We start from the raw sequence: 72,089 nt of genomic DNA on the forward strand, positions 1-72,089 counted from the left end.
TCGTAGGCTTGCTGGACGGTGATGGGTTGGATGAGATTTACCATGTCAGGGTTTATCCCTAGTATCCACTATGTTCTGAGATTGATGTTGCTATGACTTTGCTATGCTTAATGCTTGTCACTAGGGCCCGAGTGCCATGATTTCAGATCTGAACCTATTATGTTTTCATGAATATATGTGTGTTCTTGATCCTATCTTGCAAGTCTATAGTCACCTATTATGTGTTATGATCCGACAACCCCGAAGTGACAATAATTGGGATACTTCTCTGTGATGACCGTAGTTTGAGGAGTTCATGTATTCACTATGTGCTAATGCTTTGTTCCGGTTCTCTATTAAAAGGAGGCCTTAATATCCCTTAGTTTCCACTAGGACCCCGCTGCTACGGGAGGGTAGGACAAAAGATGTCATGCAAGTTCTTTTCCATAAGCACGTATGACTATTTACGGAATATATGCCTACATTACATTGATAAACTGGAGCTAGTTCGGTGTCACCCTATGTTATAGCTATTACATGAGGAATCGCATCCGACATAATTATCCATCACTGATCCATTGCCTACGAGCTTTTCACATATTGTGCTTCGCTTATTTACTTTTCTGTTGCTACTGTTACAATCACTACAAAACCCAAAAATATTACTTTTGCTACCGTTACCTTTATTATCATACTACTTTGCTACTAAATACTTTCCTGCAGATACTAAGTTATCCAGGTGTGGTTGAATTGAAAACTCAACTGCTAATACTCAAGAATATTCTTTGGCTCCCCTTGTGTCGAATCAAAAAATTTGGGTTGAATACTTTACCCTCGAAAGCTGTTGCGATCCCCTACACTTGTGGGTTATCGAGACTAATTTCTGGCGCCGTTGCCGGGGAGCATAGCTCTGTTCTCTAAGTCACTTGGGATTTATATCTGTTGATCACTATGAAGAACTTGAAAGACAAAAGAACTAAGATTTTTCCCTCAACTACGAGGGGAGGTAAGGAACTGCCATCTAGCTCTGCACTAGATTCTCCTTCTGTTTTGAGTAAGCTTGCGACACCTAAACCTGCTACTGCTATGAATTCTGATATGTCGCATGTTATCTATGATGCCACTTCAGCTATGCATGATACCTATGATGAAACTACTTCTGTGCGTGATACTTCTTTGCCATTAGGTGAATTTCTTGATGAACAACTTGCTAGAGTTAGGGGAATGAAATTATTGAAGATGCTATTATTGATGATAGTGATGATGAAAATTCTCCCAATGATTATGAATTCCTGTTGTTCCTGAGGGTTATGTTATGAATGAAGAAGCTGCTAGAGCTATCTTTGCTTGCAATGATAGATATGATCTTAAGAAATTATTAGCTAAAGGGAAGCAGCAGTCTCTTAATGCTAGAATGAAACCTGACCCTGCTTTTGCTACTTCACCTATCGGTGTTACTGATAATGATTATGAATTCTCTGTTGATCCTGAAATTATTACTTTAGTTGAATCTGATCCTTTTTATGGCCTTGAATCTGAAACTGTTGTGGCACATCTTACCAAGTTGAATGATATAGCCACCCTGTTTACTCATGATGATAAATCTCGCTATTATTATATCCTTAAGATATTTCCGTTCTCATTAAAGGGTGATGCTAAGACTTGGTATAATTCTCTTGCTCCTGGTTGTGTGCGTAGTCCCCAGGATATGATTTATTACTTCTCTGCTAAATATTTCCCTGCTCATAAGAAACAAGCTGCGTTACAGGAAATATATAATTTTGTGCAAATCAAAGAAGAGAGTCTCCCACAAGCTTGGGGGAGGCTTCTCCAATTAATTAATGCTTTTCCTGATCATCCTCTCAAGAAAAATGAAATAATTGATATCTTTTATAATGGACTAACCGATGCTTCCAAGGACTACTTGGATAGTTGTGCTGGTTGTGTTTTCAGGGAAAGAACAGTCGACGAAGCTGAACTATTGAATAATATGTTGACTAATGATAATAATTGGACTCTTCCTGAGCCAATTCTTGAGGCAATTCCTGAACCAATTGAGCCAACTCCTGAGCCTATTCCTAAACCCACTCCGAAGAAGAGAGGTGTTTTATTTCTCAGTCCCGAAGATATGCAAGAAGCAAAGAAATCAATGAAAGTAAAAGGTATTAAAGCTGAAGATGTTAAGAATTTACCTCTTATTGAAGAAATACATGGTCTTAATATACCGCCTGTTGAAGAACCACATTGTCTTGATAACCCGACACAGGTAGTAAAGGTAAATTCTCTCTATAGATATGATAAAGTTGAAATTCCCTCCACTAAATTTCATAGCCCATGCTTAGATGAATTTAATGACTTTATGGCTAGACAAGAAAGTTTTAATTCTTATGTTGGTAGAGAGTTAAAGAATAATGCTTTCGAGATAGGACGCGTGAGCGATAATATGGCTAGAGTTAAAGGTGAACTTAAACTCGTTAGCAAATATGCTTCTATGGTTGCTACTCAAGTTGAGCAAGTACTTAAAGCTCAAAATGATTTGCTTGAGGAATTAAATAATAAAAATGACTTTGCTGTTAGAGTGGATACTAGAACTGGTAGAATGACTCAGGAACCTTTGTATCCTGAAGGCCACCCTAAGAGAATCGAGCAAGATTCTCAGAGAAATAATTTAGAGGCACCTAGTTCTTCTAAAAAGAAGAAAAAGAAAAATGATAGTACTTTGCATGCTTCTAGTGAACCCATTGTAGACACACCTGAGAATCCCAATGATATTTCTATCTCTGATGCTGAAACACAATTAGGTGATGAACATGAACCTAGTAATAATGTTAATGATAATGTTCATGTTGATGCTCAACCTAGCAAAAACAATGAAGTAGAGATTGAACCTGCTGTTGATCTTGATAACCCACAATCAAAGAATCAACGTTATGATAAGAGAGATTTTGTTGCTAGGAAGCACGATAGAGAAAGAGAACCATGGGTTCAGAAACCCATGCCCTTTCCTCCTAAACCATCCAAGACCAAGGATGATGAGGATTTTGAGAGCTTTGCTAAAATGATTAGACCTATCTTCTGACGTATGCGCTTAACTGATATGCTCAAAGTAAATCCTTATGCTAAGTATATGAAGGATATCATTACAAACAAAAGAAAGATACCGGAAGCCGAAATTTCCACCATGCTTGCTAATTACACTTTTAAGGGTGGAATACCAAAGAAACTTGGAGATCCGGGTGTACCAACTACACCATGCTCCATTAAAAGAAATTATGTTAGAACTGCTTTATGTGATCTTGGATCCGGTGTTAGTGTTATGCATCTCTCTTCATATCGTAGACTTGAATTGAATAAGTTGACACCTACTGAAATATCTTTGCAAATGGCCGATAAATCAACTGCTATACCTATCGGTATTTGTGAGGATGTGCCTGTTGTGGTTGCAAATGTCACTATCTTAATGGACTTTGTTATTCTTGATATTCCCGAGGACGATAGTATGTCGATTATCCTTGGTAGACCTTTTCTGAATACTGCAAGGGCTGTTATTGATTGCAACAAAGGCAATGTCACTTTTCATGTTAATGGTAATGAGCATATGGTACACTTTCCGAGGAAACAATCTCAAGTTCATAGCATCAATTCTATTGGAAAAGTCCCAACTATTATTATTGGAGGTTTTGAATTTCCTCTCCCTACGGTCAAGAAAAAGTATAATATTCTTATTGTTGGGGATGTTCATATCCCCGTTGAGGTAACTTAGTGTTATTCGAAATTTCTCCGGTTCCGTGATATTCGGAATGAGTTTGTTAACAAGACTTGATCAACCTTGTTAGTGGATTCATTTTGATGATCATGAGATGGATGAAACTAGAAGGCACAACCTTCTGTACCCTCTTTTTACTTTCTATTGTTTATAATAAATAAAGCAAAAATAATATTATCTATCTGTTTTCTGAATTACCCGAGCAATAAAAAATATCCCAAAAATAAAAGTGATCCAAATGACCTACAAATTTAGTATGATTTTTTTTGGAATATTTGAGAATTTTAGGCACTGAAATCACTACAGGAGGGGCAAGCACCAGGCCACGAGAGTGGAGGGCGCGCCCACCCCCCTAGGCGTGCCCCCTATCTCGTGGGCCCTTGGTGGCCCCCCTCCACTTATGCCAGCACTCACACACTCCATCTTCTACCCAAAAAAATCCCCATCCAGCTCAAGCACGAGTTCTAGCTCATTTTGCTGCGATTTTCGATCTCCTTGCTCAAAGTTCCATTCACAAAACTGCTTTGGGAGATTCTTGCTTGAAAATGTTAAGGAAACTTTTGAGGGGCTCTTCTAGCCAAGGCTCTCAGGAAACAAGCTAAAGAGAAGGAAAAAGCCAAGTATATTCTTCCTCGCTTAGCGGAAGTACGGCCGTGTGAATGGCCATGCGATGATTTCTTGAAAGAAGCTGGAATTCATGAAGATTTTTATTCTTTGATCGAGAATGCAGGCCTCACCGGTTTCCTCCACGACCGGATCGATCAGTATCTCTTACTCACCAATACTTTTGTGCAAATTTTTTATTATTATCCTAAGAAGTCACCGCCTTCAGTATCATTTCATTTATATGATGAGTTCAGAGAAATGTCTTTACGTAATTTTTGCATGGTATGTAGGATACCCTATGCGGGAGAATTAGAGGAACCCCATCGTAAAGATGTGGATGGCTTTGTTAACACTATAGCTGTAGAGGAGCCAAAGAAGGGTTCCGAGGTGAAAATCTCTAGCATACACTTTCCTGTTTTACGCTACTTTGCCATATTTGCTAGCAGATGCTTGATTGGTTGTGGAAATAGTGGAAACTTTAGTGTTCCTGATATTATCATTCTCCAACATGCCTTGCTTGGAGATAATAGTTTTAGTATGGGTGCCGTCATTGCTAAACGGCTAAGCCTGAATCATACAAAAGGTCCCATATTTGGAGGTATCTATGCTTCACGTCTTGCTAGACATTTTCAGATACCTATTAGGCACCATGAGAAAGAGGAGACAAAATTGCCTCCTTACATTTTAGATTACAAGAGTATGGTAGCACACGCGTTTATTGTTGACAACAAAGAGAAGATGCTCTTGTATAACCTTAGATTTAATAAGAAACACAATGAGACTATTATTTTGCCTGCGCCTTTGTTGTTTGATTTGATTGCAGATAATTTTCTTGTCACACCGGAGGCGGTGTACGCTCATCGAGGCTAAGCATCCACTCCAGAACCGGAACCTGAGCCGGAACCTGCACTGGACCCTTATCGTGCATCATCTTTCCAGTGTGATCCGGAGATGGCCAGCCAGTGGTATCCTGATTACACTTCCCAGTACACCGGGGAGAGTAGCAGCGGTCCTTGGTATTAGACCAACTTAGGCCAAAAGCCTAAGCTTGGGGGAGTATGTATTTCTCACCGACTTTACATTCATGTTCACATACTAGTCGTCGGTGCTCATACTCTTTCATTGTATTATCCATGCTAGTTTCATTTCCTCTTTCTCGCATTGTTCTTGTGTGTTTGATAAACCTTAAAAAAACCAAAAAATTAGTTAGTTTAATTTCCATACTTGTAGTAGAATTAAAACGAAAACCCAAAAAGATTTCTAGTTCTTCTTCTTACTTGTTGGGAGCTTTCCCGTGTAAATAGTTTTATTTTCTTTTCTTTCCTTTGGGGGTCGAGAAGACCATATTGAAAATGTTCAGTGGCTCTCATATGCATGATTGTTTATTTAATTTAGAGCCCATATTACCCTATCTTCTCTCTTGAGTTGAATGCTTGCAGATTCCAGCTTAGTCCAATGCACGTGCACTATTATTATTATACACATCGTTCGATCGTGCAAGTGAAAGGCAATAATGACGATATATGATAGACTTATCGAGATGAGAGAAGCTGGTATGAACTCGACCTCTCTTGTTTTTGTAAATATGATGAGTTCATTGTTTCTGATTCAGCTTATTATGAGGTAAACATATTTGCAATGACATTTAGAGATTATAGTTGCTTGTGCCATGCTTGATTAGCTATGAGTTATAATGATTTACCTTGCGTGCCAACATGCTATTAGAATGATTATGATGTGGTATGATGGGATGTTATCCTCCTTTGAATGAATTGAGTGACTCGACTTGGCACATGTTCATGCATGTACTTGAAACAAATCAACATAGCCTTCATGATATTTATGTTCATGGTAGATTATATCCTACTCATGCTTGTACTCGGTGTAAATTAATTTTAATGCATGTTTATGACTGTTGTCGCTCTCTCAGTTGGTCGCTTCCCAGTCTTTTGCTAGCCTTCACCTGGACTAAGCGGGAATACTGCTTGTGCACCCAAACTCCTTAAACCCCAAAGTTGTTCCATATGAGTCCACCATACCTACCTATATGCGGTATTTACCTGCCGTTCCATGTAAATTTGTATGTGCCAAACTCCAAACCTTCAAATGAAATTCTGTTTTGTATGCTCGAGCAGCTCATGTTTCAACTAGGGCTGCCTATATCTTCCATGCTAGGTGGGTTATTCTCAAGAGGAGTGGACTCCGCTCCTCATTCACGAGAAAGGGCCGGTAACCGGGATGCCCAGTCCCATGATCCAAAAAGATCAAAGCAAATCAAAATAATTAAACAAAACTCCCCCAGGGCTGTTGATAGTTGGAGGCACTCGTTGTTTCGAGCAAGCCATGGATTGATGTTTGTTGGTGGTTGGGGGAGTATAAACCTTTACCATTCTATTTGGGAACTGCCTATAATGCATGTAGTATGGAAGATACAACCATCTCATAGTTGTTGCGTTGACAGCAAAAGTATGCTGCTCAAAATGTTATTCCTCTGTATTTTAAAATCGAGCTCTGGCACCTCTACAAATCCCTGCTTCCCTCTGCGAAGGGCCTATCTATTTACTTTTATGTTAAGTCATCACCCTTCTTATTAAAAAGCACCCGCTGGAGAGTACACTGTCATTTGCATTCATTATTGTTGGTTTATATTGAGTATGACTTGATTGGATCTCTTTTACCATGAATTACAATGTTTAGTCAGTCCTTGATCTTTAAAGGTGCTCTGCATTTATGTTTTGCGGTCTCAGAAAGGGCTAGCGAGATACCATTTTGTTATATCATGTTATGATTGTTTTGAGAAAGTGTTGTCATCCGAGTTTTATTATTATGGCCCGCTAGCTGATTATGCTATTGATATGAATAATTGTGAGACCTAAGTGTTATTGTGAGTATGGTTAGTTCATAATATTTGTTGAAACCTGAATGTTGGCTTTACATGTTTACAACAACAAGAGCAAACAGAGTTTGTAAAAGTTTTTCTTTATCACTTTCAGTTTATCAACTGAATTGCTTGAGGACAAGCAAAGGTTTAAGCTTGGGGGAGTTGATACGTCTCCAACGTATCTACTTTTCCAAACACTTTTGCCCTTGTTTTGGACTTTAACTTGCATGATTTGAATGAAACTAACCCGGACTAACGCTGTTTTCAGCAGGACTGTCATGATGTTGTTTTATGTGTAGAAAGCAAAAGTTCTCGAAATGTCCTGAAAATCCACGGAGGCACTTTTTGAAAAATATAAAAAATACTGGCGAAAGAATCAAGACTAGGGGCCCACACCCTATCCACGAGGGTGGGGGCGCGCCCTCCACCTGGGCACCCCCCTGTCTCGTGGGCCCCCTGAGGCTCTGCCGACCTCAACTCCAACTCCATATATTCCGTCTCACGGAGAAAAATATCAAGAGAAATTTTCATCGCATTTTACGATACGGAGCCGCCGCCAAGCCCTAATCTCTCTCGGGAGGGATGATCTGGAGTCCGTTCGGGGCTCCGGAGAGGGTGATTCGTCGCCGTCGTCATCATCAACCATCCTCCATCACCAATTTCATGATGCTCACTGCCGTGCATGAGTAATTCCATCATAGGCTTGCTGGACGGTGATGGGTTGGATGACATTTACCATGTAATCAAGTTAGTTTTGTTAGGGTTTGATCCCTAGTATCCACTATGTTCTGAGATTGATGTTGCTATGACTTTGCTATGCTTAATGCTTGTCACTAGGGCCTGAGTGCCATGATTTCAGAACTGAACCTATTATGTTTTCATGAATATATGTGTGTTCTTGATCCTATCTTGCAAGTCTATATTCACCTATTATGTGTTATGATCAGACAACCCCGAAGTGACAATAATCGAGATACTTCTCGGTGATGACCGTAGTTTGAGGAGTTCATGTATTCACTATGTGCTAATGCTTTGTTCCGGTTCTCTATTAAAAGGAGGCCTTAATATCCCTTAGTTTCCAGTATGACCCTGCTGCCACGGGAGGGTAGGACAAAAGATGTCATGCAAGTTCTTTTGCATAAGCACGTATGACTATTTATGGAATACATGCCTACATTACATTGATGAACTGGAGCTAGTTCTGTGTCACCCTATGTTATAGCTATTACATGAGGAATCGCATCTGACATAATTATCCATCACTGATCCATTGCCTACGAGCTTTTCACATATTGTGCTTCGCTTATTTATTTTTCCGTTGCTACTGTTACAATCACTATAAAACCCAAAAATATTACTTTTGCTGCCATTACCTTTATTATCATACTACTTTGCTACTAAATACTTTGTTGCAGATACTAAGTTATCCAGGTGTGGTTGAATTGACAACTCAACTGCTAATACTCAAGAATATTCTTTGGCTCCCCTTGTGTCGAATCAACAAATTTGGGTTGAATACTTCACGCTCGAAAGCTGTTGCGATCCCCTACACTTGTGGGTTATCAGTGTCATGCTCCTTGATACGTCTCCAACGTATCTATAATTTTTGATTGTTCCATGCTATTATATTACCCGTTTTGGATGTTTATGGGCTTTACTTTACACTTTTATATCATTTTTGGGACTAACCTACTAACCGGAGGCCCAACCCGAATTGCTTTTTTTTGCCTATTTCAGTGTTTCGAAGGAAAGGAATATCAAACGGAGTCCAAACGGAATGAAACCTTCGGGAGCGATCTTTTTCGAACAAACGCAATCCAGGAGACTTAGAGTGGACGTCAAGCATCGAACGAGGCAACCACGAGGGTGCCCGACGCGCCCCCTGGGGGTGGGCGCGCCCCCACCCTCGTGGGCCCCTCGAGCGTCAACCGACCTACTTCTTCCTCCTATATATATCCATGTACCCGAAAAACATCCAGGAGCACCACGAAAAACTATTTCCACCGCCATAACCTTCTGTATCCGCGAGATCCCATCTTGGAGCCTTTGCCGGCGCTCCGCCGAAGGGGGAATCGACCATGGAGGGCCTCTACATAATCTTCAAGGCCTCTCCGATGAGTTGTGAGTAGTTTACCACAGACCTTCGGGTGCATAGTTATTAGCTAGATGGCTTCTTCCCTCTCTTTGAATCTCAATACAAAGTTCTCCTCGATCTTCTTGGAGATCTATTCGATGTAACTCTTTTTGCGGTGTGTTTGTCAAGATCCGATGAATTGTGGGTTTATGATCAAGTTTATCTATGAGAAATATTTGAATCTCTTCTGAATTCTTTTATGTGTGATTAAGTTATCTTTGCAAGTCTCTTCGAATTATCAGTTTGGTTTGGCCTACTAGATTGATCTTTCTTGCAATGGGAGAAGTGCTTAGCCTCGGGTTCAATCTTGTGGTGTCCTTTCCCAGTGACAGCAGGGGCAGCAAGGCACGTATTGTATTGTTGCCATCGAGGATAAAAATATGGGGTTTATATCATATTGCTTGAGTTTATCCCTCCATCATTCATCTTTCTTAATGCGTTACTCTGTTCTTCATGATATACTCTAGATGCAGGCAAGAGTCGGTCGATGTGTGGAGTAATAGTAGTAGATGCAGGCAGGAGTCGGTCTACTTGTCACAGACGTGATGCCTATATACATGATCATGCCTAGATAATCTCATAACTATGCGCTTTTCTATCAATTGCTCAACATTAATTTGTTCACCCACCGTAATACTTATGCTATCTTGAGAGAAGCCACTAGTGAAACCTATGGCCCTCGGGTCTATCTTTTATCATATAAGTTTTCCATCTACTTTTATTTGCATCTTTTACTTTCCAATCTATACCATAAAAATACCAAAAATATTTATGTTATTATATTATCTCTATTAGATCTCACTTTTGCAAGTTACCGTGAAGGGATTGACAACCCCTTTATCGCGTTGGTTGCAAGGTTCTTGTTTGTTTGTGTAGGTGCGTGGGACTTTTGAGGAGCCTCCTACTGGATTGATACCTTGGTTCTCAAAAACTGAGGGAAATACTTACGCTACTTTGCTGCATCACCCTTTCCTCTTCAAGGGAAAAACCAACGCATGCTCAAGACATAGCACTCCTCCTTTATGTGCGGGAGTTCACGAAGCTTCAAAAGTGGTAGGCGTCCACCACAAAGATGCTCGACACGTTGGCGGTGTTGCTGTAGAAAGCGGGAGATACGATAGGCCGTCAGGCGAGCCGGCTGGAGCACGAATGGGCCGATCGTGACGAGGTCCAGGATCGCCTCAGCCACTTGGTGGAGCATGTTGCCACACACGTGCTGTGGCTGCGCGATGCCTACCGTCGTGCCAGCGCGACCATGCAGGCCGTCGGGTGATACGTCCATTTTGCATCATGCTTTTATATCAATATTTATTGCATTATGGGCTGTTATTACACATTATGTCTAAATACTTATGCCTTTCTCTCTTATTTTACAAGGTTTACATGAAGAGGGAGAATGCCGGCAGCTGGAATTCTGGGCTGGAAAAGGAGCAAATATTAGAGACCTATTCTGCACAACTCTAAAAGTCCTGAAACTCCACGGAAGTCAGTTTTGGAATATTGGGCGAAGAAAGCACCAGAGGGGAGCCACACACTGTCCACGAGGGTGGAGGGCGTGCCCTACCCCCTGGGTGCGCCCCTACCTCGTGGGCCACTTGGCAGCCCCCAATGCCCATCTTCTGCTATATGGTGTCTTTTTCCCTGGAAAAATCATAAGGAAGCTTTTGGGACGGAACGCCACCGTTTCGAGGCGGAACCTTGGCGGAACTAATCTAGGGCTCCGGCGGAGCCGTTCTGTCGGGGAAACATCCCACGGGAGGGGGAAATCATCGCCGTCATCATCACCATCGATCCTCTCATCGAGAGGGGGTCAATCTCCATCAACATATTCACCAGCACCATCTCCTCTCAAACCCTAGTTCATCTCTTGTATCTGATCTTTGTCTCAAAACCTCAGATTGGTACCTGTGGGTTGCTAGTAGTGTTTATTACTCCTTGTAGTTGATGCTAGTTGGTTTATTCGGTGGAAGATCATATGTTCAGATCCTTTATGCATATTAATACACCTCTGATTATGAACATGAATACGAATTGTGAGTAGTTACATTTGTTCCCGAGGACATGGGAGAAGTCTTGTTATAAGTAGTCATGTGAATTTGGTATTCGTTCGATATTTTGATGAGATGTATGTTGTGTCTCCTCTAGTGGTGTTATGTGAACATCGACTACATGACACTTCACCAATGTTTGGGTCTAGGGGAAGGCATTGAGAAGTAATAAGTAGATGATGGGTTGCTAGAGTGAGTGACAGAAGCTTAAACCCTAGTTTATGCGTTGTTTCGTAAGGGGCTGATTTGGATCCATATGTTTCATGCTATGGTTAGTTTACCTTAATTATTCTTTCTTAATTGCAGATGCTTGCGAGAGGGGTTAATAATAAGTGGGATTCTTGTCCAAGGAAGGGCAGTACCCAAGCACCGGTCCACCCACCTATCAAATTATCAAAGTAATGAACGCGAATCATATGAGCATGGTGAAAACTAGCTTCACGACAATTCCCATGTGTTCTCGGGAGCACTTTGCTTTATACAAGAGTTTGTCCAGGCTTATCCTTTGCTACGAAAAGGATTGATACATCTTGCTACACCTTAGTTAGTTTTGTTACTTGTTACCCATTGCGAATTACCTTATCACAAAACTATGTGTTACCGATAATTTCAGTGCTTGCAGAGAATACCTTACTGAAAACCGCTTGTCATTTCCTTCTGCTCCTCTATGGGTTCGACACTCTTACCTATCGAAAGGACTATGATAGATCCCCTATACTTGTGGGTCATCAAGACTATTTTCTGGCACCGTTGCCGAGGAGTGAAGCGCCTTTGGTAGGTGGAATTTGGTAAGGAAAAATTTATATAGTGTGCTGAAATTTACTGTCACTTGTTACTTTGGAAAATAGTCCTTTGAGGGGCTTGTTCGGGGTATATTCACATCGACTAGAAGAGAAAAGAGTTGCTCCTCAACCCACTGAAATTTTTTACTTTGAAATTCCTTCGGGTATGATAGAGAAACTGCTAGCTAATCCTTTTACAGGAGATGGAACATTACATCCCGATATGCAACTTATCTATGTGGATGAAGTTTGTGGATTATTTAAGCTTGCAGGTATGCCCGAGGATGTTATCTTTGAAGGGAAAGGCATTGACATGGTTTAGGCTATGTGATGATATTGGATCATGGAACTACAACCGATTGAAATTGGAATTTCATCAGAAGTTTTATCCTATGCATCTGGTTCATCGTGATCGTAATTATATATAATTTTTGGCCTCGTGAAGGAGAAAGTATCGCTCAAGCTTGGGGGAGGCTTAAGTCAATATTATATTCATGCCCCAATCATGAGCTCTCAATAGGAATTATTATTCAAAAAATTTATGCTCGGCTTTCTCTTAATAATCGCTCCATGCTCGATACCTCTTGTACTGGTTCTTTTATTATGAAGACTATTGAACTTAGATGGGATTTATTGGAAAGAATTAAATGCAACTCTGAAGATTGGGAACTCGAAGAAGGTAAGGTGTCAGGTATAACACCTAAGTTTGATTGTGTTAAATCTTTTACGGATACCGATGCTTTTCGTGAATTTAGCACTAAATATGGAATTGACTCTAAGATAGTAGCTTCTTTCTGTGAATCATTTGCTACTCATGTTGATCTCCCTAAGGAGAAGTGGTTTAAATATCATCCTCCCATTAAAGTAAAAGTAGTAGAACCTATTAAAGTTGAAGAAAAGACTATCACTTATAATGTTGATCCTATTGTTCCTACTGCTTATATTGAGAAACCACCTTTCTCTGTTAGAATAAAGGATCATGCTAAAGCTTCAACTGTGATTCATAAGAGTAATGCTAGAACGCCTACACCCCCTAAGCAAATTAAAGTTGGACCTAGTATTGATATGGTTAAAGATCTCTTGGTCGATAATATTGATGGGCATGTTATTTACTTTTGTGATGAAGCTGCTAGAATTGCTAGACCCGATACTAAAAATAAACATAGACCTGTTGTCGGCATGCTTGTTGTTTCTGTTAAAATAGGAGATCATTGTTATCATGGCTTATGTGATATGGGTGATAGTGCTAGTGCAATACCTCATTCCTTATATGAAGGAATTATGCAGGATATTGCACCTGCTGAAATAAAAGGTATTGATGTCACTATTAAGCTTGCCAATAGAGATACTATTTCACCAATTGGAATTGTTAGAGATCCTGAAGTCTTGTGTGGGAAAATGAAATACCCTACTGATTTTCCTTTTCTTGGTTCCCCACAAGATGACTTTTGTCCCATTATATTTGGTAGACCCTCCTTGAATACTGTTAATGCTAAGATAGACTGCGAAAAAGATGTTGTTACCGTTGGTTTAGGGGATATGTCTCATGACTTTAATTTTGCTAAATTTTGTAGGCAACCCCACGATATAGAAATGCCTAGTAAAGATGAAATTATTGGTCTTGCTTCTATTGCTGTGCCTCCTAATGATCCTTTAGAACAATATTTGCTAGACCATGAAAATCATATGTTTATGAATGAAAGAAGGGAAATAGATGAAGTATTCTTTAAACAGGGGCCTATATTGAAACACAATTTGCCTATTGAAACCCTAGGGGGTCCTCCTCCACCCAAGGGTGATCCCGTGTTTGAGATTAAACCTTTACTAGATACTCTTAAGTATGCTTATCTTGATGAAAAGAAGACATATCCTGTTATTATTAGTGTTAACCTTTCAGAGCATGAAGAAGAAAAATTATTGAAAACTTTGAAGAAGCACCGTGCTGCTATTAGATATACTCTTGATGATCTTAAGGGCATTAGTCCCACTCTATGCCAGCACAAAATAAAACTGGAGAAATATGCTAAACCAGTTGTTCATCACCAACGACGGTTAAATCCTAAGATGAAAGAACTGGTAAGAAATGAAATACTAAATCTTCTGGAGGCAGGTATAATTTATCCTGTTGCTGATAGTCAGTGGATAAGTCCTGTCCATTGTGTCCCTAAGAAGGGAGGTATTACTGTAGTTCCTAATGATAAAGATGAATTGATCCCACAAAGAATTGTTACAGGTTATAGAATGGTAATTGATTTCTGCAAATTAAATAAAGCTACTAGAAAATATCATTACCCTTTACCTTTTATTGATCAAATGCTAGAAATATTATCCAAACATACACATTTTTGCTTTCTAGATGGTTATTATGGTTTCTCTCAAATACATGTGTTAAAAGAGGATCATGATAAGACCACTTTTACTTGCCCTTTCGGTATGTTTGCCTATAGACGTATGCCTTTTGGTTTATGTAATGCACCTGCTACCTTTCAAAGATGTATGACTGCTATATTCTTTGACTTTCGTGAAAAGATTGTTGATGTTTTCATGGATGATTTCTCCGTGTGTGGAACTTCTTTTGATGATTGCTTAAGCAACCTCGATCGAGTCTTGCAGTGATGTGAAGAAACTAATCTTGTCTTGAATTGGGAGAAGTGCCACTTTATGGTTAATGAAGGTATTGTCTTGGGGCATAATTTTTTGAAAGAGGTATTGAAGTTGATAAAGCTAAAGTTGATGCTATTGAAAAAATCCGTGTCCTAAGGACATCAAAGGTATAAGAAGTTTCCTTGGTCATGCCGATTTTTATAGGAGGTTCATTAAGGACTTCTCAAAAATTTCTAGGCCTCTAACTAATCTCCTACAAAAAGATGTTCCTTTTGTCTTTGATGATGATTGTGTAGAAGCATTTGAAATACTTAAGAAAACCTTGATTTCTGCACGTATTGTTCAGCCACCTGATTGGAATTTACCCTTTGAAATCATGTGTGATGCTAGTGATTATGCTGTAGGTGTTGTTCTACGACAAAGAGTTGATAAGAAATTAAATGTTATCCAATATGCTAGTAAAACTCTAGACAGTGCCCAGAGAAATTATGCTACTACTGAAAAAGAATTTTTAGCACTGGTGTTTGCTTGTGATAAGTTCGAACCTTATATTGTTGATTCCAAAGTAACTGTTCACACTGGTCATGTTGCTATTAAATAACTTATGGAAAAGAAAAATGCTAAACCTAGACTCATTAGATGGGTTCTCTTGCTACAAGAATTTGATTTGCATATTATTGATAGAAAGGGAGCTAAGAACTCCGTTGCAGACAACTTGTCTAGGTTCGAAAATGTTCTTGATGACCCACTACCTGTTGATGATAGCTTTCCTGATGAACAATTAGCTGTCATAAATGCTTCTCGTACTGCTGCATGGTATGCTGATTATGCTAATTACATTGTTGCTAAATTTATACCACCTAGTTTCACGTACCAGGAAAATAAAAAGTTTTTCTATGATTTAAGACATTACTTTTGGGATGACCCACACCTTTATAAAGAAGGAGTAGATGGGGTTATTAGACGTTGTATACCTGTGCATGAACAAGAACAGATCCTACGCAAGTGTCACTCCGAGGCATATGGAGGACACCACGTGGGAGATAGAACTGCACATAAGGTATTTCAATCCGGTTTTTATTGGCCTACTCTCTTCAAAGATGCCCGTAAGTTTGTCTTGTCTTGTGATGAATGTCCAAGAATTGGTAATATTAGTAGACGTCAAGAAATGCCTATGAACTACTCACTTGTTATTGAACCATTTGATGTTTGGGGCTTTGATTATATGGGTCCTTTTCCTTCCTTTAATGGGTATACACATATTTTAGTTGCTGTCGATTACGTTACTAAGTGGGTAGAAGCTATTCCAACTAGTAGTGCTGATCATAACACTTCTATTAAAATGCTTAAAGAAGTTATTTTTCCGAGGTTTGGAGTCCCTAGATACTTAATGACTGATGGTGGTTCACATTTTATTCATGGCGCCTTTCGTAAAAGGCTTGCTAAGTATGATGTTAATCATAGAATTGCATCTCCATATCATCCACAGTCTAGTGGTCAAGTAGAATTAGTAATAGAGAGATTAAATTGATTTTGCAAAAGACTGTTAATCTAGAAAGAATTGGTCCAAGAAACTTGATGATGCATTATGGGCCTATAGAACTGCATATAAAAATCCTATGGGTATGTCTCCGTATAAAATGGTTTATGGAAAAGCATGTCACTTACCTCTCGAACTAGAACATATGGCATATTGGGCTATTAAAGAACTCAATTATGATTTCAAACTTGCCGGTGAGAAGAGACTATTTGACATTAGCTCACTTGACGAATGGAGAACCCAGGCCTATGAGAACGCCAAACTGTTTAAAGAAAAAGTTAAAAGATGGCATGACAAGAGGATACAAAAGCGTGAGTTTAATGTAGGAGATTATGTTTTGCTATACAACTCTCGTTTAAGAGTTTTTGCAGGAAAACTTCTCTCTAAATGGGAAGGTCCTTACATTATCTAGGAGGTCTATCATTCCGGTGCCATAAATATCAACAATGTTGAAGGCACAAATCCGAAGGTGGCGAACGGTCAAAGAATCAAACAATATATCTCAGGTAATCCCATAAATGTTGAAACCAATGTTGTTGACACTGTAACCCTGGGGGAGTACATAAGGGACACTTTCCAGAATGTTTCAGACTTTGAAAAGTAATACGTATGTGGTGCGGTAAGTAAACCGACTCCAAAACAGTTCTAATAGAAATTTTCTCCGTTTTGGAATATTAAAAAAAAGGAAAATAAGAAGTAGTCTGAAAGGGACACGAGGCATCCACGAGGGTGGAGGGCGGGCCCCACCCTTGGGCGCGCCCCCCTGCCTCATGTGTCCTACGGACTCCATTTTCTTGCACGATACTTCTTTTGGTCGGTAAAAAAACATTATATAATCTCCCGAAGGTTTTGACAACCGTACCATGACGAAATCCTCTGTTTTTGTTTTGAGTTGTTTGTGCCACAGATTAGAGCAATATGTCGCCCCCCTCCTCCAACAATGTGGGCGACGATGCTTGGCTAATGAAGATAGAGATGAAGCAAGAAGAAATCAGGGAAATCAAGGAACGTGAGAAGATCAAGGTGGTCGCAGAGGAGCAAGTCCCGACAGTAGAAGAAGAAGGCTGCTTTCAACCTTATTACAATCATCTCACCCCAACTAAAATTGAAGATTTCAAGATGATTGAGCTAGATCACATACAAAACAAGTATCTCACGCATGAAAATATTTTGTTGCAAGAGCATATCACCGGGCATTATCCGCAAGTTGGAGGATCTCCTATGCTCGATGTGCGACACCCCGTCATCAACAACTCCATCATCACCACCTCCAAACAGAGAGACATAAATACATGGGTATGGGCACTCCCCTTGGCAACTGCCTAGCTTGGGGGAGGTGCCCCGGTATCGTATCACCATCACACTTCTATCTTTACTGTTTTTCTTAGTTTGATCCTTTTGGTTATATCTTGATCTAGTAGAATGAAGTTTAGCATGATCTAGCTTTGAGTTTTGTATTGATCCCTATCTATGTAATCGAGTCCGTGAGCTATATATAATAAAGATTAGTTTTGAGTTGAGGGCTTTGCTATCTTGCTATGATCTTGAGGGAATAAAGGAAATAATAAAAAGAAATAAAAAGATCATATTGATATTATGGAGAGTAATGACTTCACATATAAAGAGTATGATGAATAAAAGTTGTTGAGAGTTGACAAACGTAGTTTTGGTCATGGTTGCAATTAATATGAAGTAATAAAGAAAGAGAGGTTTTCACATATAAATATACTATCTTGGACATCTTTTATGATTGTGAGCACTCATTAAAATATGACATGCTAAAAAGTTGATGTTGGACAAGGAAGACAACATAATGGGTTATGTTTTCCTATATCCGAAATAAATTATATTGTCATGGATCATCCAACATGTTGAGCTTGTCTTTCCCCCTCATGCTAGACAAATTCTTTGCACCAAGTAGAGATACTACTTGTGCTTCCAAACATCCCTAAACCCAGTTTTGCCATGAGAGTCCACCATACCTACCTATGGATTGAGCAAGATCCTTCAAGTAAGTTGTCGTTGTTTCAAGCAATAAAAATTTCTCTCTAAATATGTATGATCTATTAGTGTGGAGAAAATAAGATTTATACGAGCTTGTGATATGGAAGAAATAAAAGCGACAGACTGCATAATAAAGGTCCCTATCACAAGTGGCAATATAAAGTGACGTTCTTTTGCATTAAGATTTTATACATCCAACCATAAAAGCACATAACAACCTCTGCTTCCCTCTGCGAAGGGCCTATCGTTTATTTTTGTCTTCTACCTTATACAAGAGTCATGGTGATCTTCACCTTTCCTTTTTACATTTTATCCTTTGGCAAGCACTATGTGTTGAAAAGATCCTAATATATATACCCAATTGGATGTAAGTTTTCATAAAGTATTATTGCTGACATTACCCTTGAGGTAAAAGGTTAGGAGGCGAAACTATAAGCCCCTATCTTTCTCTGTGTCCGATTAAAACTTCATAGCATAAGTATTGCGTGAGTGTTATCAATTGTGAAAGACTAGATGATAGTTGAGTATGTGGACTTGCTGAAAAACTCTTATATTGACTCTTTCCAATGTTATGGTAAATTGCAGTTGCTTCAATAACTGAGATTATAGTTTGCTAGTTTTCAATGAAGTTTCTGATTCATACTTTACATTGTGAATAGATTGTTACTTTAGCATAAGAAATTATATGACAATATATATGTTGCTGTTGTAAAAATGATCATGATGCCCTCATGTCCGTATTTTATTTTATAAACACCTCTATCTCTAAACATGTGGACATATTTTTCGATTTCGGCTTTCGCTTGAGGACAAGCGAGGTCTAAGCTTGGGGGAGATGATACGTCCACTTTGCATCATGATTTTTTATATCAATATTTATTGCATTATGGGATGTTATTACAAATTATATCACAATACTTATGCCTTTTCTCTCTTATTTTACAAGGTTTACATGAAGAGGAGAATGCCGGTAGCTGGAATTCTGGGCTGGAAAAGGAGCAAATATTAGAGACCTATTCTGCACAACTCCAAAAGTCCCGAAACTCCATGAAAATAAGTTTTGGAATATATTAAAAATATTTGGCGAAGAAAGCACCAGGGGGGGCCAACCCACGGTCCACGAGGGTGGAGGGCACGCCCTACCCCTGGGCGCGCCCCCTGCCTCGTGGGCCACCTGGCAGCCCCCCAATGCCCATTTTCTTCTATATGGTGTCTTTTGCCTTGGAAAAAAATCATAAGGAAGATTTCGGGATGAAGCGCCGCCGTCTTGAGGCGGAACCTCGGTGGAACCAATCTAGGGCTCCAGCGAAGCCGTTCTGTCGGGGAAACATGCCTCTGGGAGGGGGAAATCGTTGCCATTGTCATCACCATCAATCCTCTCATCGAGAGGGGGTCAATATCCATCAACATCTTCACCAGAACTATCTCCTCTCAAACCTTAGTTCACCTCTTGTATCCGATCTTTGTCTCAAAACCTCAGATTGGTACCTGTGGGTTGCTAGTAGTGTTGATTACTCCTTGTAGTTGATGCTAGTTGGTTTATTCGGTGGAAGATCATATGTTCAGATCCTTTATGCATATTAGCACCCCGCTGATTATGAACATGAATACGATTTGTGAGTAGTTACGTTTGTTCCTGAGGACATGGGAGAAGTCTTGTTATAAGTAGTCATGTGAATTTGGTATTCGTTCGATATTTTGATGAGATGTATGTTGTCTCTCCTCTAGTGGTGTTATGTGAACGTCGACTACATGATACTTCATCATTGTTTGGGCCTAGGGGAAGGCATTGGGAAGTAATAAGTAGATGATGATTTGCTAGAGTGACAGAAGCTTAAACCCTAGTTTATGTGTTGCTTCGTAAGGGGCTGATTTGGATCCATATGTCTCATGCTATGGTTAGGTTTACCTTAATTCTTATTTCATAGTTGCCGATGCTTGCGAGAGGGGTTAATCATAAGTGGGGTGCTTGTCCATGGAAGGGCAGTACCCAAGCACCGGTCCACCCACCTATCAAATTAACAAACGGGAATCATATGGGCATGATGAAAACTAGCTTGACGATAATTCCCATGTGTCCTCGGGAGTGCTTTGCTTTATATAAGAGTTTGTATAGGCTTGTCCTTTGCTACCAAAAGGATTGGGCCATCTTTCTGCACCTTAGTTACTTTTGTACTTGTTACCCGGTGTGAATTACCTTATCACAAAACTATGTGTTACCGATAATTCCAGTGCTTGCAGAGAATACCTTACTGAAAACCGCCGACACTCTTACTTATCGAAAGGACTATGATAGATCCTCTATACTTGTGGGTCATCATCGGGCTAAACCCGTTTGACCACCCCGTCGACTTCAAAAAGCGGTGGCTTACTAACCTAGTCTCCTTCTTCACCTATATCCCCGAGGAGCTGAGCTGTTTCCGTGCGATGGTGGGGGTGGAGCTGGACAAGGAGGGGTTGCAGGCTGTCGTCGGCATTGCTGGGCGAATCCTCGCAGGGCTCCGTCACCGGAATCCATTCGTGCCATTTGACACCGTCTTTGATGAGATGGCTCCCGTCGACCGGGAGCAGGCTCTGCGGGCGGTTGCACCCTGCATCACCAACGTCGTGCGCCTCAAGAGGTAGAGGGACTTCGGTGGTGTTTAGGCGTCCTCTGCATGGGCATGTCCATGTCTCGATGCAACATGACCATTGGATCAAACTCAGACGGTGCAGATCAGTCACTATAACACAAAGCGTGTGGGTGTGTTTGGTTGCATTCTCATCTCAATACAGTTGTTCCCTCTTCATTCATGCTCATCTCAGCACCCCTCTTCATGAATGCTCCTAGTGTATTTGTGTTAACCTACTAGTGTGGACTCATGAACCTTTCATGCACTCTGCCAAACACCCAAAAGTAGGTCGAGAAGGGAACTTTTGCTCCCATCCCGTGCACCCTTCATACACCCTGCCTAACACTGATTTGTGCTTCATATGGTTCATGTTCCGTGGAGTACTGTAGCACTGTAGACCTAGTTATGTTAACATTAATCTCACCGTTCATTCTCTACCGGACAGTCAAAAAAGGGGTACTATGTTACATTACTGTTCATATAGTTAACATGCGCACAACATCATTCGTTATCATCATATCTTACTACACTAGCAACAAGATTATGTAGTACTGACGTATGAACCATTGCACATGCCGTAGTAGGAGCACTGTGTAAGTTCAAGTGGCTGCGGTGTTTCGCACTCCTCCGTCCTAAGAGTGGAAATGCTTGTTGTAACCACTTTTTTCAGAAAAACACTGGACATGCTCTACCATGCGGATCCTCCTCGGCGGTCCTCGGGAACTTTGCTACTCACTTTCGCCGATGTGTGGGACAGCCAGCATCGGGGTCCACTAGACATGCACTAAATTACTCCGTAGTAGAGTGCCCAACTGCACGGTAGACTACCCTGATCGAAGCGCCGCAGTAATGCCCAATGAGCTGTCGAATCATAAAACCCCCTCCTTTCCAGCAGTAAGTTGGACGGATGAAGCAACCATCATTTCACTCTTCCCCCTCACCTTCCTCTCTTGAAGAAAACCCCAACTCGCTTCTCCCTCATCTTGTTCCTAATTTCTTCAAGAAAACCTTGACCTACTTCTGCCATTGTTCTTCTCTCCCAAAGAAGGAAAGGTGAGCGCATCAATGGTGTTGATTCTGGCCAAGGCCCGGTCTTGCAACCCCGAGACTGATCCTATAACTCCCTCTTTGTTCTTCTTTTGGGTTTGTGATTATGGTTTCTTTTCTTTTGTTTCTATTTGACAGCTTCTTGGTGGACGCTGGAGCACCAGCCGAAGTGATGTCTATGGCTCTGGCCAAAATTGTCGAGGCTCATGTTACAAAGAAGCGCAAGCACCCTGCCGAGACTACCGTAGACAAGCTCAAAGCCATCACCCTATCCAAGCCCCCCTCTCCGGGATCCCTCATTAAGCAAGTCCAGGTAATATCTCTTCTTTACGATCTTTTTCTCGATCTTGATCATGTTTTTTCATCTAACACGCAGTACTAGTACTAGTAGTACAACTTTTTGGGTGATCTTGCATGTGATTTTTGTATGCCAAATGATGGTTCTAAATTCCTATTTTGACCAAAACATGGGAGAGGTTGACACTGATTTCTTATAGATTACTTTCAACTACTTTATGAACATCAATGCTACCTTTGAAGACAGTATATTTGCCTCAGTAACTTGTGTTATGGATATTGCAAGTAATCCCTTTGCTCTCATGCCTTTGATGACATGTTCTAGTGTCTTTGTTCACTCATTTTTGTGCGTATATGTAGTCATATATGGAGTAATCAAAAATCATCTTATATTTGTGAACGAAGGTAGTAATAAAATATTTGGTTTCTGTTTGAATTAGAACCAGGTCCGCGGTGGAGATGAATTTCTCAAAGTCATACCGTGTGAACAGGAAGACCTGAAGATAAGTTCTACTGCTAAACTATCGAGCTGATGTGTCCTTGTCGCCACATGTCCTGAACTAGTGTTTTCCTGTAGCATTGTTGTCAGGCGTGTTCTCGAGGTTGTACTTGACCATAACAACTTCCTGGCTGTGCCTTCGATTACAAATGGTGTGGTTCTTGTAAAGCTTCCCAACAAATCTTATGCGGACTGTCTTCATCGTCATGTTTATGAGTGGAAAGATCACTCTGTTAGGTTCTCTAAGGTTGACGAGATGGTGATGGTGCAGGTAGACATCTCTCACGATCGTCCATGGCCTAGTCAGTTATGCGGGGTTCATCCCGTAGGTCGGTGGCAAGAAATAGTCTGCATAGTTTAATTATTGCAACTTTGCTTGTCTGTAGTAAGTACTATTGTTCAGTACTTGATTTGTGTGTGTGAACCCTGTATTGTTTAGTACTGCCACTTTGGGTGTGTGGTGAGTCCTGAGAACAATCTATGTTAATGTCTGTCCATTCAATTCAGTCTATATATTTTGAAGTATCCAGATCATCTTTTTTGTGAGGACGGTTTGTAAGTGCATCTAGTGCCACCCCTAGTTGGTTTTGGAGTATTGACGACAAACCCAGTTGAGGGACTAATGTGTTTGTGAGAATTGCAGGATAACACAGGTAGTAGTCCCTCATTGATTCGGTTTACACACCGGAGATGACCCCTAAAAATGTGTGAAGACATTGAAGACAATGGTGGTCTGTGAAGCCATTCACGTTGAAGACTATGACACAAGAAGACATTGAGTGAAGACTATGGAGCGCGAAGACTTAGTTGTTTCGTCGTTTCCTTTTTCTTCTTAGTTGAGTCATAGGAACCACCGCACTGTTAAGTGGGGTCCAAGTGAACAAAGTCAGAGTGACTGAAGTGATGCTCAACCAAATCCTATGTCTTCGAGCAAAGACAATGAGAGCAAATCTTATCCAGAGTCGGATGAGTCAGCTTTACTTGTAGCCCAAGTCAAGCTGCCGCGTGTGTTTGAAATCTGACCGTTGCGACACGTGTCAGTTCCTTAGTGACCCAGGGTCATTTCGGACAAATCAGGTCGGGTTGCCCAGTGGCTATAAATAGCCCACCCCTACACCATAAATTGGTGGCTGCTCAGAGTTAGTACACGGCTTTTGTCGTTTGAGAGCAACCCACCGCCGAAGCTTTCGAGAGAGAATCCTTGCGAGGACAAAGCCCAAACCACCCAGAGCCCAAAGAGTGTTTGGCATCACATGAATTCTTTTTGTCCGAGTGATCTGAAGACTAGTTACACTTGAGGACTGTGAATCCTCTAGCCGGTTAGGCGTTGCGTTCTGAGCATCCAAGAAACATTGTGGATTGCCAGTGAACGAAGTCTGTGAAGGTTCGGAAGTCTACCTTGAAGACTTACTAGAGTGATTGGGAGGGGACTAAGTGTCCTTATCTCAAGGGGAATAAGGTGAAGACACTGTCTTCTGAGTTGAATCTCAGCCTCCCTAACCAGACATATAGTTGTCACAGCAACTGGAACTGGTCGAACAAATCCCTGTCCTTCTGAAGCCACTGGTTCTATCTCTTACTTCTCTTTACTTACAGTTTGTCTCCGTGAAGTCATTGCCTGCTTGCATTATCTGTTTGACCTCACTGTGTGACTACCTATTCTGATTGGCTTCATACTATCTTCCATCCTGATCTTTACTACCTAGCTGCTATTAGTCTTCGTGCTTTCACTTCATTGAATACATGACTATGGCTTGTCCAGTGTGGTCTACCTTCCGCTGCATTCGAATAGTGTTGTTTATATTGCCTATTCACCCCCCCTCTAGTCGGTAACTAGCCCTTTCAATTGGTATCAGAGCAAGGTACTCCCTTGTTCTTTGTGATTCGGTTTAACCACCTGGAGTTTAGCTATGTCAATTGCAGGGATAATCAAAGTCTCCGCTGCGTGCCCCATCTTCGATGGGACTGAATATCCCTACTGGAAGAATAGGATGCGCATGCATCTTGAAGCCATTGATGTCGATCTATGGTATGTCGTCAAGAACGGCGTTCCCAAGACTGGTGAGGGTGTCACCCCTGCTGATGTCAAGAAGTTTATTCAACTGGACTCTACCACCAAGAACATCATCTGTGGTCACCTTGCCAAAGGACAGTATGGCCGTGTGAGTGCTCTGGAAACGTCGAAGCTAGTCTGGGATTGGCTCTCCAAGGTCAATGAAGGCATCTCAGCTCAGTGAGATCAACGTATCAGTACTCTCCGCAACCTCTTCAACCGCTTCAAGAGGCATGACAATAAGAATGTCCAGCTCACGTTTGATCGCCTCACTGATATCACAAATGAGCTCCAAGCACTCGGCGCCACTGAGATCACGAAGCATGAGATATTGAAGACACTACTGAGATCTCTTGATAGCTCATTTGACACCTTAGCCCCGATGATACAAGAACACCCTAATTTCAAGTCTCTCGATCCGTCTGACATACTTGAAAGGCTCAACACACATGAGTACCAGCTATCTGAGAAACGAGATATATATGGCCCCAACTACGGCCGAACTCAAGCTTTGAAGGCAAAGGCTGCTGCTTCCTCATCTGAAGAAGAATCTGACTGTAGTTCTGGTGATCCTGAAGACATTGGAAAGGAGCATGCTATGCTTGTGAAGAAGTTCCACAAATTCACCAAGAAGAAAGGCTTCAGAAAGTCTTCACGATCCAGCTCAAGGAATGATGAAGCGTCTGCCTATAATCACAGGAAGAGAACCTGTCACAAGTGCAAGAAACCTGGTCACTACATCTCTGAGTGTCCACAGTGGGACAATGAGAAGAAGAAGAAGAAGAGCAAAGAATATAATTCTGATGACAAGAAGAATAAGAAATCCTCAAAGTCTTCTTCCAAGTCTTCATCACACAAGAAGAGCTCATCTGGCAAGGCTCGTGCTTTTGTTGGCAAGGAAATGGATTCAGAGGAGGAGTCAGACTGTGAGGAGGCGGAGGTGGAATCTGAGGAGGAGTCTGACTCTGGTGTTGCGAGTCTGGCTCTAGCTACAGCCTACGTCGCCAAGTCCATCTTCAACACCGAAGACAATGGCTCCGTCACCAACGCTAATGATAATGACAAGGACGACTTGCCTCCCACCTACTGCTTCATGGCACGTGGTTCCAAGGTAAAATCACGCGATGCTTACTTTCAAACATTAAGTGAAGATGACTCTGATGGTGAATCCAAACCTAGTTACAAAACACTTGCTAAAATTGCAACTGAACAATAGAAAGCTATGGAACATACTCAAAAACTGTTAGATAAAAGCAATGACCTGTTGGACGCGACAATGGCCAAGTCTCAGTCCTTAATTGAAGACATAAAAAATCTTCATGTTAAGTACTAGGAACTTGAAGGTTGACATGAATTGCTCTCAACTTCTCATGAAAAGCTTTCCTATGATTATCTTCAAAGGAAGCAGGAACTTGAGAAATTGAGATCGGATCATGAAGATCTTCAAAAGGAGAACGAGTCACTTCGCGCCCAATAGATCAGTCCCGCTCAGGAAGGATTTGAACCACCATGCCTAAAATGAATTGAGCGTGATAACGCTGCTTCTGTTGCTGAATGTTCTACTGCTTCTACTGTTGCAATATCTTCAACTGCTGATGTGGTAACTAACCCCTCTGCAGAGGATACCACTACTATTGCTGATGAGAATGCTAGGTTGAAGACACTACTTGAGACAGGGATGTACAAAAGTCTCAAAGGGCATCAGACATTATGTGATGTCCTCAGAAAGCAGATTCTGAACCGAAACCCTAGGAAAGAGGGTGTTGGGTTCGAGAGGAAAATGAATGTTGATGGGTCATACTGGAAGCCTGAGCAGTACCCCAAAACCACATGGGTTGCTACAAAGGAACCTTCAGTAGATCCATCCACCTTGTCTGGTTTCACTTGTGCTAACCCCATTATCCTTGATGAATCCTTTGATGCAAACTATAAACTGTTTAAGAATCAGAATGGTGAAGTGTTTGCCAGGTATATTGGTACTAACTGGAGGAATGGGCCACCTATGAAGAAGATATGGGCTCCCAAAAGTTGTCTTGAGAATCTTCCAGTGAATGTCATCATGACACCACCTGTGAAGAAGACAAATCCCATACCAAAGGCTTCATGTGGTCCAAAAGCTTCATACGGACCGAGGACTCATCTGCGTCACCCTAACGTCAATGTTTTGCAGGGAAATCATACTCAGACCCATGAATATGAGCGTGTTTCCTCAAACCGCTATGTTCATAGAACAAAGAACTTCTCTACTTATTCCTATGAGTATTATTCACCTCCTGCAAGGCTATTTACTAGGGCTCCAAAGCCGAAATTCTCAGATGCTGCACTTGGACTCATTACTTCTAAGCCACCCCTGAAAATGTGGGTGGTTAAGAAAACTGAACTCTCTTTTGCAGGGAAAGGTCTCCAGCCGGAAATCAAAGGCGTCCAAAACTAATGCGGGGGACCTTAAACATCTTGTGGGGCGCAAGATAAAATCCCCAAATGGTCTTACTATGTACTTCGTTCCAGGATTCCTTGACACTCATCCTATCTATCCTAACCAAGACCTGAATTTTCATGTTCCACTTGTTCGTCAAATGTTTATGCTTCACAACTCGCTTGGTGAAGCCTATCCCCCAAACCGCACTGTAGGCTATGACACCTCGTACTTCAGAATGGATTATGGACAGTGGATGCACTAACCACATGACGGGCGATCGAAGTCTTCTGATGGATTCAACGCTGCGTCCATCAGACAAGAGTCACATCACATTTGCTGACACTGGTAAAAGCAAGGTATTGGGTCTAGGTAGAGTTGCAATATCAAGGGATCAGCACATGGATAAAGTGATGCTTGTTGAATCCCTTGGTTTCAACTTAATGTCAGTCTCAATACTTTGTGACTTAGACATGAATGTGCTATTTGGAAAATATCGATGCCTTGTACTAATGGAATCTGACAAGTCTCTAGTCTTTGAAGGGTATCAGAAAGATGATCTATATATGGTAGATTTCTCAGCAGGACCAGAGATGGCCGTATGTCTTCTAGCAAAGGCTTCAGAATGCTGGCTTTGGCATCAGAGGCTAGGACATGCTGGGATGAAGAACTTGCACACTCTCGCGAAGAAGAAGCATGTCATGGGCATCGAAGGCGTCAAGTTCAAGAAGGACCATCTGTGTGGCGCCTGCGAAGCTGGAAATATGACCAGGGCCAAGCATCCCTCGAAGACAATCATGACTACATCTCAACCCTTCGAGCTGCACCACATGGATTTATTCGGCCCTACTCACTACTCTACTCTCACTACTACTGCTTTGCTCTATGGCTTCGTCATTGTTGATGATTACTCTAGATATACTTGGGTGCATATAATCCTCTACAAGACTGAAGTGCAGGATGTCTTCAGAAGCTTTGCCAATCCTGCCATGACGAATTATGGCATCAAGATCAAGCACATCAGAAGCGATAACGGCACTGAATTCAAGAACACCGGCCTCGACCTCTATCTGGATACACTGGGTATCACTCATGAGTTCTTTGCTCCTTATACACCTCAGCAGAATGGCATCACAGAGCGCAAGAACAGAACTCTCATTGAGATGGCCCGAACAATGCTTGATGAGTACAAGACTCCGTGGAAGTTCTGGCCTGAAGCCATTGACACTGCTTGCCACACCATCAATTGTGTTTATCTTCACAAGCTTCTGAAGAAAACATCCTATGAACTCCTAACTGGTAAGAAGCCAAATGTAAGCTACTTCAGAGTATTTGGTGCTAGGTGCTGGATCAAGGATCCACATCACACTTCAAAATTTGCACCGAAAGCACATGAAGGTTTTATGCTTGGTTATGGAAAGGATTCACACTCCTACAGAGTCTTCAACCTCTTTCATTATAAAGTGGTTGAAACTGTGGATGTGCGGTTCGATGAGACTAACGCTCGCAAAGAGAGCACCTGCCAAATGTGCTAGATGAAGTTCCTCCAAGTGAATCTATCAAGCAGATGGGAATTGGAGATATCATACCTTCCGAGAATCAAACTTAAGAGGAGCTTGTTATTTCTGCACCTATTCAACCTGAAGACAATGCTCAGCCTGAAGACAATCCCCGAAATGATGACATTGATTAGCAAGAGCAAAATCTTCATCCTGCTCATCCTCGTGTTGCAAATGAAGTTCAGATTGAAAACATAATCGAAAGCTTGAATGCACCTGGTCCACTCACTCGTTCAAAAGCAACTCAAAGAGCAACACAACTAACCAACTTCTGTGGGCATTTTGCATTCGTCTCAATCTCTGAACCAAAGAAAGTTGATGAAGCCTTCATGGAACCTGAATGGATTCAAGCTATGCAAGAAGAGCTTCAACAGTTCGAGCTGAACAATGTATGGGAATTGGTCAAGCGTCCTGATCCTCGGAAGCACAATATCATTGGCACCAAATTGATATATCACAACAAGCAAGATAAGCATGGTCAAGTGGTCAGAAACAAGGCTCGTCTCGTTGCACAAGGTTACACTCAAGTGGAAGGAATTGACTTTGATGAAACATTTGCTCCGGTGGCAAGGCTTGAAGCCATTCGCATACTGCTAGCCTATGCAAACCATCACAACATCCTTCTGTATCAAATGGATGTGAAGAGTGCTTTTCTCAATGGAAAGATAGAAGAAGAAGTATATGTCGCACAACCTCCTGGCTTTGAAGATCCAAAACATCCTGATATGGTATACAAGCTCAACAAGGCACTGTATGGCCTCAAACAAGCCCCTCAAGCTTGGTATGATACGCTCAAAGACTTGCTGAAGAGCAAAGGCTTCAAACCTAGTTCACTAGATCCTACACTCTTCATGAAGACATATGATGGTGAACTGTTTATGTGCCAAATCTATGTGGATGACATTATCTTCGGCTGCACCAACAAGAAATATAGTGATGAGTTTGGTCACATGATGCAAGAGCAATATCAGATGTCCATCATGGGCGAGCTCAAGTTCTTTCTGAGTCTCCAAATCCGTCAGCAATGCAACGACATCTTCATATCTCAAGAAAAATACCTCAAATATTTCCTGAAGAAGTTTGGAATGCAAGACTGCAAAGGATACACGACACCAATGCCAACCAAAAGTCATCTGGGTCCCGACGACAATGGTAAAGAGTTCGATCAAAAGGTATACCGCTCCATGATTGGTTCTTTGCTTTATTTATGTGCATCTAGGCCAGATATAATGCTTAGTGTTTGCATGTGTGCCCGATTCCAAGAGGCACCAAAGGAATTGCATCACTTAGATGTGAACCGAATTCTTCGATATTTGGCTTACACCCCAACATTAGGATTATGGTATCCAAAGGGCTCAGAGTTTGATCTAGTTGGATTCTCGGATGCTGATTATGCTGGTGACAAGGTTGATCGCAAGTCCACATCAGGCACATGTCACTTTCTGGGATGATCTCTTGTCTGTTGGTCTTCAAAGAAGCAGAACTGTGTATCTCTCTCCACTGCTAAATCCGAATACATTGCTGCTGGATCTTGCTGTGCTCAGCTTCTCTGGATGAAGCAAACTCTCAAGGACTATGGCATCCATCTGAAGAATGTGCCTCTCTACTGCGACAATGAGAGTGCCATCAAGATTGCAATCAACCCAGTTCAGCACTCGAAGATAAAGCACATTGAAATTCGTCATCACTTTCTCAGAGATCATGTTATGAAGGAAGATATTGATATCATTCACGTCAATACAGAAGAGAGTTGGCTGATATCTTCATAAAGCCCTTGGATGAGAAAAGGTTTTGCAAGTTGCGGTGTGAGCTAAATATCTTGGAATCCTCAAATGTCCTGTGACTAGGCACACATCCTAACACTTATGCATTTTGATGACTTAGATGTGCAACACACGAAGTAATGTATATCTTAAATCAATGAAGGCATACACTCTAAGTGTGAATACATTAATGCAGAATTTGACTTTGGAGCGCCACGATAATTGTGCGCCGTGTCTAGGTCTAATACTTCCTATACGATGGGTAACGCCACCACCAAACTTTTGTTTGAAGTGTTTCTCTTGGCATCATGATTGCAAAGTCTTCATATTTGATTTATCTTCATCCCTGGCTTATATTAAAGTTTATCCTCATTCAATTGATTTGGCCTTATACTAGTTATATACATAATTGTGTTCTGTCCTCTACAACATTCACTTATAGTTATGGCTTCATGTTGAATCTTTTGAACTAAGTGAATGTTATTGGACCCTAACCTATCTATGCTTCTACCCCAACTCTATCTGCCCAAATCATATGCATTCTATTGAAAACTGTCGATTGTCTTCACTGAGACCTTGTCAGCTGAAGCCAATCTGACAAACATTATATATGTTCTTAATGCTATATCATTTTTGCCTGAAAACCGGAGAATTCGGAACGACCACCCCGACAATCCAGGCGTGCGTGGGAACATGGAACACCTTCCAAGGTGTTGCATGCTTGCCACGTGTCCTTCAGATGTGAACCACTAGGGGCACCTGCGTAATTGCGTTGTGCCGTCTCTTTCCTTATAAATACCCGTCACATCTCGGTCAAAAATTCTTCTTCCACCTCGCCACCTCTCGCAAACCCTAGCGCCTCCGCTAGCTCTCGACGACGCCAATGACGAAGCGCTTAGCTGCCGCGACTTCTCCGACGCCGTCCTCACGCCGGCCGTGGACCTCTTCCTCTGCGCCGTCGTCGTAGGTGTCCTCCATCGCCAAGTTAGGGCACGGAAGATCGAACTGCTCGGCCTCCAACTTCGCTCCGTCTAGAAGTTCTTCGTGTGGTAATTAAAATTCACTTTTTACCGTCTTATCAATCTGATAGATTCATCCTTCTTTACCAAAAGTGGTTTCTAGATCTCCAACGTTGAATCTATCTCACTCTGCATCTCATACTCCGCCTAGTCTATTCACTTATGCTTCTTTACAAGTTAGATTCCTCACTTGTACTTATTCTTGGATTCGTACAAATCTGGAACCAACTCACATCAAATAAGTGAATGTCTTCGCGTTATGAGGTCAATGTCTTCAAACTGATTTATCTTCAAAATCTTCTGAGAATGCATATGAACTCTTCCCCTTCCCTCGCACCTCTAATGCTGTCACAGGTACATGTCCGTGGGAGAATCCCTTGGTTCTCATAGTCTGCATTCATTTGCAGAATTCTTACAGAGTCACATCCATTCTCCTGAAGCCAATTCTTGTCTGGCCAGCCGTCTGAAGCCCTTGCAAGTACTGAAGCCTTTCAGATTAAGCTTCATGGTCACTGAGAAGTCAACAAGAAAGGGAGGCAGATAGCACCGTGGGAACACTTCCAAGGATTTGCCTCCAGATTTGCACAAGCTGTACAAAACAGTCCTGAGGAAACCTACACAGGTCGCAAGAATCAAATCCAGTGGATTCGAAGATATTTGGTAGAGGAATGGTTCAAGTACCGTTTCATCACAGAAGAGTATGCAGAGAAGAATTCCATCAAGGGATCCTAGGAAGATATTTTATACAAAAATCTTCAACCCCAGTCCCTTCCTGAAGCCATTCAACGAGAATTCTATCCGTGCATGATTCGCGGACCGCAGCCAGAGAACGCTAACCCTTCTTCTCTGCTGTGGTGCCGTGAAGACCATCTGTTCAAGCGCAACTACCAGTTCACCAAAGACTCAACTACGAAGAACAAGAAGGCTCTAGGACTTGACTTCAACCCTGGTCCTTCTTCACCTCGAGAAGATGGCACCCGTGAAGCCAATGAGAACAGGATCGACCCCTTCTACAACCTTGCAGGCCTCATCACACACATTGCTGTCCAAGGTGCAAAAGTGGATCATTCTGATGATGGTGCTGACACTGATGATGCTCCCGCTCCTACTCCTAAGCCCCAGAAGCAAAAGAAAGCTAAGGCTTCAAAATCATCTGCTGCTCCAAAAGCTTCTCGAGTGAAGCCATTGGCAACTGCCCCTCCTGCTCCCAGTAACACCTCTGAAGATCTCTCTCGCATCTCCAAGAAGCGCGAGAAGCCACAGAAGAAAACTGTTCAGAGATCCAGTCAAGAACTGATACCAGCTGCCGTTTTGAGGAACGAATCTGAAGCCATTGATCTGTCTTCAGGTGAAGAGTTTGGTAACGATGCTCTTGAGCAGCTGATTAAGAGCAAGCAAGAGGCGGAGATCTTCTATGATCTGCCCCTCTTCGATGTGAACATCTTGGACAATTTCATTGATGAGTGGTTCGACAATCAAGATCTCAGTTTTGATGATCTTCAACTCCCTATTGGCATCAGTGTCACCTTCCAAGGCGCAATTGCTCCTGAGCTGGCTCTGGCTCAACAAATTGTTGAATTGAAGAACAAGATTGACTTTGAGAAAGAGCAGTTCAAGAAGCATGTGGCCAAGCTTAGTGTGGCTGATGTTCAAAAATTCAAGCTGATGCTGAATAACCTCAAGGAGGCGTTTCGTAAGAAACGCAAAGAAGCCAAAGGTTCAAGAGAGCGCATGAAAAATCTTGTTGCCAAGTGTGTTCAGGCTTACAACGAAGGTGAAAAGCGCAAGGCTCTTGGGCGTCCTGTCATTGACCCCAAGATTGCTGCCAAGAAGAAGAAGAAGCATACTATGGCCCAAACTGAAGCTCCACGGCGGGAAGAACCTCACATTGTCTTCCCTGCCAGCATGATAGGCTCGAAGCCTAAGGTCCCCACAGTGGCTTCAGAACAGAAGAAAACCAAGGCAACTGAAGCCGAAGCCAGGAAGCGAAAAATCAAGAGCACCGCTGATGATGCACCACCCCCCAAGAAGAGAAAAACCAAGATGAGAGATCGGGCTGCTCCCACAGAGCCCCTTGTTGTCGAACCCATTTCTTTTGCTCATCCTGACCCTGAAAATCAAGAGCGTCAGTTGATAGTTCATGAGTCTTCTTCCACAGAGGCTCCTAAAGCTCAAGAAGTTCCAGTCGTTGACCCCATCGCGACTGAAGACATTGGTCCTCACGACAATGTAGAAGATGATGAAGTCCTTCCTCAGATTGAGCGCCCAACGGTATCATCGCCCGTTCTCACGAACATCGAGCTCATCAGTATTGGTCGCCCTTTGACGCCAATCTCTTAAGATACCTCATGGGATGATCGCCCCCAACCAGCAACTCCTAGTCAAGATTCACCAAGTACACCCCGTCCTCCACCAGCGCACATCACCAGTCCGCTGGTGAATGATGATAACTACATGGAGACCACACCCTCGCCAAAGGCGTTGCCTGTGTTTCAACGGCTTCGCAAAGGTCTAAGGCCCTCTGTCTCCATGACTACCATCACAGAAGAAGACTCGAACCAGTCCAGCTCAGTGGCACGTCAAGTGTTCCCTGAAGACAATCCTTCTGTAACAGTTCCATTGTCTGAAGCTAATGCTTCTGAAGATATTCCGACTGCATCAGCCGATGAAAGACAAGGAGAAGAAGAGTGTGTTGCTACTCCCCCTACCACCCAAGAAGTTGTTCTCGAGGAGAACGTGTCTGTGCCCGACCCTCCAGCTACTCAAGCGGAGGTTGAGAATCCTGAGGCGGCCACCAACAACACTACTGAAGCTAATGACGTTGTCATGGCTGAGGACAATGTGGCGCCTGCAATAAACACTGTGCATGAAGCCACTGATGCACCTGCAACAAATGTGCAGCCTGACGCCTCTGCTAATGCCACTACTCCTGTTCTACCTCCAAGGCCCCACACCATTGAGCAAGCATTCTACCAAGGCGAGCTTGCCCTTGTCAGATGGCCAATTCTGGTTCCTCCGCTTGCTCCCGGACCTCAGTTTGACTATCATGTGGAGCACAGCCTCAGGTTCAGAAGCCAAAACCAAGGCTGCCAAGGTTTCCAGGTACTGCATCAGCACCAGGCTCATTCAATGTCAACGGCTTCATTGCACACAACACCTTCTTCGATACTGCCAAGAACCCATATTCCAAGCCAAGAATATCATCAGATCAGTTCTAGAGTTATCAGCAGCGCAACTACTACTCCTGTATTCTATACAATCAAGATCGCATATTTCCACATATGCGTCCGGACACCGAAGCCATTGCTGGTCTGCCATGCTTAGAAGAAGCCCTTGACTGCTTTCGAGATGCTGGCCTTCTGCAGTTTGTTACCGACAAGGAACATTGGAATGAAGAGCTTCTACTGCAATTTTATGCAACCCTCCACATTCGCGGCTACAATAGGGATACAACGACATGGGTCCTTGAGTGGATGACAGGCAATGTCCATCATGAAGCCAAAGCCTTTGATCTCATTGAGCTCACCAACCTGTCCACTCCAGGCGAACTATATGAACCTAGTTGTCAGCTTCACCACGATGCATTTTAGAGCATCTTTCAGAAGCCAGAGCCCAACATCAGCCAAATACTAAGCATGATGAAGCCACTGCCACGGGATGCTAAATATCCCAAGGAATTCTTTGTTGAAGACCTAGAGTATCCGCCCCGCACCATCTATCACATCATTAAGAGAACTCTATGGCCCATCAAAGGGCATTCCTCCTCCGCAAAGCTTGACGGTGCAATGAAGACATTGGTCTTCTATATTCTCAATGGAAAAAGCTTCAATGCTCAGGATTTCTTCATTCGCCAATTTGCTGCATCTGGCTCTGACATCTTTGGTCTGAAATTCTATGCTCCTTGGATTATGCATCTGATCAAGCTTCACTCTGCCATTGACTATCAGCCCTCTACGCGCAACCATCTCATATTTCAACGAGAGGTTGATATGTCCATTGAAGCCATTTACCCAGAGCCTGCCAAGGAAGCACTATATCTTCACAATGCAGATCGTCAGAGCTTTTCCCAGCATGTTGAAGGTGTTCAGGTTGCTTCTCGTGTTTATCCTCTAGCCGGCAACACTCGTCGTGCATGCATTGAAGCCACAGAAAGCACTATTGCTCCAAGGCCTCGGAAGCGATCTCGTGTGCTCAATGACCGAGAGCTTCTCATGGCCTTGCATCAGAAACATGACAAGCATCACTACTAGATGAAGCATCAAATGCAAAGCCTCTTGGTGGATGTCAATCACATCCACAATCTTGCCACCAAGAATGCCTTTGTCACTCATGAAACCTGTCAAAGGTCTTGGAAGAGTCTGACATTGCGAAGTGCTGAAGCTGATCTTCAAGATGATGGCTTCACTGAGAGATTCAAGTTCGACTCCGCTCCTCCCAGGAATGTTGTCTTACGTCGAACCCCACCTCTTGAAGATTCAAAGTACTCCTCCTTCGTAGCAACTGTAAATGCCAGAGTCTTGGATGACACAGATGATGCTACCTCACCACCCCCAATCTCAGCGCGTGTCGACATTGCACCAAGTTCATCTGCACCACCAAACCTCAACGATGACCCTGCTGCTTCACCTACTCCTCATGGGAACGAGTAGAGACTATGTCTTCAAACCTTTTTGGTCCTTACTGACAAAAGGGGGAGAAGCATATGTTGATAGTCTTCAAGCGGGTCCAGATGGGTGGTTGATATACTTTTTGCCTAGTGCTTACAACTCTCGCTTTTGATACATTTGGTTCTTTGAGTTGTAACACTTAAACTTGATGGTCGTCTGCTACTTTTTCTGCTATTCTGTGATGCGATGATAAATTCCGCATATGCGATGATAAATCCCGCATGAAGTCATTTCGCATACGTCCATTTTTCATTATGCATGTCATTATCCTTGTATATCAGTTCATGCATGATGTATTGTCTTCATATGGTGAAGAGGATCTCCACAAGTACAACCTACCATGTGCATTTGCATTCCAATGCAAAACATTTATACGCACATCTTCAGGGGGATCCTTTCTGCCATCTATGAAGACAATATCTTAATCCTTTACAATTTCACATACTTTTATCCCCGTTGAAAACTTCAACCAGTTTGTCATCAATCACCAAAAAGGGGGAGATTGTAAGTGCATCTACTGCCACCCCTAGTTGGTTTTGGAGTATTGACGACAAACCTGGTTGAGGGACTAATGTGTTTGTGAGAATTGCAGGATAACACAGGTAGTAGTCCCTCATTGTTTCGGTTTACCTACTGGAGATGACCCCTAAAAATGTGTGAAGACATTGAAGACAATGGTGGTCTATGAAGCCATTCACGTTGAAGACTATGACACAAGAAGACATTGAGTGAAGACTATGGAGTGCGAAGACTTAGTTGTTTAGTTGTTTCCTTTTTCTTCTTAGTTGAGTCATAGGAACCACCGCACTGTTAAGTGGTGTCCAAGTGAACAAAGTCAGAGTGACTGAAGTGATGCTCAACCAAATCCTATGTCTTCGAGCGAAGACAATGAGAGCAAATCTTATCCAGAGTCGGATGAGTCAGCTTTACTTGTAGCCAAAGTCAAGCTACCGCGTGTGTTTGAAATCTGACCGTTGCGACACGTGTCAGTTCCTTAGTGACCCAGGGTCATTTCGGACAAATCAGGTCGGGTTGCCCAGTGGCTATAAATAGCCCACCCCTACACCATAAATTGGTGGCTGCTCAGAGTTAGTACACGGCTTTTGTCGTTTGAGAGCAACCCACCGCCGAAGCTTTCGAGAGAGAATCCTTGCGAGGACAAAGCCCAAACCACCCAGAGCCCAAAGAGTGTTTGGCATCACATGAATTCTTTTTGTCCGCGTGATTTGAAGACTTGTTACACTTGAGGACTGTGAATCCTCTAGCCGGTTAGGCGTCGCATTCTGAGCATCCAAGAAACATTGTGGATTGCCAGTGAACAAAGTCTGTGAAGGTTCGGAAGTCTACCTTGAAGACTTACTAGAGTGATTGGGAGGGGACTAAGTGTCCTTAGCTCAAGGGGAATAAGGTGAAGACACTGTCTTCTGAGTTGAATCTCAGCCTCCCTAACCAGACATATAGTTGTCACAACAACTGGAACTGGTCGAACAAATCCCTGTCCTTCTGAAGCCACTGGTTCTATCTCTTACTTCTCTTTACTTACAGTTTGTCTCCGTGAAGTCATTGCCTGCTTGCATTATCTGTTTGACCTCACTGTGTGACTACCTGTTCTGATTGGCTTCATACTATCTTCCATCCTGATCTTTACTACCTAGCTGCTGTTAGTCTTCGTGCTTTCACTTCATTGAATACATGACTATGGCTTGTCCAGTGTGGTCTACCTTCTGCTGCATTCGAATAGTGTTGTTTATATTGTTTGTCTTCAAAACTCCCACATTTTGAAGACGTTCATAAAAATTGCCTATTCACCCCCCCTCTAGTCGATAACTAGCCCTTTCTCGGTTTATCAATTACGGTTACACTCCAATATTTGTATGCATTGCAGGGTTTATCGCACCCACCAGGATTTCCAGTCCCATGGATGTTTGGTCCATATGATTTTTGACGACCTTTAGACTGTCCTGGTTGTGGGAGTGGGCTAGGGCCCTGCATGCCACGCTTAGTTGGATGATCAATCTTCTGTTTAGTACTTCAACATAGTGATTTCCTGGTAAGGATTCACTCGTGTCACATCAAGTAAATATTATTGATTTACTGTCTAAATATTATTGATTTACTGTCTAAATCTTATTGATTTAATGTCATGCTTCTTACTTTTTGCTGCAATTTTACAATGCAGGTTTTGCCATGTGACATTCATCACAGAATAAACCGTTTGGTTTGCTCTATGATGGTTATTTTTGCAGGTTTCACTTCTTATGTCGTGTCAGTAACGAAGGCACTGTCCATCACTTATATTACTCGAAACAATTGGATCAATTTGTTGTCTGAGTACAAGCTGAAACCCTATGATGAACTGTAGTTTGGATTAACAAACACGCCACAATTAGTCCTTCTTGCATTTAAAAGAAATGAAGAAAAAGATTGGATCACGGTCACGGAGCCTAGTCAAGTTAGAAAGCTGATCATAGCAGACCATACACGATCGCTGCTGTCTCGCATATCGGTACCACCTTCAGCAACGGATTGAGCACCGGCACCTTCTCCGAAGACACTTGCTCTTGCACTGATAGCGGCAGCAACTTAGTTTGATCCAGCTGAGAATTGGGAACCGACCGCGTCAGCGGATCAAGCTGATCTACCGGAGGATCGAGCATCAACACCGACACCTGCTCCGACACCGGCACCAGCTCTACAAGGAGCACCATCTCCGGCAGCAGCGGCGACACTACCGGTCGCACTGGCATGGGCACCAGCAACGGCTCCGGCACCTGCACCAACACTTGCACTTGCATCTGCTCCAGCTCATGCAGCGGCAACGGAACCAACTATTGCACCGGCAACAGACTGGGCAGCAGTTTGCACTGCATATACCAAAGTCCTTACAAAAACTGACATCTCCACCTTCTTGGTAAGCGTTGGCCGCCAAAGTGCTTCGTTCTTTTTTCTTTCCATGTTGTTTCACATGATTCACTGTGTTGATCTAACTATTTGTGTATGTCTTCTTGTTTGCAAACAGAGAATTCCTAAAGCAACAAGGGAGTCGTTCAACAATCCGGGCGACCGTGGCCAAGTTTCTCTTACCATGCGCAGCCTTGGTGTGAATGAACCTGCTCAATATACCATAAGTACAAAGGATGGTCGCATGGTGATTGATGCCAAAGGATGGTCAAGATTCAAATCTAAATCATATCTTGCGGTAGGGGATAATGCCAAAATCAAACTTTCTCGGCAAGGAGAGCTGGTCCAAATCAACTTTGAAATTCTTCAGTAGCATCACACAACTGCCGAACTGATCTATCCTCCGAGAGATTTTGATGTAATAATCTGGCATGGTGAAACAAGTGTCCTGTGTGTATAAGTAGTATGATAGTATTCTTTATCACGTAGTATATCGTTGATAGAATTGCAACTCTGATTGCTGGTTAGGAACCTTTGTTCTATTTCATTCTAATAGCTATCGTGCTTTATTCAACTTTGTGTATTCACCTTGCGACAACATCTAAAATCAGCGCCTGCTGATCGCTTGCAATATGAAAAGCACTGAGGTAGAACACATGGGCCCCCAAAAATGCCGGCCCACCGGCTTGTGGCCCAAAGTCTAGAACTGTGAGCCTCTCTGATTATTATATTCTCAACTGAACCCCCATATTATGTTATACTATCAAGATGCTCGTGCGTTGCATGTAACATCAAGATGCATTTGTATGAGTACTTTATCTTATGAGAGAAAAGGATGAACGAGGGAAGGCCTTATTTACAAATGTGGAGAGGTGTGTGGGTACCTTTTTGCAAAATTGCCATAGTTTCCTTCCTATCCATCAGATATAAAACAAATGACCTATATTGCAGGATGGCAGACACACATCATCACCAACTCTTTTTTTTATAATTAAACTAGCAAGATGCTCGTGCGTTGCACATAACATCAAGATGCATTTGTATGAGTAGTTTCTCTTGTGAGAGAAAAGGATGAACGAGGGAAGGCCTTATTTGCAAATGTGGAGAGGGATGTGGGTATATTTTTGCAAAATTGTTTCCATCCTATTCGTCAGATATAAATCGGACGGCCTATATTGCAGGATGGCAGGCACACCATCATCACCAACTCTGTTTTTTATAAGAGTAGATATATGTTATATATATTCACCTTGATTTTTCTTTTGTATAAAGTTGTGATATATAATATTTTTATATTTCTTTACAGAGGGAGTATCTCTCTGTCAAAAATATATTTATGTGTAACAAGTTACTCCTGCCTTTCTGCTTCCTTTCGCTGATATGTGGGGCATCCGACAACGGGGTTGTAACGCCCCGAGACCGATGCGCCAGGTGTATTCCAGTTATTCGCCATCGTTGCCATGTCATTTTCTTGCGTGTTGCATCTTTCCATGTCATCATCTGCATATTTTTTTAAAACATGCATCTGTTCAGGTTCCCCCGGTTCTCTCTGTTGTCCGTTCTGAGCCCAACCACTCCCACATGCCCCAGGGCTCCCCTCTTATCTTGTTTCGTGAGCGGGAGAAAAATGTTCTTGGAATGGGTCAAGATTTGTTGAGTGGCCTTGGTATATCACCGCTAGACTGCCTGTCAAATTTCGTTCCATTTAGAGGTCATTTGATGCCCCAACGGTTAACCGAGTTACCCGAAACCCCTCTCTCTTTGCAGCCCAGCACCCCTTCCCAACAGCACAATAGCCCATCTAAACTCCCCTCCATGCTCTTCGCCATTTGATCGCGATCGTGTGGGCGAAAACCGCACCTCATTTGGACTCTCGTATCTCCCTCTAGCTATATAAACACCTCCCGCTCCATTTTTCGCGGTGCAAACCCTAGCCATCTTCCTCCTCGTGCTGCGGACACGTCCTCCTCGCCGCCGGACACGTCCGTTCGCCGCCCCTCAACCAATCAGGCGCCGCCACCTCATCCCCGCCGCCGCTCCTGGCCAACCCCAGGGCGCCACATGTCCACCGCCAGCTCCCCCATAGCCGTCGGGCCTGTGAGCCCACATCTGGCCCGCCGGGCCCAAACCAGCGCCCGCCGCCGCCCGCGGCTTCGTCCCCGACCCGCTCCCGCACCTCGCCAGCCCTATGTAGCGCCGCTGTGTCAGCCCCTGACCAAGCCGCCTCGCCGAAGGAGCGCCGGACCGCGTCCCCGCCGCCCTGTGCCAACCTCCGTCGCCACGCCAACGCCGCCGGCCATCTCCCGATCTCCGCCGCATGGATCTGGCCCTGCCGCTCCGATCCGCCGCCCTGCACCGGCAACCGCTGTTGTCTGCCGGGTCGACCCGACCCGCGGCCCCGAGCGCCCGACCCGCTAGGTGGGCCCCACCTGCCGCCTCGCCGGGACCGGCGAACCGGCCTGGTCCAAGCTGACCTCGCCTGTTCCGCAGGACGAGGCTGTCCCTGCACTGCCCGCTCAATCCATCTAAACACTGTCCGGAACCGCGAGATCCAGCTTGACCCAAGAGGTTGTTTTTCACCAAGTTCCTGGCATTTTTACAGCATGTGTGCATGTTTGCATGGTCATAACTTGGTGCATGTTGCTCCGTTTTGCATTTATGATTTGTCAAAATGTTCATCTGAGAGTGCTCTTCATGATGGAGTAGTTTCCATTCATGTTTCTGTTCATCTTGATGTCTTAATATTCGTTGCAAAACTGCTAAATGATATAAGCTGCTGAAATCTGTTGTTTGTTAACATCTTGTATGCATCTTGTGAGTGGTGTAACTTTGTCCGTGTTGATCCTATGATGATGATCTTGATATGCACATGTTCTGCTCTTCATTCTCTACACGTTGGTGTGGTTTGCATTCATGTTAGAGTGCATCTTGATATCTTAATTCCTATTGCAGAAGTGCATGTTGCTGTTGACTGCTGTAACTTGCCTATTTGTCATTTTTATATCTTTTTGTATGATTTTCTTTTGAGCATCATGTCTACATGTTTTAAGAGCATAATCATGCCATCTTTACAGGAGTACAATCCATGTATTTTGATATGCCCTGTAGTGAGTGGATCAAGCTTGTGAAGTGGGCTACTCACTGTTAATGTTTTGTCAATGCTGAAACTTCTATATCATGTTGTCATGTTTGCTTGATGCTACCAATTAATCCATGCATAATCTGGAGATGCTTGCTACGTCTTGAGCTTGCATTGGTTTTCCTTGAACAGGAAAGGGTGATGCAACAATAGTAGCGTAAGTATTTCCCTCAGTTTTTGAGAACCAAGGTATCAATCCAGTAGGAGGCTCCTCAAAAGTCCAACGCACCTACACAAACAAACAAAGAACTCGCAACCAACGCAATAAAGTGGTTGTCAATCCCTTCACGGCCACTTGCGAAAGTGAGATCTAATAGAGATAGTATGATAAGATAAATATATTTTTGGTATTTTATGATATAGATTGGAAAAGTAAAGATGCAAATAAAAGTAGATGGAAAGCTTATATGATAAAAGATAGACCCGGGGGCCATAGGTTTCACGAGTACATATCTGGTGGAAACCGTATATTCAGTGAAAACATGGAAACTTGGTCTTGTGCCGTTGGATAGAAAATGTGTGCTACGAGATGGAAGGATGTACAAATTGCAAATATAACCCCGCAAGAATTCTGCACCTCGGTACAGACCCTGAGCCCTTATGTACCTTTCCCCGTAGCAGTAATGCCAATCCCCATTCTATTTCCTACCATGAGAAGCTAGGGTTAGGAGACGAGCCGGCCAGACCCTTTCTTTCAGCGCTGGGCGGCGGGCGGCGGGCGGCGGGCGACGAGCGGCACCGGTGATTTCTCTACTCCTGGTGATTATCCCGCTAACAGTGGCGGCCCTATTCTGAGCGTTCCGTGCTGGGCCGGCGGTCAGCGAGCGCCACGGCTGATTCCTCTCTGGCGGTTGTGCAGCCAACCATGCTCAATCCCCAACTATCCCCAATTGGATTTGGGGTCCCTAGGTATGAGGATTTGTACCCATCATATTTTCTGCTTTGCCCCATTCTCCTTTGTCCCAATTGCTCATCTAGTGGGTTCCTCTACTCTAGATTGGACTAGATTTGCAAAGCAAACAGAGGAGGCGACTAGCTCGTGGCTCATTGGGTTGTCTCCTCCAAGTTCAGTACATCTAAAAAGGAAATAGGAGAGGGGATGAGGTAGTGGCATCTTGCCAGCAACTACTTATTTTCTTAGAGGTCACTGTCCAGATTTTTGTCTTGAAGAAATTGGCAAGATATAATGTACTTGCTCCTAATTAAGTGTTATATACATCTATGACTATACGTGTGTTGCTGCTTGGCATGTGTGCTGTGTGTGACAGTAATCTAATGAAAATTGATATCTGTATAAACTGCTACTGCTACTGTATAGATGGAATTTAGATGACGATAAGTATGTCCGTCCTATGATTCCACTTACAAACTGTATATCTTGTTTTGTGCAGTAACTATGGAATGCCAAAGTGAAGTGAGCAAGGCTCCTTCTTTGTCTATTTGTGATGTCCAGTCTGATGCAGAATCAGCCGTCCACACTAGGCCAACTCTGGACATTGGCTTTACTACACCACAGAAATCTTATAGTGCACCTTTCTATGTAAGTACTTGCCTAACTAATATGTACTCCCTCACTACTTTAGTGATCTATAAACGATCTTATATTTCTTTACAGAGAGAGTACATCTCTATAATTTCCTGTATTCCAACAAAGTAAATCTGTTCTGCTTTTCGTTCAAATTGTAGGGCTCATATTGTACTCCATAGTGTGATAATGCCATTAGACTAGCCATAGGGATGACTTTTGATGATTTGAACGCAGCCAAGGAGTTCTATGAAGCTTATGCACATCATGTTGGTTTTTCAGTACGTGTGGGGCAGCAAAAGACTGTCAATGGTGTCGTTACTCACAAGAGTTTCTACTGTGACCGTGAAGGTTTCCGTGAAGAGCGGAAAGGTAAGGAAACTTTGGTAGCTAGCACTGGTAGTAAAAGGAGATATGAGAGGAAAATCACTAGATGTGGGTGTGAAGCTAAACTTGTGGTCAAACGCACGGTCGAGAATAAGTACGTTGTGACACTTTTCACAGAGGAGCACACACACACACTTGTATCGCCCAGTAAAAAACAATTCATTAGATCAAACAAGAAAGTTAGCCAACAAGCAAAAACTACATTATGGAACTGTCATAAAGCTAGCATTGGCACATCCCTAGCATACAGGTTCCTTCGTGTAGACTTGGGGGGGGGGTTGAGAATGTTGGCTGTACAAAGAGAGACTTGCAAAATCACCACCGAAACCTTAGGTGCCTCATCAAGTCATCTGATGCTCAAATGTTTCTTGACCAGCTTGCTAGAAAACATCTTGCAAATTCAGCATTTTATTTTGATTATATTCTTGATGATAAGGGCAGACTAGTACATGTGTTCTGGGTGGATGCCACATGTAGGGAAAATTATGCTTTATTTGGAGAGCTTGTGTCCTTTGACTCAACGTATAGCACCAATCAATATAACATGATATTCACCCCCTTTACTGGAATCAATCACCATAAGGTAAGTGTTTGTTTTGGTGCTGCAATGTTACACGATGAGAAGGCAGATTCCTATAAGTGGTTGTTTCGCACTTTCTTGAAAGCTATGGGAGGGGCTGCACCTAGGTTTATAATAACCGACGAATGTAGTAGCATGGACAATGCAATAAGGGAAGTTTTCCCAGCAGCCGCACATAGGCTATGCATGTGGCATATTATGAATAAGATTCCGCAGAAGGTTGGCCCTGACTTGAAGACCGATGAGGATTTCCATGAACGATTAGGTCGGTGCGTGTGGTCTTCTGAAACTCCTACTGAATTTGAGGAACGATGGAAAGAAATTATGTCAGAGTATGGGTTGGAAGATGATGAATGGTTGAGTAAAAGGTTCAACCTTCGAGAATCATGGATACCAGCTTATTTCAAAGAAATAGCTTTGTAAGGGCTTATGCGGACCACCTCAAGGTCAGAGAGTGCCAATTCTTTTTTCTCACGTATTATTGGTTACAAACATGCTTTGCTTGAGTTTTGGCTTAGATATGACACGACTTTGGAAGAACAATGTCATAAGGAGTTGCAAGAGGACCATGTGAGCCTACATACGATGCCTGTGTTGAAGACATCGTGGGCGATTGAAAAGCATGGCAGCGAGGTGTTCACGCATGAGATATTTCAGGATTTTCAACATGAGTTGCTTGATGATAGGGATCGTTGCCTTGTTGAGATGATGGCACATGATGGTGAGGTTAAAACATTAACTATACATTATGGCTATAAGAAATTAAGGGTGGTAACTTACAACACAACAACCATGGTAGGTTCTTGCACATGTAAGTTGTTTGAGACGCATGGTATCCCATGTCGTCATCTGATCCATGTCCTAAGAACAGCCCAGCTAAATGAACTACCAAAGCATTATGTACTCAAAAGGTTTAGAAAGGACTGCAAAACCGAGCCAGTCTTTGACGAGGATGGCATTCTATTGGAAGGCAATGAGAGCAGTTCAGTTGATCCGGAGATACAAAAATTAGCTTCAGAAACATTTAAGAAGATGGAAGACCTTTTAGTACAAGCGAAGCAATCTCAGGTCAGCATGCAATTCTTGAGAGATCACATTTTTGCACTTGGAGAGCAATTGTCTACCCAAGTTCTAGCGAAAAAACAAACTCAAACAGAAGAATTTGAGGAATTTTTAGGTTGTTCTATTCCAAGTGAGGTTCATATCCATCCTCCAAATGATATTTGATCAAGGGGTAGAATCAAAAGACTAAAGGGGTACAGGGATAAGGGTGGAAAGCAAAGACAGAAAGAGAAGAACAAGAACAAGGACAAGCAAATGCAGCAGAAATGATCACGGTCCATTCCTCTGGACTTAGTTTAGAGAATAGTTCTAAAATTGTGCTTGCTAATAAATATAACACACACTGATGTAACTATATTCATAGATTAGTATTAAAAATTTATTTATAAATTTTTTGTATAATTTCCAGTGATGTTTCCTACTGCTTGACCAATTAAACTTTTTTGTTTCAGGTTGCTTGGTGGCCCTACCAACTTCTGCAAGTTATTAGGAATAATGGAGGTATTAGATGTTGGTGCCAGACTTCTGCAAGTGAGGTTTCGTTGGTGTGTTCTTGGCTAGAGTAATGGAGGTATTAGCTGTTGGCGCGAGACTTCTACAAGTTATTAGCTAGTGTACTGGAGCTATGTGCTAAATGACTGATGTATATAAAGGTGTAGATCTGCTATCACTATTAATGATGCGTCTATTTTGTAAGTGCGTACTGGAGTGAGGCATTATCTCTGAGTGACTGAATCAGATTGATATTGCATAATCACACTATGTGCAGCTGTACTATTTGCCTTACTTAAGTCTATTCTAGGCAATGGTTTCAATTGCTGGAAGAGAATGTGCTATGTGAAGCGCATGAGTTCTTGAACTGGGCAATGGTTTGGTTGTGGTTTCGGCATTGATCTAGGCAATGGTTTAAGCTGTTCTATTTAAATTTACAAGGAACTGGCAGACTTCAATGTTTTTGGCAGAGCTTTGTTGGACATGGACGAGGAGCTAGCTGTGACACTTGTAAGCATCAGGGGGTTATGTGTAGAACAACTTCACTGGGAGCAGTCGTTTTTCTACAAAACTGCATGTAGCAGTTATGGGTGAATCTTGTCCATACATACAAGATCGAATAGCCTATGGTAGGGTTTCCATGCTTCCACTGAAAGCTGGGTTTTCACCTGATATGGTCTCTAGGTTTCACTAGTGGCTTCTCCCAAGATAGCATAAGTATTCGGTGGGTGAACAAATTACTGTCGAGCAATTGATAGAAAAGTGAATAATTATGAGATTATCTAGGCTTGATCATGTATATAGGCATCACGTCCGCGACAAATAGACCGACTCCTGCCTGCATCTACTACAATTACTCCACACATCGACCCCTATCCAGCATGCATCTAGAGTATTAAGTTCATAAGAACAGAGTAACGCATTAAGAAAGATAACATGATATAGAGGGATAAACTCATGCAATATGATATAAACCCCATCTTTTTATCCTTGATGGCAACAATACAATACGTGCCTTGCTGCCCCTGCTGTCACTAGGAAAGGACACCGGAAGATTGAACCCAAAGCTAAGCACTTCTCCCATTGCAAGAAAGATCAATCTAGTAGGCCAAACCAAACTGATAATTCTAAGAGACTTACAAAGATAACTCAATCATACATAAAAGAATTCAGAGGAGATTCAAATATTTCTCATAGATAAACTTGATCATAAACCCACAATTCATCGGATCTCGGCAAACACACCGCAAAAAGAGTTACATCGAATAGATCTCCAAGAAGATCAAGGATAACATGGTATTGAGATCCAAAGAGAGAGAAGAAGCCATCTAGCTAATAACTATGGACCCGAAGGTCTATGGTAAACTACTCACAATGCATCAGAGGGGCTGTGGTGTTGATATAGAAGCCCTCCGTAGTCGATTCCCCCTCCGGTGGAGCGTCGGCGAAGGCTCCAAGATGGGATCTCGTGGATATAGAAGGTTACGGCGGTGGAACTAGGTTTCTGTGGCTTGTTCTGGTGTTCTCAGGGTACGTGGGTATATATAGGAGGAAGAAGTAGGTCGGTGGCCGCCCGAGGGGCCCACGAGATAGGGGGGCGCGCCCTCCACCCTCGTGGCCACCTCGGCTGCTTCATGACTTGCACTCCAAGTCCTCTGGATCACGTTTGTTCCAAAAATCACCCTCCCGAAGGTTTCATTGCATTTGGACTCCATTTGATATTCTGTTTCTTCAAAATACTGAAATAAGCAAAAAAACAGCAATACGGGCTGGGCCTCCGGTTAGTAGGTTAGTCCCAAAAATGATATAAATGTGTAAAATAAATCCCATAAACATCCAAAACAGGTATTATAATAGCATGGAACAAACAAAAATTATAGATATGTTGGAGACGTATCAAGCATCCCCAAGCTTAATTCATGCTCGTCCTCAAGTAGGTAAATGATAAAAACAGAATTTTTGATGTGGAATGCTAGCTAGCATAATTCTCAATGTAATTTTATTTATTGTGGCATGAATGTTCAGATCCAAATGATTCAAAATAAAAGTTCATATTGACATAAGAAATAGTAATACTTCAAGCATACTTAATCAAGCAATCATGTCTTCTCAAAATAACATGGCTAAAGAAAGTTATCCCTACAAAATCATATAGTCTGGCTGTTGCTCTATCTTCATCACACAAAGTATTTAATCATGCACAACCCCGATGACAAGCCAAGCAATTGTTTCATACTTTAGTAATCTCAAACTTTTTCAACTTTCACGCAATACATGAGCGTGAGCCATGGACATAACACTATATGTGGAATAGAATGGTGGTTGTGGAGAAGATAAAAAAGGGAGAAGATAGTCTCACATCAACTAGGTGTATCAACAGGCAATGGAGATGCCCATTAATATCAATGTGAGTGAGTAGGGATTGCCATGCAACAGATGCACTAGACCTATAAATGTATGAAAGCTCAACAAAAGAAACTAAGTGGGTGTGTATCCAACTCGCTTGCTCACGAAGACCTAGGGCATTTTGAGGAAGCCCATCATCGGAATATACAAGCCAAGTTCTATAATGAAAAATTCCCACTAGTATATGAAAGTGACAACATAGGAGGCTCTCTATCATGAAGATCATGGTGCTACTTTGAAGCACAAGTGTGGTAAAAAGGATAGTAGCATTGTCCCTTCTCTCTTTTTCCCTCATTTTTTTATTTTTCTTCTTTCTTTTTTCTTTTTTTTCTTTTGGGCCTTTCTTTTTTTTGGCCGTTCTCTTTTTTCTTCTTTTTTTTCTTTAGTCCGAAGTCTCATCCCGACTTGTGGGGGAATCATAGTCTCCATCATCCTTTTCTCACTGGGACAATGCTCTAATAATGAAGATCATCACACTTTTATTTACTTACAACTCAAGATTACAACTCAATACTTAGAACAAGATATGACTCTATATGAATGCCTCCGGCGGTGTACCGGGATATGCAACGAATCAAGAGTAACATGTATGAAAATTATGAGGGTGTCCTTGCCACAAATACGATGCCAACTACATGATCATGCAAGGAGCAATATGACAATGATGATGTGTGTCATATAAACGGAACGGTGGAAAGTTGCATGGCAATATATCTCGGAATGGCTTTGGAAATTCCATAATAGGTAGGTATGGTGGCTGTTTTGAGGAAGGTATATGGTGGGTGTCTGGTACCGGCAAAAGTTGCGCGGTACAAGAGAGGCTAGCAATGGTGGTAGGGTGAGAGTGCGTATAATCCATGGACTCAACATTAGTCAAAAGAACTCATGTACTTATTGCAAAAATATACAAGTCATCAAAAACAAAGTATTACGTGCATGCTCCTAGGGGGATAGATTGGAGGAAAAGACCATCGCTCGTCCCCGCCCGCCACTCATAAGGAAGACAATCAATAAATAAAATTGTGCTCCAACTTCATCACAAAGCGGTTCACCATATGTGCATGCTACGGGAATCACAAACTTCAACACAAGCATTCTTTAAATTCAAAATCACCCAGCTAGCATGACTTTAATATCACTACCTCCATATCTCAAAACAATTATCAAGTATCAAATTGATCATAGCATCCAATTCACTTTCTATGATAGTTTTTATTATACCCAACTTAGATGCCTACCATTCTAGGACCAATTTTATAACCATAGAAAATACCATGCTGTTCAAAAAGACTCTCAAAATAATATAAGTGAAGCATGAGAGATCAAAAATTTCTTCAAAATTAAGCCACCGCCGTGATCTAAAAGATATAAGTGAAGCACTAGAGCAAAAACTATCAAGCTCAAAAGATATAAGTGAAGCACATAGAGTATTCTAATAAATTCTAATCAAGTGGGTTTCTCCCAAAAGGTGTGTACAGAAAAGATGATTGTGGTAAACTAAAAAGCAAAAACTAATATCATACAAAACGCTCCAAGCAAAACACATATCATGTGGCGAATAAAAATATAGCTCCAAGTTACCAATGAACGAACACGAAAGAGGGGATGCCTTCCGGGGGCATCCCCAAGCTTAGGCTTTTGGCTATTCTTTAATATCTTGGGGTGTCATGGGCATCCCCAAGCTTAGGCTCTTGCCACTCCTTATTCCATAGTCCATCAAATCTTTACCCAAAACTTGAAAACTTCACAACACAAAACTCAACAGGAAATCTCATAAGCTCCGTTAGTGAAAGAAAGCAAAACCACCACATAAGGTATTGTAATGAACTCATTCTTTATTTATATTGGTGTTAAACCTACTGTATTCCAAGTTCTCTATGGTTCATACCACTTAATACTAGCCATAGATGCATCAAAATAAGCAAACAACACATGAAAAACAGAATCTGTAAAAACAGAACAGGCTGTAGCAATCTGTAACTAACGCAAACTTCTGGAACTCTAGAAATCCTACCAAAATAGGAAGTCCTGTGCAATTTGTCTATTGATCTACAGCAAAAATAATCAACGCAAAAGCACGTTTATGTGATTTAACAAAACTAATTTTGTGCGTGCAAAGTTTCTGTTTTTCAGCAGAATCAAATTAACTATCACCATAGGTTATCCTATAGGTTCTACTTGGCACAAACACTAATTAAAACATAAAAACACATCTAACCAGAAGGTAGATGCAAAATTTATTATTAAACATAAACAAAAACAAAAAACACAAATAAAATTGGGTTGCCTCCCAACTAGCGCTATCGTTTAACGACCCTAGCTAGGCATAAAATCGAGGATAGATCTAAGTAGTGCCATCTTTGGCACTCAATTCATAAGTAGCCCGCATAATAGATTCATAATGTAATTTAATTTTCTTTCTTGGAAAGTGTTCCATGCCTTTCCTTAATGGAAATTGGAAGCTAATATTCCCTTCCTTCATATCATAATCGCACCAATCGTTCTAAGGAAAGGTCTACCAAGAATAATAGGGCAAAAAAGATTGCAATCTATATCAAGAACGATAAAATCCCCGGGCACCAAATTTCTATTTGCAACAATGAGAACATCATTGATCCTTCCCATTGGCTTTTTAATGGTGGAATCCGCAAGGTGCAAATTTAAAGAGCAATCATCAAGATCATGGAAACCTAGAATATCACATAAAGTTTTCGGAATCATGGAAACACTAGCACCCAAATCACACAAAGCATAACACTCATGATCTTTAATGGTAAACTTTATAGTAGGTTCCCACTCATCATTAAGTTTTCTAGGTATAGAAACTTCCAAATTAAGTTTTTCATCAAAAGATTGCATCAAGGCATCAACGATATGTTTGGTAAAAGCTTTATTTTGACTATAAGCATGAGGAGAATTCACGACGGATTGCAACAAGGAATTAGAACCTTCTAAAGAACAATTATCATAATCAAATTCTTTGAAATCCAAGATAGTGGGTTCAATGCTATTTAAAGTCTTGACCTCTCCAATCCCACTTTTACCAAATTTAGCATCAAGATCTAAAAACTCCGAATTATTGGGACGCCTTTTAACTAAAGTTGACTCATCTCCAGTCCCATCATTATTAAGATTCACATTGCAAAACAAAGATCTAATAGGGGACACATCAATAACTTTAAGATCTTCATCATTATTTTCATGGAAACTAGAAGAACACGCCTTTATAAAAGCAATCTTTCTTAGCATGCAATCTAGCGGTTCTTTCTTTGCACTCATCAATGGACACTCTCATTGCTTTGAATAACTCTATTATTGACTCTTTCTGATGTTACGATAAATTGCAATTGCTTCAATGACTGAGATTATAGTTTGTTGGTTCCCAATGAATTTTTTGAACCATACTTGACATTGTGAATTGTTAATTACTTGAACATAGGAAATCATATGACAGAATCTATATATGTTGCTGTTATTAGAATGATCATGATGACCTCATGTCCATATTTTATTTTTATCGACACCTCTATCTCTAAACATGTGGACATATTTTTTGATTTCGGCTTTGGCTTGAGGACAAGCGAGGTCTAAGCTTGGGGGAGTTGATACGTCCATTTTGCATCATGCTTTTATATCAATACTTATTGCATTATGGGCTGTTATTACGCATTATGTCTCAATACTTATGGCTATTCTCTCTTATTTTACATGGTTTACCATGAAGAGGGGGAATGCCGGCAGCTGGAATTCTAGCTGGAAAAGGAGCAAACGTTGGAAACCTATTCTGCACAACTCCAAAAATCCTGAAACTCCACGAAACAACTTTTTGGATTTTATAAGAATTTATGAGCAAAAGAAATAGGCCAGGGGGCCCACACCCTGTCCAGGAGACAGGGGGGCGCCCCCCTATAGGGCGCGGCCCCCTATCTCCTGGGCCCCTTGGTGGGCTTCCGGCGTCCATCTTCTTCTATATGAAGGGTTTTGTACTGGAAAAAATCGTGGGCAAGCTTACGGGACGAAACTCCGCCGCCACGAGGCGGAACCTTGGCGGAATCAATCTAGGGCTCTGGCGGAGCTGTTCTGCCGGGGACACTTCCCTCCGGGAGGGGGAAATCATCAGCAACGTCATCACCAACGATCCTCTCATCGGGAGGGGGTCAATCTCCATCAACATCTTCACCAGCACCATCTCCTCTCAAAACCCTAGTTCATCTCTTGTATCCAATCTTGTATCAAAACCACAAATTGGTACCTGTGGATTGCTAGTAGTGTTGATTACTCCTTGTAGTTGATGCTATTTGGTTTACTTGGTGGAAGATCATATGTTCAGATCCTTTATGCATATTATTACCCCACTGATTATGAACATGAATATGCTTTGTGAGTAGTTACGTTTGTTCCTGAGGACATGGGTGAAGTCTTGCTATTAGTAGTCATGTGAATTTGGTATTCATTCTATATTTTGATGAGATGTATGTTGTCTTTCCTCTAGTGGTGTTATGTGAATGTCGACTACATGACACGTCACCATTATTTGGGCCTAGAGGAAGGCATGGGGAAGTAATAAGTAGATGATGGGTTGCTAGAGTGACAGAAGCTTAAACCCTAGTTTATGCGTTGCTTCGTTAGGGGTTGATATGGACCCATATGTTTAATGTTGTGGTTAGGTTTACCTTAATACTCCTTTTTGTAGTTGCGGATGCTTGCAATAGGGGTTAATCATAAGTGGGATGATTGTCCATGTTAGGGCAGTACCCAAGTGCCGGTCCACCCACATATCAAATTATCAAAGTACCGAACACGAATCTTACGAACGTGATGAAAACTAGCTTGACGATAATTCCCAATGTGTCCTCGGGAGCTCCTTCTTCATTATTAGAATTTGTCCAGGCTTATCCTTTGCTACATAAAGGATTGAGCCACCTTGCTGCACTTTATTTAGTTTATTTACTTTTTTCTCGTTACTATTTATCTTATCACAAAACTATCTATCACCTACTATTTCAGTGCTTGCAGAGAAAACCTTACTGAAAACCGCTTATCATTTCCTTCTGCTCCTCGTTGGGTTCGACACTCTTACTTATCGAAAGGACTACGATAGATCCCCTATACTTGTGGGTCATCAAGAACTCTTTTCTGGCGCTGTTGCCGGGGTGTAGCGCTCTTGGTGAGTGGAACTTGGTAAGGAAACATTTATTTAGTGTGCTGAAATTTTCTGTTACTTGTCACTATGGAAACTAATCCTTTGAGGGGCTTGTTTGGGGTATCTTCACCCCAACCAGAAGAGCAAATAGATGCTCCTCAACCTACTGAACTTTATGAAAATATTCACTTTGAGATTCCTTCGGGTATGATAGAAAAACTGCTAGCTAATCCTTTTGCAGGAGACGGAACATTGCATCCTGATTTACACCTTATCTTTGTGGATGAAGTTTGTGGATTATTTAAGCTTGCAGGTATTCCCGATGATGTTGTTAAAAGGAAGGTCTTCCCTTTATCTTTGAAGGGAGATGCAATGACATGGTATAGGCTATGTGATGATACGAGATCTTGGAATTATAAGCGATTGAAGTTGGAATTTCACCAGAAGTTCTATCCTATGCATCTTGTTCATCGTGATCGTAATTACATATATAATTTCTAGCCTCACAAAGGAGAAAGCATCGCTCAAGCTTGGGGGAGTCTTAAGTCAATATTGTGTTCATGCCCCAATCATGAGCTCTCTCGGGAAATGATTATCCAGAATTTTTATGCTTGGCTTTCTCTTGATAATCGCAACCTGCTCGATACTTCCTGTGCTGGTTCCTATATGCCGAAGACTATTGATTTCAAATGGGACTTATTGGAAAGAATTAAACGCAACTCTGAAGATTGGGGTTCCGACGATGGTAAGGAGTCAAGTATGACACCTAAGTTCGATCGTGTTAAATCTTTTATGGATATCGATGCTTTCCGTGGATTTAGCTCTAAGTATGGACTTGACTCTGAGATAGTAGCTACTTTTTGTGAAACTTTTTCTACTCATGTTGATCTCCCTAAGGAGAAGTGGTTTAAATATAATCCTCCTGTTGAAGTGAAAGTAGTTGCACCTATTACAGTCGAAGAAAAGACTATTACATATAGTGATCCTATTATTCCTACTGCTTATATTGAAAAACCTCCTTTTCCTGTTAGGATAAAACATCATGCTAAAGCTTTGATTGTTGTTCGTAAAAGTAATACTAGGACCTATATACCTCCTGAGCAAATTAATGTTGAACCTGGTATTGCTATGATTAAAGATCTCTTGGATGAGGACTTAGATGGGCATGTTATCTCTTTCTTGGGTGAAACTGCTAATATTGCTAGACCCGATACTAAAACACGTAGACCTGTTGTAGGCATGCCTGTTATTTCTGTTAAAATAGGAGATCATTGTTATCATGGATTATGTGATATGGGTGCTAGTGCTAGTGCGATACCTTATGATCTTTATAAAGAAATTATTCACGATATTGCACCTGTTGAATTACAAGACATAGATGTTACTTTCTTGCTAATAGGGACACCATTAAAACTATTGGGATTGTTAGAGATGTTGAAGTCTTGTGTGGGAAGGTTAAATACCCTGCTGATTTTCTTGTTCTTGCTTCCCCACAAGATGATTTTTGTCCCATTATTTTTGGTAGACCCTTCTTGAATACTACTAGTGCTAAGATTAATTGTAAAAGGAAGGTCGTCACTGTTGGCTTAGATGGTATGTCTCATGAGTTCAATTTCGCTAAGTTTAGTAGACAACCTCGTGAAAGGGAACCACCTAGTAAGGATGAAATTATTGGTCTTGCTTCCATCGCTGTTCCTCTAGCTGATCCGTTAGAACAATATTTGCTAGACTGTGAAAACGATATGTTTATGCAGGAAACGGAAGAAATAGATGAAGTGTTCCTTAAACAAGAACCTATGCTAAAACACAACCTTCCCGTTGAAATTCTTGGGGATCCCCCTCCACCCAAGGGTGATCCCGTGTTTGAACTCAAACCCTTACCTGATAATCTTAAGTATGCTTATCTTGATGAAAAAGAAATATATCCTGTTATTATTAGTGCTAACCTTTCAGAGAAAGAAGAAGAAAGATTATTGAAAACTCTGAAGAAGCACATAGCTGCTATTGGATATACTCTGGATGATCTTAAGGGCATTAGTCCCACATTATGTCAACACAAAATTTCAGTGGAGAAAGATGCCAAACCAGTTAGGGATCCTCAAAGACGATTAAATCCCAAGATGAAGGAAGTGGTAAGAAAGGAGATTCTAAAGCTCCTTGAGGCAGGTATTATTTATCCCGTTGCTGATATTGAATGGGTAAGCCATGTCCATTGTGTCCCTAAAAAGGGAGGTATTGCCGTTGTTCCTAATGATAAAGATGAATTGATCCCGCAAAGAATTATTATAGGTTATAGGATGGTAATTGATTTCCGTAAGTTAAATAAAGCCACTAAGAAAGATCATTACCCTTTACCTTTCATTGATCAAATGCTAGAAAGGCTATCCAAACACACACATTTTTGCTTTCTAGATGGTTATTCTGGCTTCTCTCAAATACCTATGTCCGCGCAGGATCAATCTAAAACTACTTTTACTTGCCCTTTTGGTACTTTTGCTTATAGACGTATGCCTTTTGGTTTATGTAATGCACCTGCTACCTTTCAAAGATGCATGATGGCTATATTTTCTGATTTTTGTGAAAAGATTTGCGAGGTATTCATGGATGACTTCTCCGTCTATGGATCCTCTTTTGATGATTGTTTGAGCAACCTTGATCGAGTTTCGCAGAGATGCGAAGACACTAGTCTCGTCTTGAATTGGGAAAAGTGTCACTTTATGGTTAATGAAGGCATTGTCTTAGGGCACAAGATCTCCGAGAGAGGTATTGAAGTTGATAAAGCCAAAGTTGATGCTATTGAAAAGCTGCCATGTCCCAATGACATAAAAGGTATAAGAAGTTTCCTTGGTCATGCCGGCTTTTATAGGAGGTTCATTAAGGACTTTTCTAAAATCTCTAGGCCTCTGACTAATTTATTGCAAAAAGATATTCCTTTTGTCTTTGATGATGATTGTGTAGAAGCATTTGAAACACTCAAGAAAGCTTTGATCACTGCACCTATTGTTCAGCCACTTGATTGGAATTTACCTTTTGAAATTATGTGCGATGCTAGCGATTATGCTGTAGGTGTTGTTTTAGGGCAAAGAGTCGATAAGAAATTGAATGTTATCCAGTATGCTAGTAAGACTCTTGATGCTGCCCAGAGAAATTATGCTACTACCGAAAAAGAGTTCTTAGCAATTGTGTTTGCATGTGATAAGTTTAGACCTTATATTGTTGATTCAAAAGTTACTATTCACACTGATCATGCTGCTATTAAATATCTTATGGAAAAGAAAGATGCTAAGCCTAGACTCATTAGATGGGTTCTCTTGCTCCAAGAATTTGACTTGCATATTATTGATAAAAAGGGAGCTGAGAACCCCGTTGCAGACAACTTGTCTAGGTTAGAGAACGTTCTTGATGACCCACTGCCTATTAATGATAGTTTTCCTGATGAACAATTAGCGGTTGTCAATGCTTCTCGTACTGCTCCTTGGTATGCTGATTATGCTAATTACATTGTTGCTAAATATATACCGCCTAGTTTCACATACCAGCAAAAGAAAAAGTTCTTTTATGATTTAAGACATTACTTCTGGGATGATCCACACCTTTATAAAGAAGGAGTAGATGGTATTATTTGATGTTGTGTGCCTGAGCATGAACAGGAACAAATCCTACGCAAGTGTCACTCTGAATCTTATGGAGGACATCACGCTGGAGATAGAACTGCACACAAGGTACTAAAATCTGGTTTTTATTGGCCCACTCTCTTCAAAGATGCTCATAAGTTTGTCTTATCTTGTGATGAATGTCAAGAATAGGTAACATTAGTAGACATCAAGAAATGCCTATGAATTATTCTCTTGTTATTGAGCCGTTTGATGTTTGGGGCTTTGATTATATGGGACCTTTTCCTACCTCCAATGGTTATACACATATTTTAGTTGCTGTTGATTACGTTACTAAGTGGGTAGAAGCTATTCCAACTAGTAGTGCTGATCATAACACTTCTATTAAAATTCTTAAAGAAGTTAATTTTCCGAGGTTTGGAGTCCCTAGATATCTTATGACTCACTACTAGGGAAAAGCCTATACACAGAATCTTACCAGCAGCGCTCCCTAAAATACCACGCTACTGCTATTTAGCAGCAGCGCGTGTTAGAGAAACGCGATGCTGACAGGAAAATAGCAGTAGCGCGTCCACCGCAAACGGCGCTGCTGCTATAATTGCCATGACCTCGCCCCCCGCTAGTTATAGCAGTAGCACACTTTATTGAACAGCGATACTGCTATAGAAGTTAGCAGCAGTGCGCTTATGGGAAAACCACTACTGCTAAGATCAGCCCACAAGTTTAGTCCCACCTCGCTCCATGAACAGGGTGTTTACCACCTTAAATATGTTATTTCTGAAACTACCACAACCAGTTGGTCTTCACTGAACTCTATGTGTAAAATTTGTGGCCGCAATATGAGTCCTCTCCGGTTCCTACCGGATAGGACTCATATTGACAATTCAGATTGTAGACAAAAAGATCATTGATGGCCAATGTATTTTTGCATTGACGTATTTTTTGTATAGTTACACTTAGCAGTAGCGGTTTATGTGCAACGCGCTACTGCTATTCTGATTATCTGTAGCGCGTTTCGGCAAACGCGCTACAACTATCCCTACCTTATCCCCACGCACACGACCGGCCCTCACTCACACTCTCACTCTCGCCCCCCGTGCCGATAACCGTCGTCGTGCGTCGCCGCCGCCGCCGCCTTCATCCGTCCGCCGCCGAGGTACTCCCCTCCTTCCGTCCCTCCTCCCTCCTCCTCGCACATCCTCCCTCCGCCTGTGGCCGCCCCTCCCTCCTCCGCCGCCGCCCTCCTCCCTCCGCTTGCGGCCGCCCTCTCCCTCCTCCGCCTGCAGCCCTCCTCCCACCGCCCTCGACCTCACCGCCCCTAGCTACCTCTCCGTCACCCCCACCCCCTGCCACTAGTTAGTACTAGATTTAGTAGTTGTAGATGTTAATTTAGGGTTCATAGCTAGTACTAGATGTTAATTTAGTTAGTACTAGATTTTTAGTAGTAGTAGATGTTAATTTAGGGTTCATAACTAGTTTAGTAAGTAAATTAATAAACTAGTTGAAGTAGTTGAATTAGTAGAACTAATGTATTTTTAGTAAGATAATTAATATAACTAGTTGAACTACTTTATTTTTAGAAAGAACTAGTTTTTTTCTATTTATAGTAAGTTTATATTTAGTAAGAACTAGTTGAATTAATAAAACTAGTTGAACATGTCATATTTGTTGTTATTTTTAGTTTAAGCAATTATTCGGGATGTATTAGTGATAACTTATATGGTTTTAGGTGACCACCGTTATCCCCGTCACCGACCCCCTCCGACACCCCCACCGTCGTCCCCGTCACCGACCCCCTCCGACATCCCCGCCGTCGTCCCATTCACCGACCCCCTCCGACATCAAGGTGAGACCAGCCAAATATCCTTGTATATCTTGTGTTGTTGCTCAAATAGGATATGTGGTTGCCCAAGTGGCCCTTCATGTTCAGTTTACATCTCCGAGTGGCCTATGTTTTGCCGGAGTGTTGATTAATTTCCGTTTCGGTAAATTAAAGGCGCTCGATATGTCCTTTTTTAGCAAAGGTCATGCCGGATTTTTTCGTGAATTCTGGCATGACTTGTGCTAGAATATGTACAAGTTTAATCTTTGAATTATGAACGTAGGAAATGTCGTACTCGGATGACAACAGTCTCCCAGGGGAGTGTAGCTGGTGCCACGATGATCCAGGTATGTGCGACAGGTTCGTTCGGCTGGACGAAGATCGGCACTTCAGCATTAAGCTCGAGGAGACCTTCGATTGTGAAACGGTACGCAACAACGACAAGTGTTTTTTTCGTAATTAAGCATGACTTCAACTATTTCAACGTCTAATTTTCATATTTTACAATTCGACTAGCTTATCCCATGCCATGCAAGACGCTATGTCTTGGAGAGGATGGGTTTTGAAGACCATGAAAATTTTGAAACAAAGAAAATACACCTAAGGACCCATCATGATATGGATTTTGAAGTAAATCTGTGCAATGCTCAGAGCGTAACCCATTTTGGTTGCCAAAATTGGGAAGCACTTTGCAAAATGTATGGTTTTTATGAGGGTATGATTGTCACCATGGATCTTGGTGATCCTGACATCGAGCAAGACAATATGGACATTTGGGTCCTTGTTGATACACTTCCGATTGTACCGCTATGTGAGTTTCTCAAACATAGTTATTAACTAATTTATATTGTTTATTTCAAAATAGTTGATAGCTTATTTCCATTGACAGCTTATTTTGATTCTTCAAAGACTGTGCAGAAGATGGTAGATAAAACCCACTACACCGTTGGCACCGAGTTAACGTATAAGGAGAAAAATCATCTGATCGCATTTTGTACTCTTCTTGAGAATTACAATAACTATTATCAAACTCCTCCAAATTATGGTGAATACGTGCCACTAGTGCATGTGTTGAAGCACGATAACTTCTCTGGAGATACCCTGGTAAGATTTTTTACTATTACGACATCCGTGCATCTTTTGCATACTTCTAAAACTAGTACATCATTGCTAACTACGAAGTTATTATTATGTTTTTCAACAGAAACTCCTGATGGATTATGTGCCTCATGTGATGTCTCCGCATGGTCTCCTCTCAGTTCTGAACATACTGCCAGGTAAATCTACGGAGCTCACCTGTGCATATCGGATTTCTAAAACCCGTGAACACATGTTCATCAAAGAATGGAAGAAATGTATGGACATTCGCAAGGAGGTTCTTGGAAGTAACATTCAGCGAAAGGCAAGAACTGGAGACAGGCTAATCTCCATTCTCCATAATGGAGAGTCAGGAGCTATCTTGTTTTTTGCTATTTTACCTTAGAAAATGTAGTAGGTCTTAATCGAATGTAATAGGTCCTATGAGGTACAATATGTTTATTATGTGGTAATGTGTTAGAGTTGATAATGATGATCTTGAGGAGGTGTTATGTGATGTCAATGATGAAAACGATGATCTTGAGGAGGTGTTATATGACAATGATGTATTATGATGATAAGTTGTTAATGATATGATGATGATGATGATATTATTATATCATTGGGTGAAAGAACCGCGGATTAGTTTCAAGTGGATGGACATCCACTTGAAACTAGTCCATGGTTCTTTCACCCCATGATGTAATAACTCATTATTATGTAAAAACAATCTCTAAATTCCTGTTGTATGAAAACTTGTGTAAAGGTGTATGAATACAACATGAAATAAAAAAGAAATAAAATACTAAATAATAGTAGTAGCGCGGGAGAGGAGAAGCGCTACTACTAATTACCAGTAGCGCTGTTCTGAAGGAGCGCTACTACTAAGTCAAGTTACCAGTAGCGTGGGTCGAGGCGTGCTATTGCTAAGCATTAGCTGTAGCGCCTTATCAGTAGCGCTCCTGCCCGCGCTGCTGCTAGGCTTTTCCCTAGTAGTGACTGATGGTGGTTCACACTTTATTCATGGTGCTTTCCGTAAGATGCTCGCTAAGTATGATGTCAATCATAGAATAGCATCTCCTTATCATCCGCAGTCTAGTGATTAGGTAGAGTTGAGCAATACAGAGCTCAAATTAATTTTGCAAAAGACTGTGAATAGATCTATAAAGAATTGGTCCAAAAAACTTGATGATGCATTATGGGCCTATAGAACTACATACAAAAATCCTATGGGTATGTCTCCTTATAAGATGGTTTATGGAAAAGCATGTCATTTACCTCTTGAACTTGAACATAAAGCATATTGGGCCGTTAAAGAGCTCAATTATGACTTCAAACTTGCTGGTGAGAAAAGGTTATTTGATATTAGCTCACTTGATGAATGGAGAACCCAAGCGTACAAGAATGCCAAGCTTTTCAAAGAAAAAGTCAAACGCGGACATGATAAGAGGATACAAAAGCATGAGTTTAACGTAGGAGATTATGTGTTATTATTAAACTCTCGTTTAAGATTTTTTGCAGGAAAACTTCTTTCAAAATGGGAAGGTCCCTATGTTATCGAGGAGGTCTATCGTTCTGGTGCTATAAAAATCAACAACTTCGAAGGCACAAATCCGAGGGTGGTAAATGGCCAAAGAATTAAACATTATATTTCAGGTAATCCTATCAATGTTGAAACTAATATTGTTGAAACCATAACCCCTGAGGAATACATAAGGGACACTTTCCAGAACGTTCCAGACTCCGAAAAGGCATAGGTACGTGGTATGGTAAGTAAACCGACTCCAAAACAACTCTAATGGCAATTTTTATCAGTTTTGGATTATTTAAGAATTTTAGGAAGAAAGAAGTAGTCCGAAAGGGACACGAGGCTCCCACGAGAGAGGAGCCCCCCTGTAGGGCGCGCCCCCTGTCTCGTGGGCACCTCGTGTGCCTCCCGGACTCCGTTTTCTCGTATGTTACGTATTTTGGTTGGTAAAAATTCATTATATATACTCCCGAAGGTTTTGACCAACATATCACGCAAATATCCTCTGTTTTTGTTTAGAGATGTTTCTGTTTGAGATCTAGAGCATCATGTCATCTCCAAGCGCTCCCAAGGACAAGTTTTTCGAGAGGGTTATCAACCCCTATCTCGCGGAGGTGCTGCATCATCCTCAAACCATTGAGATGCGTGAGGGGGTGCTGCACATCCGTGATGTGGAGGGACCAAGGCGTACCGGGAGCGTGGAGACAAAGCTCGAAGCCGTGGAGCAAGAAGTTTTCATGTGTCAAGGGATGGTGGAGCGTGGACTCAACGCCAACCAGATGATGATCACGGAGTTCACCAACAACCACAAGCTGGATGCCAAAGTCATTGGGGAGACCATCTTCAATCTTCAAGAGAAAATCGAGCACTTCCAAGCCCAGATTTATGACCTTCAAAACCAGAACTGTGAGTATGAATATAGATTCAAGCGAATGAGTTTGGCTGCAGATTTAAGGATCCCGGAGACTCGATCATCCTTTTATGATGGAGAGCCTATGCCTTGGAAGACGGACGAAAAGCCTACATCATCAACAACTCCTACTTCACCATCTCTAAGGAAATAATCACATGGGTATGGGCACTCCCCTTGGCAACTGCCAAGCTCGGGGGAGGTGCCCCGGTATCGTATCACCATCACACTACTATCTTTACCGCTTTATTTAGTTCGATCCTTTTAGTAGTATCTTGATCTAGTAGATTGAAGTTTTGATATCAAGTAGTTTTGAGTTTTGCTTTGTGATCTCTTTATGTAATCGAGTCCGTGTGCTATCTATAATAAAGAATAGTGTTGAGTCAAGGGCTTTGATATGATTGCTATGATCTTGAGAAATTAGAAAAAACAAAAGAGTTCATATTGATCTTATGGATAGTGATAACTTCACACATAGAAAGTATGAGGCATAAAAATTGTTGAGAGTTGATGAACATAGCCTTGGTCATCGTTGCAATTAACAGGGAGTGATAAGGAAAGAGGGGTTCACATATAAATATATTATCTTGGACATCTTTTGTGATTGTGAAGCACTCATTAGGTATGACATGCTAAAAGAGTTGATGTTGGACAAGGAAGACAACGTAGTGGTTTATGTTTTCCGACATCTCAGTTAAAGTATATTGTCATTGACCTTCCAAAACATGTTGAGCTTGCCTTTCCCCCTTATGCTAGCCAAATTCCTTGCACCAAGTAGAGATACTACTTGTGCTTCCAAATATCCTTAAACCCAGTTTTGCCATGAGAGTCCACCACACCTACCTATGGATTGAGTAAGATCCTTCAAGTAAGTTGTCATCGGTGCAAGCAATAAAAATTGCTCTCTAAATATGTATGACTTATTAGTGCAGAGAAAATAAACTTTTACGAACTTGTTGTGGAAGTAATAAAAGCGACAGACTGCATAATAAAGGTCCACATACAAGGGGCAATATAAAGTGATGTTCTTTTGCACTAAGATTTTATGCATCAACCCTAAACGCGCATGACAACCTCTGCTTCCCTCTGCGAAGGGCCTATCTTTTACTTTATGTTTTTACTTTATGCTTGAGTCAAGGTGATCCTCACCTTTCCCTTTTTCATTTTATCCTTTGGCAAGCTCCTCGTGTTTGAAAGATCATGATACATATATCCAATTGGATGTAAGTTGGCATAGGCTATTATTGTTGACATCACCTAAAGGTGAATACGTTGGGAGGCAACACAATAAGCCCCTATCTTTCTCGGTGTCCGGCTGAAACTCTATAACCACAAGTATTGCGTGAGTGTTAACAATTATGGGAGACTACGAGATAGTTGAGTATGTGAGCCTGTTGAAAAACTCTATTATTGACTCTTTCTGATGTTACGATAAGTTGCAATTGCTTCAATGACTGAGATTATAGTTTGTTGGTTCCCAATGAAGTTTTTGAACCATACTTGACATTGTGTATTGTTTATTATTTGAACATAGGAAATCATATGACAAAATCTATATATGTTGCTGTTATTAGAACTAGCAAAGTGGCCCGCCCGATGTGCGGGCTAGAATTTAAAGTTGTATCATCAGAACATATTATTTAATTTGTATATTAAAGTTGAAACCAAATGTGATCACATTTTCAAATATGAGTCTTGTGCAAACAAAGTTTGGTGTAAGGTATGTTTGATGTGCAGGCATCATGTTTACCCCTCATTAAATTGATTATGAAGTTATAATGTTGTACGAAGTTACTTTGATTCTCATTGTAAAAAAATATTTGTTTTCATATTTTTATCTTGTTTTATTTTAAGTACTATTTTCAATTAACATGACGCGGTACAACTTTTATAGTTTGTTCTTGTTTTTGTGTTTAACCTTTTTTGTGCATATGATTTTTAATAATATAATTTTTTTTAGTAAAATGATGTGCATGTGCATCAATTCTTAAGAAATGGTTTTGATGAGAATAAATTAACGCATAGTTGAAACTTCCTTCAATTCATTTGGCTTTGACCTTTAGTGAAATTTTTATTGTACTCATGGGTGATTTTTAATGTATTGAGAATTCTTGTAGAAATATTTGTCATATTTTTGTGCGTGTGGATTATAAGGATTAGGTCAAATATTTGGAATTGAACGTCTATCCAATTCACTGTTAAATATTAGAACTGATATATAAGTCAATCTATGCAAAACATGAGTAGCGTGTAGAGAAATGACAAACAACAACAGGCATTGCTTTGCTGGTGTGCAATGGTAGATGTTCTTTAGATAAATCCATCAGTCTTGGCTGTGTGCTCTATAGTTTTCTAGGAGGAAGGGACCAAAGATGGGAACGCTATGGTAGTTTATTCTATCACATTATTTGATGGTTTAAGTGTTACTCCTTCAATGGTATCAGTGTTATTACTATAAAATTGAATTTTTTTTGCCGAGCAAAGAAAAATACAACATTGCTTAATGGATTAAATAAAGTGTATCATGCTAATCCACGAAAAAGAATGGGAAGCTCAATCCAGATTCACTACACATATATGTTAGAACTCAATATGGCAGCAATGTTTCAACCCTATTTACACCACAGATGTCGTGTGTATACGTATAAAAATAATTTTTAAAATACCTTGACAAAAAGCACACGGACACTTATGGCATTTGTCCCATGTGAGTTCAATGCCCAGCAACCAGTCTTGTATACTGAAATATCTCTAGTATATATGGTAGTATTTTGTCAGCACCACCATGACCACTATATGTTGATCTCATTGGGCCATAATCATGAATTCATATAGCACAACTTGAACTTTCAGTCTGGTCAGCATATATTTAATGGAACAACACACCAATCTATTTGTAACATTATCGTTCTGGATAAGATATAGCTAGGGCGTTCATTTTGTACAAACTAATAATCCTTCTGTTCAAAAACTGACTTCATTCTTTTAGGCAAACCATAAACACTAATTATGCAAATGTGCACAATGCCAATAACCACGAATTGTTTATCAAGAAAATATTATCCGGTGTAAACATAGGTAGACAATAAAGAATGGTGTGAAGTAAAGGATTTTAGAACTCTCCGCGTCAGGGATTTTTACCTGACTAATTAATTATTACTACAACACATATACCAATGTTTTTTTTTTCTAAATTGCTTCATGTTACAAACACTTATCTTTGACACGGGAAAATAACCGCATTCTTTAACACAAAAAGTCAAAATTGTTCAAACACACAAAAACTTCGAATATCATTGAAATATTTTTCAAGCAAATTTCATCGGAACAAATATTGGTAGAGTCCAAGAAATGTCGTTGTTAAGTAAAAAATAAACCATTTTTGGTTAACTAACAACTTCTCCCCTGATGGTTTTTCTTTATAAGTCGAATGCCTACAAGTCATGTATTGATGTTCTGTTTCTCTAATTTTAAAATTTTAAAATATATGAACTTCTGAGCAAAAGAAAAATTCTAGTAGATTCTTCAATTGCATGCAGCTTCAAAATGCATTTTTTCTATCCCGGTTGCACCACCTCGTGTATGTTTACATTATGTACACATATGATCCTGCTAAGAATTTAACCCTTAATTTCATATAACTTCAACACAAAGAGCAACATGGTTTAATCTTCCAAAATAATTAAATACTCGATCTTAAGCTCAGTTTAATTTAAAAAATGCACGTGTATGCAAAGTTACTTCCACTATATCCACTAAAGCAGTGATATACTTCCCTTAAAAAAGCAGCTCTACATTGACTTTTCTACCCTGTTTAAAAAGGCAATAAAGTAGAAAAAATTCAAGTCTACGACAAGATTCATGCTCACATGCGTAGACGGACATGGCAAGATTAACGTGGGCTATAGGCGAACACATGGCCATGATATGCATTATCAACCAACTGATATCCATAACAAAAAATATGTATGGATAATCTTTGGCATAAGAGGCAGCAAGGTCAATCTCACTTGGAGGAACTAATCAAAACAAATGAATCACATCTGCAATACTTAGAGTGCATGTATTTAAGTCTGCACCAGAACTTCCCGTGCCTCCCATGCATGCTTCTCTGTTTCCCCCATCCATCTTCTCCTCCCGGACCCATTGTCTTTGTGGTAGCCTAATGAGATATTTGAGAGAACGACTCTACCATGTGAGAGAAGAGGCGGTCAATCCTTCAGTGAATTAAACTATTGAATTACATAGGCAGCATGCTGGACGTGGAAGATGGTTATTAACAGCCCGCAACGGTTTGATGAAGCCTGGCGCAGACAGGTGCAATCATTTACGCAAAAAGGTAGTGTGGGAATTAAAGTTAATGATGATATATGTCATTACTTCCAGACACATAAAGGCCTACGACAAGGAGCACTGGTGGAAAAAGGGCCTTTGGTCGCGGTTCACAACTGCCATTAGTCGCGGTTGCGCAACCGCGACCGAACGGGCGCGACTAAAGGCCCCGCCCTTTAGTCGCGGTTGCTTAAGAACCGCGACTAAAGGCCCGTCCACGTGGGTGCCAGGTGGCGTCGGGGCGGAGGACCTTTAGTCGCGGTTCTTCTGGCCAACCGCGACTAAATGCCGCCGCAGGTTTAGGGTTTTAGCCCCCCCCCCCTTAAACCTGTTTTCTGTTTAATTTGTATTGTTTTATTTCTTTTGTGCTTTATTTTAATTTTGAAGGAGTTTCACATATTCTACGGTACTACATACATGCATATGAATGTACAATTTCAAACAAATTTGAAATTAGAACCAAAAAGAATTCAAGAGGAATATACAATATATATTCAATATCATCGGATGACCATATACAATTTTGAACAAGTTTCCATACATAATTTAATGCATATAAAGTTCTACGTCCTCGTAATGGTGTTCTCCTTTAGGATGGAGGACTTCCCTCCTGAACCATCCAGCTAGTTCCTCTTGAAGTGGTCGAAAGCGAGCTTCTGGACTAAGCATCATCCGGAGGTTATTCCTCTGAGCATTGGTATCACTCGGAACCCGCCGCTCAGAGGTGTATCTCCGGATCATCTCACAGACATAGTATGCACATAGATTGGTCCCCGCTGGCTGAATATCCTCACCATTCTTAGCCTTTGACCTTTTGAATTCTAGCTCTTTTTTGAATTCACCGACCTTTGTATCTACGAACCGTCTCCAAACCCTACGAGGCAAAGAAAATTAAATGAACAAGAGAGTTATTAGTTACTTGATATTAGGAAATGAACGAAATAGGCCGATCGATATAGAGCGCAAATGAATGAAAATAATTACTTCTGCAACATTCTTCTCATGCCGCCCCAAAGCTTTGGATCCTTATTCAGAGAGTCGTGGACGAGACATTCTGAGGTGTCAACTTTAATTACTAGCAGAATCCAGTGGAACCTGCGGACACGATACATGCACAGTACGTCATGCATAACTCATCGATTAGCCGGCCACATACCATGCATGGAGTAAACAAAAGAGAATGTGCTCAAGACAGAAACACTCACCCAAAATGGTAAGGAAATAGAATATCACTTTTGAGTTCCTGCTTTGTAAGAAACTGCCACAGGTCTGCCTCCATGTCGGCGGGGTGATGCTCCAACACATATCCATTAACGATGTGTGGGTCAATGAACCCAACATCATGGATGTTCCTTACTCTGCATTCCTTAATCTTCATTCTACATGTATAATAGCGGACACAACAATATAGTTAGGACATATATATAGTGCAGGCAATATGAACGAGATGGGGTAGAAATAAATCACTTACAGAACATAGCAACTGATGATAGATTTGTCGAGCTTGCGCAGATTGAAAAGCTGGAACAATTCACTCAGATGAATTTGTACATAGTAATGTTTGAAGTGATGCTCATATCTAACTTCCGCATAAATATATTCTTTGGCGTTTTTATTTTTTATGTAACCCTTGTACCATTTCAGCAGACCTTTCATTTGTGGAGGTAGATCCTGTTCCTGCGCAGGCTCGACGAGAGGCCCATTCTTCACATATGTAATTACTACCTCCTTCACTGGCGCCTCATCAAGGCCTAACAGTTCACGAAGAGTAATACCTAAGTTGGCCGCTTGTTCTCTGGCACTCGTTACAGTCAATCCATGTGCTGCCGCAGCTGCTATGATATCGGGGTCATCCGGACCGGCGGCTTTCACTATAAGCGGGGCAATCGATTGTTTACTTTGTTCCCCGAGCTGGGCAACTCGTTTCCCGCTTTTTTTACTTTCTAATTCCGTTTTCTCGGCCTCCTCCAAGGCTTTGTTCTCCTGGTTCTCCGCCCGCTCTTTCTTCTCCTTCAACATGAGTGCCTGCCTACGAAGTTCACGTGCATAGTCGTCAGGCAGATTCTTCGCGGCTTGGGACGGTGTGCTCAAAAATGATTTAGCCCACTTCTTTTGCTCATCAGAAAATACTGGCTTGGGCTCGGGCTCTCTTTTCTTCTTGCAGTCCGCCTTCCATTTCTCATGATCAGCAGCCGCGGCCGCGGCAGTTTCCTCGGCACTACGTTCCCAAGGCCTTGTGGGGAGAGGCTTCAATGATGGCTCCGGTACCTTTGTGGTCTTAGGTACATAAGGGTCCGGGTTAATAATCCAGGACTGCTTCTGCTTCTTTGCCGGAGGTGGATTGGGGGGCGGCGTCTGATCACCCGCCGGATGAGGACTGGGGGGCGGCGTCTGATCACCAGCCGGACGTTGTGGACTGGGGGGCGGCGTCTGATCACCAGCCGGACATTGTGGACTGGGGGGCGTCGGCTGACGTGACGGAGGTGTAGGTGAACCGCCACCACCGTAGGGGGGTGGACTTGTTGTCCTTGGCGCCTCGCCTGGAAACTTGATAAACTTCTTTTGCCATAGAATGAAATGGCGCTTGACATCTCCAAGTCTTTTCTCCCCTTCAGGTGTAGCAATGTCAATCTCCAGGTCCTCAAACCCTTGGACTATGTCCTCCACCGTGACACGAGCATAGCCATCTTGAATGGGGGTGTTGTGGTGGAGTGCTCTAGGTAAACATGGTAAAGCACTGCCGATGGCTACCTTCATGGACATGTTCCCGATAGGATAATACAGATGACATTCTTTCATCTCCTTTATATCGTCCACGGGGTAGCGAGGAGGCTCCGGTGCAGTAATTTCGACCACCAGAGGCTCCGGTGCAGTAATTTCGACCACCAGAGGCTCCGGTGCAGTAATTTCGATCGTCGGTGCATCTGCACCAGCCGGTGGGGCCTCCGTGGAAGCCACACTACTTCTCCGCTGCTGGCTTCTGAGATCCGCTGGATGATCTTCATGCTGCGCCCGAGCTGCATCTCGTTCGGCTACTAGTACACTCACGGTTTTCTTCATCACATCCATTTCCGATGCCAACCGCGCCACAACATCTGCTTCCCGATCCATCTTTCTCTTCCGGCTTCTGTAACCGTACGGGTCATCGTTCTGGGGGAACCCTATTTTCCACGGAATGTGCCCCATGCCTCGTACACGTCCTTCGTGTTCAGGATTCCCGAGGGCTTTTGTCAGCGCGTCGTTCTCTCTGTTGAACTTGATCTTCCCCTCTTGAGCATCCCTCATTGCGTCAATAAGGGCTTGGGTGGGTTTAATTATTTTGCCCCGGTAAACACAGTCCCCTGTCGCCGGGTTCAGCGTTCCCCCATGCCCGTACCACCAGCTTTTGTCCCTTGGGTCCCATCCCTCCGTACCTGGACGGATTCCTCGCGCCCTCAGCTCGTTCTCCATCTTCTCCCACCTAGGCTCCCAAAGGCGATACCCTCCTGACCCCATAATATGATTGTACTCCTTCTTAGCCGCATTTTCCTTATTTTTTTTCGATATTTGAATGAACTGCTCCGATTTCTTTTGCTTCACAAATTCTGGCCAATCATGTTTCAGTTTCTCATATTGTCCTTTGAAATCCGGAGTCTTGTTCTGCTTGACAAAGTCATGTGCTAGATTTTGCTTGAATTTCCGGAATGCGTCGGCCATCTTATGAAGAGCGAACTGTTTGACTAGCCTCCTCCTCTCCTTGTTTTCCTCAATCTTGTTACCCTCCTCATCGAATTTGTTGTATTCCGGAGGTAGAACGAAATGTTCCACAAGCTTTTTGAAGCAATCTTTTTTTGTTCTCTTATCGACAAAAGTGAAACCAGCAATTCGTGCCTTCTTTGGCTTATTCCACTCCTGGACGGTGATCGAGACGTTGTCTCTAACAATGGCTCCGCATTGGTTGACAAACTTGGTGGCGTTCTTGCGGGGCTCCAGCGGCCTGCCGGTTGCACTGTCGACAACCTCGATGGTGCATGTTTCTCCTTGTTTCATTGTCTTGGTTGCGCCACGCTTTGACGACGTACTCGATTGTTTCGACGATCCGGCCGAGGGCTAAAATAAGAAAGAGAGTCGCGCGCGTTAGTCCACACATATTTATTCAAATCAGTTAGTTTGTATCACCAGAGGCTCAATGTATATATATATACCTCGGCGCCGGAGGTGGTTGCTACTTCCATTTGAAGATCGTCGTTTATCGACGTTTGTTCGGCATCATCTTGCTGATGGCGCCCTTCATCTTCACCGTCAAGGTTCAGATAAGAAGAGATATCATCTTCTTCTTGTCCGGTCGGCACATATAGAATATCACCGTTTATGATGCTGAACATATGTGCTTCACCGTCCGGATCATAGTTGTCCATAATCGGGTCAGCTCTATCGTCCGCCATTATGTCAGTCCTGAAAACATGTAGTAAAAACAAATTAATTAAGTGAAGAAGGGGGCGGTGGCGGTGGCGGTGGCGAAAGGGCGGTGGCAAAAGGAGGGGGCGAGGAAGGGGTGGGAGAGGGTGTCGCGGTAGAGCGCGAGACGGGGCGGCAGACGACGGCGTCACGGAGAGGGAGGCGAGGAAGGGGTGGGAGAGGGTGTCGCGGTAGAGCGCGAGACGGGGCGGCAGACGACGGCGTCACGGAGAGGGAGGCGAGGACAACACACATTTATAACCCTCGCCGTCCCCTCTCGATCCCTAAAAAAAACACCGCGCGCATCGCCGCCCCCCTCGCCGCCCCCTCTCCGTATATACGTTTTTTTTGTTAATTATCAAATTTTACGGTTTTTTTGTTAATTATCAAGTTTTAAGTTATTTTACCGTTTTTGTTAAACTAATTAACTAGTTAAAATTAAAAAGAACAAAAAAAAA

The sequence above is a fragment of the Triticum aestivum genome, chromosome 3B, assembly GCF_018294505.1.
Source record: "Triticum aestivum cultivar Chinese Spring chromosome 3B, IWGSC CS RefSeq v2.1, whole genome shotgun sequence".
Lineage (NCBI taxonomy): Eukaryota > Viridiplantae > Streptophyta > Magnoliopsida > Poales > Poaceae > Triticum > Triticum aestivum.